Source organism: Tachypleus tridentatus, chromosome 12 (assembly GCF_004210375.1).
Source record: "Tachypleus tridentatus isolate NWPU-2018 chromosome 12, ASM421037v1, whole genome shotgun sequence".
Lineage (NCBI taxonomy): Eukaryota > Metazoa > Arthropoda > Merostomata > Xiphosura > Limulidae > Tachypleus > Tachypleus tridentatus.
The window spans coordinates 94,030,797-94,098,539 of NC_134836.1; the positions used below are offsets into that span (position 1 = coordinate 94,030,797).

The 67,743-nt window shown below is 33.8% G+C and overlaps 1 protein-coding gene across 1 annotated transcript; it reads left to right on the plus strand.

Annotated features, from left to right (window-relative positions):
- Window positions 1–22,637: 22,637 nt before the first annotated feature.
- Window positions 22,638–60,706, plus strand: LOC143234031 (uncharacterized). Its single transcript, XM_076471044.1, has 8 exons — window positions 22,638–23,179; window positions 23,370–23,594; window positions 23,999–24,159; window positions 25,298–25,517; window positions 43,077–43,130; window positions 43,874–44,001; window positions 51,041–51,111; window positions 58,897–60,706. The coding sequence occupies exons 1-8, from the start codon at window positions 23,110–23,112 to the stop codon at window positions 59,042–59,044; spliced, it is 1,077 nt and encodes a 358-aa protein (XP_076327159.1). The 5' UTR covers window positions 22,638–23,109; the 3' UTR covers window positions 59,045–60,706.
- The last annotated feature ends 7,037 nt before the right edge of the window (window positions 60,707–67,743 follow it).

The following is a 67,743-nucleotide window of genomic DNA, read 5'->3' on the forward strand; positions in this document are numbered from 1 at the left end:
GAGAAAGTTACATGAGTTACTCAAAGCTGTGTTCATCAGGTTATTTCAATAACGGAATCACTTAAGTCTAAAGATTAATACGAGAGTCACAAGGTTGTTCGTGTGACAGAACTACTACTTAAAGTTTATAGAAGAGGAATGTTTATGTTAAAAATCAGCTAGCAGACACACAGAACACTGAGCTTTCCGAAAGAAAGCAAACATGTTAGTGAAAATAGTTATCTATTGATTCTTGAAGACAAATTTAATATTGCTACATTCTTTATTAATCTGTTTACATTTTAACTATTAGAGTAATTTTTCCTGTACAAAATTACCTTTCCAAAATATACTCGTCTGGGACATCCTATTGACCTTATCTCCAGACATCCAGATTTCTATAATTAGATATACGGCCAATCAATATACTTTTCCTTTTAAAAAATCCCCCGCTGGAACAATTGTTAGTCTTCGGCTTTATAACGTTAAAATCAGGGGTTCGATTCCCCTCGGTGGACACAGCATACAGCCAAATATGGTTTCGCTATAATAAAACACATACACACACATACCTTTCTAAAAAAATTATATATACTTATTATTAGTGAATAACATTTCCTGTGAGATTTTGAGATTTTTGCATAACATTATCACAAGGGACTCGTAGTTAAAATGACATAATAGAGAGGCTTTGAAAACAGCAAAAAGTACAAAACGTAAGAAATGACAGGAAATATAAGATTGAAAGTGAAATGGCAGGGGACATAAATACAGTAGATTCTCTAATTAGAATTGTTTCTAAATTTGTATTACTTATAAATTAATAAGAAATGAAGTGAGAACGTTATGGATATTAATAAAGAAACGTAAAAATTGGTAGAAAATATTGTTATTCACAATCTGTTTTCTCAAAAAACAAATTAGGTATGACTTCTATAATCTTTGTTGGCCAACGTGGAATACAGTAATTTATTATAGTTTAAAGAAGAAATATTGGAAAAAATATTGTTTTGTGGCTCCGCATAGCTAGTTGGTTAGGGCACTGGACTCGCAATCTAAGGATCGTGGGTTCGAATCCCCGTCATACCAAACATGCTCGTCCTTTCAGTCGTAGGGACGTTATAATGTGAAGGTCAATCTCACTATTTTTTGCTAAAATAATAGCCCAAGAGTTGGCGGTAGGTGGTGATGACTAGCTGCCTTTCTTCCAGTCTTACACTAGTAAATTAGGGACGGCTAGCGCCGATAGTGTAGATGTGCGCGAAATTAAAAACAATCAAGGTTAACTCGTACATTAGGCTAAACTAAAAGCTCTGTTTTTTTTCTATAATATACAGCGGTAAGTCTTTGGATTTACACCCCTAAAATCATAGGTTCGATTCCCCTCGGTGAACTTAGCAGATAGCCTGATGTGGTTTTGCTGTATGAAAACAGACACACATATACATTTGTCTATAATTAACTTCGTCGGTTGAGTGAGAATATGAAGCAAATTAAAGTTCATTATTCATTTTACCCGGTTGTTTTGTGAACTCCTTTTATTTTTTGGTTTTTATTGAAACATGTCTTAAGATACGTATAACACAAAATATCTTGATATCCTTAACATACTTGAAAGTTGTGTACATCTATATAAATTATTATTTTTATTACAGTATTAAACTCATAGTATTATTAATTCTTTACCATATTAAAATAGCAAAAGATGTAGAATTATTGCATACCTTAGAATTTAGAAACTTGTTTATGTATGTATACATATATACAGTTGACGTATATATGAATTAACTACAAGTTGCACGTCTTGAGTTACATAAGGTAACGGCTCATATATACATATATATGAATGCATTGTGTTATTATTAGGGCAAAAACAATATTAATCGACAGTTATCTCAAATAAATCCAAAGGATGACTGAGAATATTTCATTTTTTGTTTATTTCTATTTTTCTTTGTGCCTTTATTAAATAACCTAATCTATTATTCTACAACTAGTTGGGCCCGGCATGGCCAAGCGTGTTAAGGCGTGCGACTCGTAATCTGAGGGTGGCGGGTTCGCATCCCGGTCGCGCCAAACATGCGCGCCCTTTCAGCAGTGGGAGCGTTATAATGCGACGGTCAATCACACTATTCGTTGGTAAAAGAGTAGCCCAAGAGTTGGCGGTGGGTGGTGATGACTAGCTGCCTTCCCTCTAGTCTTACACTGCTACATTAGGGACGGCTAGCACAGATAGCCCTCGAATAACTTTGTGCAAAATTCCAAAACAAACTACAACTAGTTAAGTTAAACCTATATTTTTTAGCCATAGTTTCGTAAAAGCTTCACTTGAGTTAAACAGAAAACTATCAATTATCTGAAGAAACATAATTAAAAATACAACAGTTTATTCTAAAATGAAAACCATATTTGCTTTTAACAGTTTAAATAAGTACGTTTCATAGTATTTAGATTATCCTTCCAAAACGAATTATTGATTTTGACTTTCTGTTTATTCAGGAAGTGATATTGACAAGCTGCCTTTCTCCGGTCCATCACTTCGAGTAATTTTGTTTAAAATTCAACAACAACAAAACACTTTACAAAAATTGTTTTATAGACTACAAGTTTGAAAGCTAGAACTATACTGAGTCTCAATTTACCTGTTGCTCAATCAGATAATTCAAAGTTTTGCTTTGTGCTTAACTTTAAACAAAAAAAATTAAAAATGAATATTTGAAAATAACTTGTTCGTGCTTTCTAATCTCATATTTTTAATTTTCCCAACAAATTTATTAAAGGAGTTCTTCACAAATCAAAAATGTTATTTTTTCAGATTTGTTGTTGTTTCCTTCCTGCAAAGCCACACAATAGGCTCTTTCCAGTCTGTTCATGCCAAGGAACAGAATCTCAGATTTTTACTTTTGTTAGTCGATAAACATACTGCTGACCGGTAGGCGTGAATTATTTCTATATATAAAGCACGAAACTTTATGTATCTGTCTGTTCCATTACTTATTTAACTACTCCTAACTCGTTTGGCCAATCTCGACCAAACTTTCAAGGATGATGGTTTGAAACAAGAGATATGTCAATAACGTTTTGAAAATTTAATGTATTTGACATAAGGTAATGTTGACTACACTCATAGGTTTACATAATAATAATAATAAATCTGTGTGTCTGTCTGTTTATCTTTCATCTTGTGTGTCTCAGAGAGTGTTCTGGTATTCTCTATGGAGGATAGGAGTGAAAAAATGGCATCTTATTGAAATAATAATACATAAATTCAGTTAAAGTAAATTCCACAAGAGCCACTATAACACTAACACGATGAGCCATTTCTTGAGTTATACCCACTTCTTACTCCAGCCTGTGACTTTACGACTTATTCCCATAGCACAGTTCATCTGCCAATAACCGTCACTTAATTAATAACGTGAAATATATAGAAGGACATTAAGAGTTTGGTGTTAAAAGCGCATAACAGAAAACATCTCTACCACCATTATTTGTGCTGTTACCTCTTCATACAAAGCCACCCTGACCATCGCACAATGTATATCCTGTGTGTACTTAATGCATGTTGAGGTACTCATCCCTTGTCCAGCTCTCTAGTAAATTAATTAAAATAAACTTTTTATAATTTAACTACCTTTATTTCTCTGGTATTCATGTTTCTTGTTGTTTTCTTCAAGTATTATTTATTTTAAGCTGCTTTTGTTGTAAAGATACATTCTTTCAATTTTAAATAATCCACCACTTGGTGTTTTTAATTAGAAAATCTAGATTTCCCATAAGAGGAAGCCCGGCATGGCCAGGTGGTTAAAGCGCTCGACTTGTTATCTGAGTTTCGCGGATTTGAATCCTCGTCACACCAAACATGCTCGCCCTTACAGCCGTGAGGGCTTTATAATGTGACGGTCAATCTTACTTTTCGTTGATAAAAGAGTAGCCCAAGAGTTGGCGGTGGGTGTTAATGATGCGCTGTCATCCCTCTAGTTCCACATTGCTAAATTAGGGACGGCTAGCCCTAATAGCTCTCGTGCAGCTTTATGTGAAATTCCAAACAAACAGAACCAAGATTCAACCACTCAGTCTGAAAAACTCTCTATTTGTAAGTTTCATATAGAAGACAAAACAAACTTATATGTATATATAAGTTTTTCATATATATATTTATATATATGTGAATATTTTTAGTTTGCAATGCTATGATAACACTAACTGACGTGTGGATACGATCATAACGTCTTAGGATTATAAGTTGTTATGTTTTTTTTTTTAGTAAGTACTTCCCTCGCCCTTTGATACTTAAATACACTGCTGGTCAAAATCTTAAGGTCAATGAACATAAAGAAAAAATATGCATTTTGCGTTGTTAAACTCAACTATTTATTTTAGTTTCGAAAGATGAAAATGAGAGAGAAAAGAGAAACAAAATGTTTTTAGCATTTAATAGGGAAAATGTGAGCACCATGAAATTAGCCTAAATACTAGCTGGTCAAAAGTTTAAGATCATACGAAAAAGAAATCCTAAACATGGTAGGAAATGCCCAACAAAAGGTCTCAGTAGTGAGTTGCACGATCGTCATCTCGAATAACTTCAAACATTCGCTTTGGCATGGTCGATATAAGCGTTTGCAGAAGGCTGGCTGGAATGTTATTCCAAGTGGTGAAGATGGCTTCACCAAGATAATGTACTGTTTGGAATTGACGTCCATTTCTATAGACTTCCCTTGCGATCCAGTCTCAAACATTTTCGACAGTGTTCAGTTCGGTCGAACACCCTGGATGGTCCAAAAGAATCACGTTATTTGCCATGAAGAAATCCTTTGTCCTGCGGGCATTGTGGATTGCAGCGTTGTCCTGCTGAAAGATCCAATATCATTTCTACACAAGCGAGGGCCCTCAATCAGTAAGGATGTTCTTTCCAGCATGCCAATGTAGCCAACTGCTGTTTGACACCCCTGTATAACGTGAAGCTCCATTGTTCCATGGAAGGAAAAAGCACTCCAGATCATGATGGAACCTCCTCCACTGTGCTGTGTAGCAAATGTCTCTGGTGAAATAACCTTATCATATTCGAAGTCATCGGGACCATCCAGGTTAATTTTTTCTCATCAGAGGACAAAACCTTCTTCCACGTTTCTACGTTCCATGTTTAGTGCTTTTCAGCAAAGTTAAACCTAGCTGTTTCGTGGTGTGGAAGGAGGCGTGGCCTTTGAAGACGTTTACGGTTTTAAAGCCTTTCTCTCGTAGATGCCATCTTATTGTTCTTAAGCTGCATTCTGCGTCCGTAAGGGCCTTAATCTGGTTCGACGATCGGCTGGTGCCTTGCCGGACAACACGTCGAATCCTCCTACTCAACGCCGGCGAAATTTTCTTGGGCCGACCACTTGAAATTCTCGTTCCGTATCCCTCAGGGTCTTTTAAGAAATTTGTAACAGCAGTTGTACTACGCCCAATCTCACCAGCAATGGCACGTTGAGATAAACCATGCTTTTGCAGCTCGACAATTCTTCCACGTTCAAACTCTGTCAACTTTTTAGCCTTTGCTATGTTTTTGCCCAATGTAACACAGGAGCTGTCACTGGGAGATGTTGACAACGCTAATGCTTGAACACAAATGACTAAATTTCGTTACATGTTTACCGATTAACGCTTCGTTTCAGTATGGTCTTAAACTTTTGACCAGCTAGTATTTAGGCTAATTTCATAGTGTTCACATTTTCCCCATTAAATGCTAAAAAAGTTTTTTATTTTTATTTTACCTTTTCTTATTTTCATCTTTCGAAGCTTTACTCAAATAAGTGGTTGAGTCTGACAACGCAAAATGCAATTTTTTCTTTATGTTTACTGACCTTAAGATTTTAGCCAGTAGTGTATATGTTTGTGTGCAGGGTAGAGTTCGCCGGTGGGACAGCTGTACGACTACTGATTTACAGTCCTAAAATGAGGGATTCTATTTCTCTGGGTGTATTTATTGGGTGGCCCAATGTGGATTTTTGTCCCTAGTAAAAAGCACATAAATGCATGAAATCAGAAATTTTGGATAATCAGTTTTTTTTCTTACGTACCAAGCTTTCCTAATCTTCATTGTTTGTTTAATCATTATCTTTTACACTTGTGTTGTTGAGAATTCTTCATTTGTTCACTGTAGCTTGTCACTGTTAATGTTCGTTCTTGTACAACTAAACCATCTATCTTCCCATGAATTAAAAAACTTGCTGAAGTCACCTGAGGTGAGAGGGTACGCGTGACCCTTTTTTTCATATCAAAAACTTGTTTAATAAGCATATGCTTGTTTCCAGATGAACAACACTGATACTTAAGAGTCCATGGTACCTGCTTAGCTTGTTTTGGAAAAGAAGATGAGTTATATGTAAAGAACAGACTGGGTAAGACCACAAGACGAATGACGCTGTCAGTACAGAGGTGACAAACAGAATAACAAGTTATTCAATGATATAGACCTCAGACTAGGTAGCTGTCTTTACAATCTTTACCACAAAAAGTTCACTGCCTTGCTTATGAACACAGTTTTTATGGATTGTATGTAGTCAGGTTAATAACATTCTTGCTAATTTATAAAAGAATGCTTTAGGGTTTAAAAGTACTTTAAATTTTGGGTGAAATATTGAAATTGGCAGTGAAATTTTTTTGGCTTATCTCAGTGAATCATGGGAGTTTTATGTGCGTTGACACAGAACTAAATGAAACTTCATTTTGTTACTTAAAACAGTGTTAATTAAAACGACATGCACGTTTGTCTGTATTTAAATAATAGTCCTCCTGTGGAATTACAGCAAGTCTACCAACTTGCCACTCAAAAATCTGCGATTCGATTCCCCGCGGTGAACACAGCGGACAGCCCAGTATCGCTTTGCTCTGAAACAAACAAACCAATTTATAGAATAATTTTACAATTTTTTTTATTTTTAATGTTTAAAATAGCGATATTAATAAACCACATAAGTTGGATTTATATTAATCTATATTTATACTAACAATTTTAATCACGAGATTTGAGTATTAAGAATAGTGGAAAGCTACAACCATCTCATCTACCTGTGTTTTTACGAGAAATAAATAAGTATTAATATTTCACGATGTGTGCTTATGAATGAATTTATTTCGATGCTAATAGGATCAAACAAAGTAGGTTGAGTCTGGTTGTGAGCCCGGCATGGCCAAGCGTGTTAAGGCGTTCGACTCGTAATCCGAGGGTCGCGAGTTCGAATCCCGGTCGCACCAAATATTCTCGCTCTTTCAGCCGGGGGAGGGCGTTATAAAGTTACGATCAATCGTACTTTCGTTGGTAAAAAAGTAGCTCAAGAGTTGGCGGTGGGTGGTGATGACTAGCTGCCTTCCCTCTAGTCTTACACTGCTAAATTAGGGACGGCTAGCGCAGATAGCCCTCGAGTCGCTTTGCGCGAAATTAAAAAAAACAAAAAAAAGACTCTGGTTGTCGTTATCTGTATGACGGGGCCTTCTATCCTTATTTATTTGTGGTATGAGTGAGGGTAGCTTATTAGGGTCCGAAACTCCAACCAGGTATGACGAGGGTCTAGTAGTAGGTTTGAAGGGTCGCTGAACTCGCATCTGATATCGAATTTTGTGTTCTTGTCCTCCTCAAGAGCTCAGGAATTTGAGATGCTTAGTCAGTAAACCACTGCCACTCGAGTAAACCACTCGAGCTCGCGAGATCAAACTTGGCATAAGCGCTTGGGTATTCTAAAGACTTTTGGTGGGAGTACGGACCCTTACCTTGGGGTAGCTAAATAAGCAAATGGGGAAAATGGAGGAGCTTGACGGGTACTTTGGAACCTTTGTGGATCATGAGGTGACCTTTGAACCGCATAGGGGAACGTGGGAATTTTTTGTTAGTAAATAAAAATGAAGAGAAGAAGACAGTAAAAATGAGGTGAACTTGTTTGTGTATTCAATACATTGTTTCTTACGCCACGCTTAGAAACCAGAGTAATGAGGTTTTATGCTTTTAAGATATAGATCAGACTGTCATTAAAAGAGGATTCATTAACTACTTCAGTTATAATTAGCGCTAATTAAAGAAAATATAGGGTAATAACTAGTCATGACCTTGTGTCGATTTAACCATTCTTCCATTTATTGTTTACGTAACATTATTATATCAATAAGATTTATCGTTAAACAGAGCGCAGTGGCAGGAATTAGTAACAATACCAGACTGGTGGTGTTAAAAAGATTAAATTAACTCTTTCAGGACCGCGTGTACGTAAATGTAAAATATTACATTATATAAACAATAAAAACTCCTAAAACAACATTTCGTTACGAATTTATTAAACGTAAGGATGGTAGCTGTAAATGTACTGCCACGTGGCATCATTTTGATAGAAATAATTACATAATCACTGAATTAATGACATAATTTAATTACTTTTTTTTAAATTACAAAATGAAATTTAATCTTATTTTATTGCTATTTATTGTGGACATGTGACTATAATTGCTATGAAAACAACCCTTCTAACGGATGATTTGGTTTACCGCCATGCAATTAACACGAGATTTAGTTATCCCGAGTGACATTAAACATGTTTTTTCTTATGGGATAGTTTATTTGTTTTTGAATTTCGCGCAAAGCTACACAAGGGCTATCTGCGCTAGCTGTCTCTAATTTAGCAGTGAAAGACTAAAGGGAAGATAGCTAGTCATCATCACCCACCTTCAACTCTTGGGCTACTCTTTTACCAACGAATAGTGGGATTCACCGAAACATTATAAGGCTCCCACGACTGAAAGGGCGAGCATGTTTAGTGTGACGAGCATTCGAACCCGCAACCCCCACATTGCGAGTGGAATGCCTTATCCACTTGGCCATGTTAGGTCTAGTATGTGGCGGATGATATTTTACTTGATTAATCAACTTTGGTTATGGAGAACTGAAACGTCTGAGATCAACATGCTAGCCTTTTCAGCTGTTAGGACATTATAATGTGAGAGTAAATCCCATTATTCTTTGGTAAAAGAGTAGTTCAAGAGTTGGCGGTGGGTGGTGATTACTGGTTGCCTTCTCACTAATCTTACACTACTAAATTAGGGAGGACTGGTGCAGATAGCTCTCGTGTAGCTTTGCTCGAAATTCAAAACAAACCAAACAAACTATACAGGTGAGGATACAGAGCAGAAATAAAACTGAAATTGTTACCTATACAGAACAAACAAATATCAAATACGCAAAAGATTTGGTGTTTGTCATGTATAGGTAACGATTCCAGTTTTATTTCTGCTCTATATCCTCGCCTGTATCGGTTCCTATACAGGAAGAACAAACGCCAAATACACAAAGGAAGAGCAATTAATACAGCAGTGAAAATATTAATATTACAATATTTAAAGATTCAAAAATTAAAAGCATGACGAATATTGTGTATAATAACGTCCGAATTCAAACTTTACGATGTCATGTTTATACAGTATCTGTACACACAATAAAACAACTAAAAACACTTGAAACAGTTGAAGATAGCTAATAGCTGTATATAATATTCTTCTCAGCGGAAGGATTGTCAACAGTGGTAATAAATCATAGATATGTGTGGGGGTTGATAGTGTGCCTTGTGTATTACAGGGGCCATCACCATTTTCTTACTATTTTAAAATTTTTTTGGTGCTTAAAATACAATGTTTACATCGTGTTTTTTTTGTTCACAGTTCTGGAACTTAGACTTTGTTTATAGAGTAAATTGTACTTTTTAATTTATTTTTTATTGCGATCTATTAATATACCAATACCATTAGCTTTTCCAGAGTGGTACAGCGCTATGTATACGGACTTATACTACTAGAAACCGGGTTTCGGTACCCATGGTGGGCAAAGCACAGATATACTGTTCTCGGAAATTACTGTTATAAAACATCAGACACCATATCCAATACCGGAATATTAATAAATAACAAATTAATTATCAACCAGACCAAGGAAGGATATTTCAAAGACCACCCAGTGTTTCAGAGTTATAAATCAGAAGAAAAACCTTGGAATAAATCACGTGATCAAAATGAAGCAAGAAACAAGCTTTATCTTGCACGTCATTACAGGTTAAAGTATTTGAAAATTCATTTGTGTACTGAGTGGATGGGTTTTGCAACATACAATTTTACTGAATGTAAAAAAAAAAAAATCTGCACTTGATACAATCGCAAACACTTTTAGCAATTCTTTGTTTATGAGAGTAATACATCAATGATGCTTTGTTTATGTTAAAACATTTTTTTTTCGGTCAACTCTTGTTTTTCGCAAAGTGACAATTGGTGTTGTATGATAAAACAAAAACTATTAGTGAGATATAGTGAAGAAACGTGGCTTTATTATTCAGGACACATTACATATTTGAGGATTTATTATTAAACAGTTAGAAACAAAAGATGGTTCTCTGGAAGTTTCGAACCTGGAAGTTCTATCGTTTCAGTTACTTATTACATGTCCTTTCAACCGTGGGGGCATTATAATGTGACTGTCAATCCCACTATTTGTTGGTAAAAGAGCAGCCCAAGAGTTGGCGGTGGGTGGTGATGACTAGCTTTCTTCTTTCCAGTCTTATACTGCCAAATCAGGGACGGCTAGCTCAGACAGTCCTTGTATAGCTAGCTATACGTGAAATTTAAAAAAAACAACAACAAGCAAATCCTTATTACGTATGTGACGTCTTTACAGAATTTTACATGTGAAAGATTTTTTTTATGGAAGCTATTTCCCATGGCTATTCAAACTATGTGTATTTTTTATTACCATGTCATTATAACTGGTATCTTCAAAAACAGGCTATTTCCATTTCCAAGATCCGACAACTGTAAAATGTATTTTCCCGTCTTGTCAGCCTTGCTTTCAGATTGTCACTTTTTTCGTCTAAGGCTCTGAACCACCTGGTTCTCGTACGGACTTCGTCGTATTACGTAAAAATAATTTGATATTTTTGTAGAATCACATGGGAATACTGTTAAATAAACTAAAGTTGTTTAATCTATACTAATCAACAAAAAACAACAACACGAAATGCCGAAGATGTTAAGGTGTAATTAAATGAATACGATTAACGATTCTTTTTGTGAAACTTTTATCTCGTTTCTACTACTTACATTAAAAAATATGCGTGTTTTATAATGCGATTTTGCGTCACACTTTATAAATTTTACGTTTTAAAGGCAAACACTTACACGAAATTGGCCTCACCAGATAAAATCTCTATCTCGTAACACGTGTCTGTGTGTTTTTATAGCAAAGGCATATTGAGCTATCTGCTACGTCCCTGAGTTAAGCATTCTAAATCGGTACACTTATCACTGTCACAGCGGTGGACACCTCGTGACGAGAATTGTTTGTTTGCTTTTTGAATTTTGCGCAAAGCTACTCTAGGGCTATCTGCGCTAGCCGTCCCTAATTTAGCAGTGTAAGACTAGAGGGAAGGCTGCTTGCTGTCACCACCTACCGCCAACTCTTGGTCTACTCTTTTACCAACGAATGGTGGGATTGACCCTCACATTATAACGCCCCCACGACTGAAAGGGCGAGCATGTTTGGTGCAACGGGGATGCGAACCCGCGACCCTCAAATTACGAGTCGCACGCCTTAACCCACCCGGCCATGCCGGGCCTTCATGATGAAGAATAAAGGCTTATAACTCTAACAACTGATAGGTGCATGTTTTATATCTTTCACTAAATAGGTGCACATGATCTTGTACAATAGTTTCCAGGCGTTCTCTTTTTCGTGTGAATGTGGTATTAATTTATCTGCAGAAGCAAGCTTCATGGAAATGAATAATGTAATTAATGATATAAGAACGAAAGTAAGAAAACGCTTAAAAATATGTGATATTCAAAATTAGTTAAAATTTTACATCGATTTGAAATTATAATTAATTGATTACTAACTCTCCGTGAATCAAATTTGGAAGCGTGTAATACTAAAGAATTACAAAACATAAATCGTAATTCCCTGGCGGACAAAAGTAAAGATATTTATTACTACTGATTCAACATCAGTAAACTGTCAAATTCAATGAATAGGAAAACAAACTTTATTCTAGAGTAGAGATATGAACAAATGTGTCTGGAATACCCCAGCTGTTGTATTTTAACACTTAGTCGATGCCAACTTAGTTCTTTTACTTTGATTTATTAGTATCTTGAATCTAATTTTTCTGAAATGAAACAGCATGTCAACAGATCACACTATAATGGAACTCTTGCTTATATGATATTGGTAAAACTTTTTTATTACGCAATGTGCAATCCCCAACTTCCAGAAATATTTATCCTGTATGCATGTAAATTTGCAATAGATGTTACGATTTTCCCGTTTCGCCTCCGTTTCTCGTCACAAAGAAATTTATTTATCTCCATTCTCAGGGTGTGGATATGGTGTCATGAATACATCACATGCAGATCTAATGCAATGGCACCGTCTGTATAAATATAATAGCAGTGTCTGTTATATGTCCATGTAAATAATTTGCAGGGTGAGCATGAAACTTTACCAAAACTGGTATGGAGGTTCATTAAGTCTATGGGGAAATACATACACATTTTCCATTTTGGATTTTGCAGTTTTTATGAGTATTTTTGCTGGGTTTTGTAACCACTACTTTGCCCCTGTTGATGGATCTTCAAATTTGGTATGGTTTGTTGGGTCCATGAGGAGATACATGCCAATTTTCTCTTTTAAATTTTGTGTTTTGCTGTTTTTATGAGCAGTTTGATCTTCTTTTTTTTATAAATAATATACAAAGAAAACAACTTTTCATGTCTTTTTTTAATCATGAATGTACATAACTTCCATCCAGAGAACGAATACTCCAGCTAGCAAAATTAATTTGTTCAGGACACACTTAATGATTTAAATATTATTTACTCAGTTAAAATTCGCTGTTTATTATAGAATCTTGTTAATTTCAAGAACCACAATCTTCAAATACACGATTCTTTGTTGCCCACAAAGCCGTTTTGACATAATATTTCTAATTCACTGAACGATCGTAGGAATTAAGTATAAAACTCAGATTTGTAACACGAGTCATCAAACTATTACTTCTCTATGTTCGATTGAAAATTGTAATAATTGAGCAAAAAGTGATATTCACTGGATGTTTTATTATCAATTAATCTTCTTTAACAATAACCCAAATAAGATAGAATTATATGTTTGTTCTGCACCCCAGTAGCACAGTATATCTGCGGGACTGACATCACTAAAAATCGGGTTTCGATACACGAGATGGGCAAAGCACAAAAAAAAGCCAAACAAACAAACAAAAATATCCGTTCTTAGGCTGTGTATTGTATATTCATATGACATTCGCTTACCTTTATGTGATAGAAATATTTTAAAATGTTTAAAAACACGACTTTATTCTGTATTGCTTGTTGATCAGAAAATTGTTTAAAATAGTTTTAGGTTATTCTGTAAAATATCGTATTTATGTTGATCAGAGCACAAAGCTGATATACAGTTACTAACTGTATAAAACATAAAAGTAAATGGTTCTTCATACCATCCGTTATTCAAGAAATTTAAGACGTAAAGCAATATACAACTCAAAACGCCATACAAAAAAGCTAAACTATTCCTAACTAAAGTAAAAAAAGGGTTGGTTTTAAGGATTATTTTTGCTTCCCTAATTATGTTTTTTGAACTGATAACGTAATAATTGAAAGTAGCGAAACCTTTGTAACTATCATTTCTTAACATATATATCAGTAAGGGCTTTTTTGTTTGTCCGAAAAGTGACACAATTGTTGTTGTTCTGTTAAGCACAAATTTTCACACTGGGCTATCTATGCTCTAGAACCACGGGTATCGAAAATATGCAGTTTACCACTGAGCCACAGTGTAGCAAACATCGAGTTTGTTCGTTCGTTCGTTCGTTTTCTACTATGACGCAAGAAATCAATGTACAACTTCAGCTATATAAAGGAACGAAGTGGCTTAAAACTTCTTGTAGAGACAAATGTAAATTCACGAATACAATGTCATTGATACGATGCAGTATAACAAACTTTTCAGCAGGTAAAGACTATCATAGGTTTATCATACAGTATTCCCGATAAGCAGATATTTCTTAGTACTACCACAGTTCCGGTATACGTAAACTATAACATATTTTTCATATGAAAGTAACAGTTAGCCTGGATGTCGTATATAAATTGGACCAAAAACTATATGGGAGGGTATTAGTAGGTGATACTGCTCCATTTATCCTTAAATATCTCTTTCAGTAAAAATAACAGTAACAACTCTATGTGGTTAGCTGGGAGCATAGATGTCACTTACTTTATTATAATCTTTATGAAAAGCCCACGTGCAAAGATACTTAATAATTGAGTTCCAGGGCTCCTAACAACAGTCTAACAAGAGTGTACTCACCGCTAATCTGACAATTTCGCTCAAAGCCAGGGAAAGCAGGTAGTGACTAGCATCCTCCATTGACTCTCTGACTACTTCTGTCTGACAGAATAGTGAATTTTAACCATCACTCTTACACTCCTCAACTGTAGATTGCGTTTTGAAAACAAGGGACCATGAATAATAAACTGGTAGATTTGCAGTACGCGCACGTTAACCAATAGGATGTCTGTATCGATTTCACTAAATAGAGTGATGTTCAGTCTGTGACAAGGAACCATTTTGAACATCTCTATTTGACTGTTTTTGTTTCCATAGTAATACATTCATTACGTTTTTTACGATTATGTGTTATTATTATTTAAATGTGTTATAAAAAGAACTCAAGAACGCGTAAATAAACAGACTTATTTCTAATCTCCAATAAAACTTTCATCACGCCCTCTGCAGTGAAATAATAGAACTATTGGGATTCGTTACAGCTTGTTAGGATCATAAAACTATCCACAATATATATATGTGTATATTGGCCAAAATTTACTTCCTGAAGTTCAAAACTATATATGGTATCAAAAACATGGCGAAATCATTCAAAACGTCAAAAACATTTTAAAAGACTTTAGGATTTCCTCTCAGAATAATCATTTATTATGTGAAACATCTTTATTTTATATAAATGTAAGCAATAATAAGTTAACAAAATGTGCTTTGCTAAACGTATAACTCGTTTGCATTTAACTGGGACGTTTACAGAAGAGTTTGTTTGTTTGTTTTTTAATTTCGCGTAACGCTACACGAGAACGTTCTGCGCTAGCCATCCATAACACTGGTTTACAAAGAAATTGAGGCAAGCACAAAATTAATTGTTTTAACCTAATTTGGGGGTGCTGAATTCAGATTTGAAATCCGTTTTTACTCATCACCTCTAGTTGTTTAGATATGCATACTGTACATTTTGTACACATACTGTACATAAAGGCGTATATGCATTCAGGGTTAATTTCTAATATTGTGTGACTTTGTCTTCTTTTTCAGTTATTATGCAATAAATGTAAGTGATAGCATTACATTATATATATATATAGCTATATATCAAGACGGATTTTGGCAGTTAAGCGTAGCCAACACGTCTCAATCAACAGCCAGTAGTGCACTGGCAGTCAGCGCAGGAGGTTGGTGTCCCTCGACAATTGTGTTACACAATCTTTTGGGTATATATTTGTATTACAATTTCCAACGACGCACATAATTATTATTGCCTTACATATGATTTAATTTTACTTTGTTTTTTTCAGATTCTTCAATGGCTTCTAGCTCGTCAAAACACCGAGGATGCCTCAACAAGGCCAATTCTTTCTGCTACGTGTGTGGGGACTTCACGACAGTTGCACAGCGTCGAACCATCACTTCCCTCCTCAGAACTGTCTACTTTCATTATTTTGACTGTAAAATTGGTGATCAGGACAAATCTTGGGCTCCACACATCTGTTGTAAACCCTGCTACAATGGACTAACTGCTTGGTTTAATGGCAAGAAAGCGGCTTTCAACTTTGCAGTCCCGATGGTTTGGAGAGAGCCACGAAGCCATGCAGATGATTGTTATTTTTGTCTAACAAATATAACTGGTTTCAATGCATCTTCTAGAAAAAAGATCAAATATCCCAACCTTTCATCTGCTATGAGACCCGTTCCCCATTCAGATGATCTTCCTGTCCCAACACCTCCAGTAAATAATGATCTTCTTTCCTCATCAGATGAAGAAATGCCTCCAAGGGAAGATTCTGCCAAGTCAATCTCTTCCGAAGATATTGACTCTTCTTATTCAGGAACAAGTGGCAACGAGCCACACTGGATCACGCAAGAAGACCTGAATGACCTTGCTCGTGATTTGTATCTGTCAAAACAGCAGTCAGAGCTCTTGGCTTCTCGGCTTAAACAGTGGAACCTAGTCCAGGAAGATGTAAGGATCACCAGTTTCAGGAATCGGAACAAAGACCTTGCTTCATTTTTTCGACATGGAAAACAAGTTGTGCTACTGCACAAATGTACCTGGCTTGTTCACTTTCCTTGGTTTGCCACATAATCCTTCAGACTGGCGTCTTTTCATAGACTCTTCCAAGCGAAGTCTCAAGGCTGTGCTTCTGCACAACGGGAATAAATATCCCAGCATTCCCACTGCACACTCTGTCCATCTAAAGGAGTCCTATGACAATATGGAGCTTCTTTTAGAAGCTGTTAAGTACAACCAGTACCAGTGGAGTCTGTGTGGGGACCTCAAGGTCATTGGTCTTCTTATGGGTATGCAAGCGGGCTTCACAAAGTACTGTTGTTTTCTCTGTCTCTGAGATAGTCGAGCTGTATCCCAGCATTACAAGCAGAAAGACTGGGGGTCTAGAAGCACTTTCGTTCCTGGCAAACACAGCGTCAAGGAGAATCCTCTGGTTGACATGAAGAAGGTGCTTCTTCCTCCTCTTCACATCAAGCTTGGTTTGATGAAGAATTTCGTGAAGGCCATGGACAAAAATGGTGCTGCCTTCCAACACTTGTCTACTGTGTTCCCAGGTCTCAGTGCTGCTAAGCTCAAAGAGGGCATCTTTGTCGGATCTCAAATCCGAGAAGTGCTGAAGGATACTGATTTTGAGGAGCTTCTTACCTTAAAGGAACTGAGAGCATGGGAAGCATTTAAGTCAGTCTGTAGTGGCTTCCTTGGTAACACACGCGTACCAAATTACCAAGCCTGTATTGAGAAGTTGCTAAAGACTTATGAGGATATGGGATGCCGAATGTCACTCAAAATTCATTTTCTCCATTCCCACCTCAACTTCTTCCCTCCAAACCTTGGAGCAGTGAGTGATGAGCACGGAGAAAGATTCCACCAAGACATTACGAAGATGGAGAGCAACTACCAAGGCAAGTGGAACCCCAGCATGATGGGAGACTTCTGCTGGATGCTCTTGCGTGACATCCCGGAGGCAAAATACACCAGATCATCTAAGAAAACACACTTCTAACTGTCTGCGGTACTATGAATTGTGTACATTGTGTCATCCAAGTATATTTATTCCGTCAATGTTCTTTATCTATCCTGTTTTATCTGTAATAAGCTGCTGCAACTGTTGAAATAAGCACGTATATACTCTGTATATACTAAAATGAGACTATTTAAAAGCCAGAAAACTAGAGGTGATAGAGCAAAACTGTTTATAAATTTGAATTCAGCACACCCAAATTAGTAAAAAAACACCTATTCACATTCTTGCCTCAGACAAAAAATATTTTTTTGTAAACCAGTGTAATTTAGCAGTAAAAGACTAGAGGGAAGGCAGTTAATAATCACCATCCACCGCCAACGCTTGGACTGCTCTTTTACCAACAAATAGTGGGATTGACCGTCACATTATAACACCCTTACGGCTGAAAGGGCGAGCATATTTGGCTGCGAGGGTTCGAATCCTGACCCTCGGATTACGAGTGAAGTTCTCTAACCACCTGGCCATGGAGGGTCATGTTTGAAATATAATAATAAGTAAGACACTTAAAGCTGATACATTTTTGAAGAAAAGTTCAAGTTATGATGAACAATGTACATCATCAACCAATGGCTCATAAGATAACGACGTCCCATGACTTAAAATTGGCTACACCGGTATAGATAACGAATATTTTGTTTGTTTTTATTGAATTTCTCGCAACCCTACAAGAGGGCTGTTTGCGCTAGCTGCCCCTAATTTAAGCAGTATAAGACTAAAGGGAAGGCAGCTAGTCACTACCACCAAACGCCAACTCTAGAGCTACTTTTTTTACCAACGAGATTCAAATTCTCGACTCTCAGATTAGAAGTCGAGCACCTTAACCACCAGACCATGAACAACATTGGAGAAAAGAAATGATGTAGTGATACTCAACATAGTTTTGAAGATATTTTATACTTCAAAATGTAAAACCAGAGACTATTTTTTTATTTATGTTTAAAATAATATTTGTTGTAACGTAAAGTAATGACTTTTTTCTGTAAGATACATATGTCATACGTACATCCTTAGTTGTAAAAATATTTTGTTTTGTTTAGCTAGAAATTTTTATGGCCTGTTTTCGTCCTGATTCGGTAGATGTAGGTTTTAACTCCAAATCAAGGCCTTCCTCAACCTCTGGGAGATTGCAGCATAGAGGACAATCCAAGACAGGAACTATCATTGACAAGTTTCATTTCTACTGTTTCAACGCTGTTTAGAATGGAATGAAACGAGGATTTCATATTCACAACCCCTTCTGTTCCAAACGAATGCTATTACATTTCTTTTGCTGATACGTAGAACAGCAGACTATGTCATAGTGACCCGGTTTGTTCTATTATTTGTTTGTAAAGTCCCCTAACGGTGAGCCAGTTACATGAATTAAGAAATTTACATTTAGGACACGCTTACAGGTAAATTAAGAAACACGTTTCAAAATATGTGCACCATTTATAAACTTAAAAAACAACAACATTATTTTATACTACCGAGTTTACGGTAAGCTCTAGAGGGATGTTCGAATAATTTTCTTTCAGCCTTAAAAACACTGAATGAAACCCAGAGATAAATAAAACATTTAAAATTAATTGAACAGGATATATGTGCACATTCAACTTTGTAGAAAAAGTCTGAACTTTGCTGATAAAAGACGCTTCTATAAAATAAACTTAAACTGTTTTAAGACGTAAAATTTCTTCTTGCGTGTTAAATGAATAGGTTTTATTAATTTTTATAGGCTATTAGCACTCTTATTTCCGTGTAGTTTTATGTATCATTAGGTGGGCCCGGCATGGCTAGGTGGTTAAGGCACTCGAGTCGTAATCAGAGGGTTGCTTGGTCGAATCTCCGTCACACCAAACATACTTGCCTTTTCAGCCGTGGGGGCGTTATGATGTGACGGTCAATCTCACTATTTGTTGGTAAAAGAGTAGCCCAAGAGTTGACGGTGGGTGGTGATGACTAGCTGCCTTCCCTCTAGTCTTACACTGCTAAATTAGGAACGGCTAGCGCAGATAGCCATTGAGCAGCTTTTCGCAAAATTAAAAAAAATATATATTTGTTGTTTGAGTCGTACGTTTTTGCCATTATTATTTTGGTATTTGAAACTCTTTTCTGGTAAACACTTCTGTAATGGTTCAATTAAATGTTCAGATAAATTAAGAAGATCATGTATTAGGACACCATTCTCTAATCTACACTTATTTGATTCTTAAAACTACAATTTGGTAAGGGATCTTCTCAGGAGTTGTAAGTCCGCAGGCATACTGCTGTGACACCGCGGGTCTAACAGGACTTAACTTGTGGTCTCTAAATCGAGCCTGTTGTTCTTATAAAATCCAATCAATTTGAAATATATGTCTTCAAATTAAATTTAACATCTCCATTGTTTTGTACTTGCATATCAAAAAAGAGTTTCTTTTTTATCTTTTTCACCGTGAAATACTAATTAACCATTTTATTGTATATTCTTATACAAATAATTCTTGGTATACATGTAAAGCTCTCAGTAACTGGGGTTATCGAACATCTAATATTTTTATACGGAATCTAACTTGACTCCACTATCTTTTCCTGTTATGAAATACTTGTGTGAAGTTGAGCAAGACATTTATATGCAACGCAGTCCAAGCCTGAGACAAGTGGAATAAATAACACAGTGTTTTGTAAAATCAGTCTTAAGTAACCCTTGATGTTATTTGTGTTCAGTTGATACTTTCCCTGATATTTTAATACTTTACTTCTAGGAGACCATTCCAAAATAGTTGTTTAATATCTACATTTTCATTAGGTAGTGTCGAAGCCAAAAAAAAAAAAGATCTCGTACGAATTTCTTTAACTGATACCCAGTATTACAGAAGCATTGTATTTTACTTTTAACTCGTAACATAAAATTTATACAAACCACACAAAGGTAAAAGGGAGATGATATGCATATTATAATAATTGTACATGTTTGTTTTTCATGGTTATTGCCATGGTCCTTAATTACAATGCTCTTTCAGGGTTTTTTTTTTGTATCTTTTAAATGTTGGAAGAAATATACTAAAATGATTCATGTTTTACCTCCTACTACTGTTTCCTTAAGTGTTCGTAAATATTTTTAACTATATTACTACTTTGTATCATTCATCTGTTGGAATAAATATTTCAGAAACCTTTGGTTGCCAATCTCTTAAATGTATTTAAGTTCTTTCTTCATTTGTTTTAAATGTATCTGTGAGAAAAGTGAAATGCTTTCTGGTATCTACAAAACCAGAATTTTTGTTAATGTGTGTGTTTTGGCTCAGAGTCCATTTATAAACATCGATAAGCAGTTGCGACTTAGTATGTAGATTTAGTTCAAACATCATCTGGCGTACTAAATGCATACCAAACAAATAAAAAAATTATAAATGCATAAACGCGAGCCTTAATTTTGACTTACGATTCATGGGCTGGAAAACCCTGGTGCAAAGAGTGTGGATAACTCTATAAAAATGATAAGATTTATTATGTAATATCGATAAACTAATATATTTATTCAGTTTGTTTTGTCATCACGTAATTTTTCGCTATGGCATAGCGTAACAAAATGAATAACCACAAATATTTTTAGAACATTTACCTAACTTATATATATATATGCCTTCCTTAGCCATCATTACTGTTCTGCGGTTCAATATTGGGTACGCATCTCAACTTAAAAGTGTGATCGAATGTGATGAAATTATAATTAATAGAATAAATTACTCTGATGGTAAAATAATGATAGATTGTTCACAGTATTTCACCATAATAAATATAAAACTGTGAAATACTGTCCGAATGTGCACCTTCTTTAATTTATTTTGTATGTGAATACTTTCGATTTTCGTTTCGCTGCTTCGGAAAGAATTATTAACCCTTGTGTTATAATTTTCATTTGATATGGACTTTCATGCGCAATCTCTCTTGAAGAGGAAAACCCTGGAAAAATGAAAATGTATAAAAAAACTTAGTCTTTGCATATTTATTCTACAGACATAAAAGACAGACAAAACTAATTACCAGTAACCGAAATCATTCTTTGATACCTCACAACAAGAAGAATTTATGGCTCATTGGCGTTGTTATATTTAAATTCATACTTTGTTACTTGATTTGTGACTTCTGATGGAAATATAATCAATTTTTAAATATTGTTAGAACTGTGAGAACGCTCTATCTCAAGAGTGTGAAACATATGACAAAAATGAACGTTTGTTTCGTTCGTTAATATCCTTTTATATATTTATATTATACTGGTTTTAGTAAAAAAAGGCAACAAATTCTTATACCTGTTTGAATCAGTTCCTAAATAACAAAATTATATTTCACTGTCAATCTGTGAATTATATTTTGACGTGTAGCTATGTATATGCCTGCTCTTGATATATGTGTATATATATATATATGAATAAATATATTTAGAATAAGTACAATGCAATTTTAATAAGATTTGTAGCAAATAGGCTTGGTATATTTTTAACAATATGTTAACTAGTATTTTGTGTCTGTTTCGTGAAACTAACCAAATATGCAAATGTTTTTTATAAATATAATTAGTTTTTGTTTTATAAAGCAGTTTTACACCTGTTGAAATTATTCTTAATCTATCGAGCATAAACTAAAACATTTTTTAAGTTCATGTTCTTTGTATTTGACGAAATTGAAGTTGTAAACACAATACTTTCATTATTAAATATATTTCCCGATGATAAATGGTCGATTAGTGCAACAAGTTTAATAGAACACTTCAGTGAGTATTTCTAAACAAATATTTTTTGTTATTTTCCATGATAAAGGTTAATAAGTTAAGCCTTTTTATCTTTTATTTTTCAGAAGATAAAAGTTCGTTATAACGTTGAAATTTTCCAGGCCCTTTCCAGAAAACTGCCGACCTAACAGCAGTTTCTCACAATTTAAAAGTGAAATATATCAGTTGATTCATCTTTTCGACACCGTGAAGTGTGGAATTTGGGATGTTAAAAAACACCTTGCTCTTCTCATAGCTGGTAATGTAGATAAGGTTACGTTGATGGTATCCAGATTAACAAGTGTGGTGGGCAGCTGTGGAACCTGATGTAAGACTAACACCTGTAAAACTGGATCGTCAAAGAGCAAGGACTTTCACAGATAATTTGTCAACATTATCATGGCCATAAATTGAGATTGGCCTGAAGCTTATCTCACTATATATATATATATATATCAGACTCAGTCACCAAATTCTCAAGTTGGAGTCCGACACACATGCAGAATTCCACGTGACAGGGTTTCCCCTTGGTTAATAGGTTGCCGGAACCAGAAGATTTCCTACGTTCGTGGTAACCCTAATATAAATGCTACAACGGTTGCAACGACTTTGAGTTGTCTGCTAAGCGCAACCATTTACCTTCCTGTGGAGAGATCGAGCTGACAGGGTAATTGCTGTTCTTCCGTAATTAAATCGATATCTTTGGTCGGCCCCGCCCCTCTTGAAGACGGCGGCTCTGGCCTTAATCTTTTACATGTTAATTTCTACACGTGCACGTTGTTAGCATACAAGTGAAGCAGAGGCCACCAGAGCCTGTCGCCCCGGGTTAGCCAGGGATGATTATGAGATCCTGAGCAACTTCTCTCGAGCGGTTTGGATATCACCCTCGCTACCAATCGCCAGAGATTCCATTGCTTCAGGGATTCTTATATTAGTAGTATCCTGTGGAGAATCGTCACTTGATCATCCGTCTCATTCTCAGTACCATCAAGATGATGGAGACCTACCAGTCAAGAGTTGTGGCTGTTTGTTACTTTGGCTGTCTCATTACCGTTTTGGACAGTAAGTTGTAGTCTGTTTTTCTTCTTTGTTAATTATTTTTCCACCACTTATCGGACACAACAAGTCAGGCAGCCTTCGAAGCTGTGATTGATAATCTAGTGTTCTTCTTATCTCACAGGTTGGGTATGATGAATTAACACCAGGGGTTGGCATGTTGTATAACCAAGTTTTTCCTGTTTAATCTGAACAGGTGTCGCTCTGGAAGTCCACAAGAATATCCTGGAACCCAATCAAATGCCGATCCAACCTCACAAGACGTCCCTTCTTCTTCTCTCCAAGGCTCTCAATGCAAAGATTAAGAAAGGAGATGACGCAGCGGATATATTTGACCAGGGGTCGTCTCGTATTTCCCATATTAATGAGAATCTCCTTCAGTGCTGTAATAAAGGAAAACATATAATTCCGATAGGACTTGGTGCGTACCACTTCCTTTCTTCCTTTATGTCCAGTGAATCAGATAATCTGTTTAACATTTTTAGTACAAACTATAAACTTAAATGTTTTATTTTTTCTTGAGGAACACGTGGAGACGTTTACCGAGCGAGTCGTTTCGTTTTTATTTTTCGTGTACGTTATTATACGTTTTATATCTGTTCAAATAAATATAATTTAGCGATTGTTTTTCATAAGTCAAGAATCATAGAGATTATTCTATTAAGTATTTCTTGTTTTTTCTTGGCAATATTTTCTGGCAAAGAGCTAACTTTGTATCTGTACGATATGTGTATTATATAGATGTATGTGTAAGTACACGTATTACGTAGAAATTTCTTCGACAAAAAATTTGATAAGAAAAACTATAGCATTCTTCTTTCACAGACATCACTGGAAATCAAAAATATGTTGATATCGGACGATGCCGTCGAAACTGCAGACATAAATTTCATCATCTTCGCCATCACTACTTACGACACAACAGACACACAACACACAAAACATCTACAACTGTGGACTGTGCTATTTCAGAAAAAATGTCTCAGGTAGGTAGAAGCTGCTTCTAAACGAAACATCGATGAAATAAAAGGGTTAACTTTTGTGTATTGTGAACGTTTTCTTAACTATTTGTTCAAATCTTATGGGTGACGATTCTCTTTATGTGAACTTATATTCCACTCAGTGATCACGAGAGCTATTATAATTCATGTATCGTACTTAACGATCAACTATTAAAAAAGAAAAAACTGAGCAAACTAGTTTAATTTTTATATGTTCAAACTCGTATTAGATCATACGTCGCAATCTAAACAATCAGTTATACAAAGAGATCGCATGTTTTTTTTTTCTTACATTGACGGTCGTTTGTGGAATAATACAAACAACTTTTCCAAAAGTTTATATATTTGAATGTTGAATCTTTTTGTAGCTGAAAGCACATGTGATAAATCTATAGAGGTAATTTTTGTCATTTACAGACAACACTGTCAACAAAGTGAGTTGTATAGCATTAATCGCCTTAGTAACATGAAACAATGTCAGAACAAGGTTCTAATCAAATCGGAGATCAAAGTTAAGATTCTCAGTTTATCGTGAATCGTAACCAACTATCTGGTTTGACTATTTTAATATTAGACAACTTCCTCTTATAGTTACATTATAATTCGTGCTTTTCCTTACAGTTAATTTTTTGGTTTGGATTTCGCGCAAAGCTACACAAGTGCTATCTGCGCTATTCGTCCCTAATTTAGTAGTGTAAGACTAGAGGGAAGACAGCTAGTCATCATCACTCACCGCCAACTGTTGGACTACTTTTTTACCAACGAATAGTGGGATTAAATGTCACATTATAACGACCTCACGGCTGAAATTGCAAGCATATTATTGTGCGACGGGGATTCGAACCCACAACCCTCATATTACGAGTCGAGTGCCATAACCACCTGGTCATACAGGGCCCCCTTACAGTTAAATACAATAGAAATAGTGTAAGAGTTATTAAATTAAAGTATTTTAATTGTAAGAGTATTAAAATAATATTTCTTTTAGAAAGTCTTTACATTATATTTTAAAATATAGACATTAAAATTAAAATGAGCTTTAAAAGATTTTTTAACGTCACTATTTAAAACAAAACAACTCACTGTTGAAATTATAATTGTTTATTTGCTCCGACGATCGCAGAAGAACTGCTCCTTTACCGATTTGTGTGAACCACTATCCAGGATAAGAGAAATCCACCATCTGCTAACGGGTCCACGAGAAGTGGAAGTGGTGGAGAAGTGTAGCTGTAGTTCAAATCCTTCAAGTTGTCAACGTACTTCCAGCAAAATGATTTTATTTAAAGACACGCCTTTCGAAACAGCAGTCGATGTAGGATCTTGCTTGGGGCATTGTAACGAGGGTGAGTTTTATTCATTATATTCATTTGTTTACTTGCACAAAGCTACACAGTTGGCTATCTGTGGTGTGCCCATCGAGAGTAACGAAACCCAGTACTCAGAGTTATAAGCGCTTAGACTGTTTGTTGTGGAATCCTAAATTTAATACACGTGGTTTTCATGCATGACTTTGGAGACTTGTGGAATTTTTATTTCTCTACAATGAGGAAAATCAACAATAATTTTCATTTTGAATTTGTTGTAAGTCTCGAAGTCCAAGTAATTTAGAAGTTATGTAAGTAGACTAATTTTATCATGAAACACGTGACCTGATGTTTCGAGGAGACCGTAAATTAATCTTAATGGTCGTTTTTGAAAGCAAAAAAACTAATTCACGTTCATGGCACAAGATGCTACAAAAGCGCATCCTATGTAGCCAAAGTAAAAGTAAAAATTAATTTTTTCTTAGTTCGAGGCCTATATCTAAAGTATTTTACTTCTATATTTATCGAACCAGTCAAGTCAGCTATCCTCATGCTATGATTTATCATACCAGTCATAGTTTCAGTGTTACACTTATAGTCACAATTATTTTATTTCTAATCATTAGTGAGACGGTTAATGCCAAACATAATTAAACTAAGAAACTATAAAACGTTTTTGATACTACTGATAGAATTTTTTACTTTGTATATATATGTGTGTGTGTATTTATGTGTTATGACTTATCTTCAAGTTATTTTTATCAACAGCGATTCCTTACTTGAAATGTAGATGGGTGTATTTTTATATCCTAAATAACAATATGATACGATATAATCATTTGATTGGGAAATATTTAGCATGAAACGAAAATAATTCCAAATTTAAGTTATGAAAGTTGCTTATAAAACTCAAAATTAAAAATGATTATTTGAGAGAGAATGATTTACAAGTAATACCTCTTTTTCATTAGAAGAATATTCTATTAGACGAACTATTTAACTGATTTAACAAAGCTTTAAGTCAAATGACATTTAACCTGATTAAGTAAATGTTTGTATTCGTATTTATGACATACTTTGATTGAAATCAGGTTTCTAAAATTTTGTCAAATATCAGTGTTTTCTGGTCTTATTTCTTGCATTAACGTTTTCGGAATAGGCTTGAGAACGATAATGGACTGCAACTGGTGGTTTAAAGAAAAGGAGGTAACGTTTCGGTTTTTATACCGATACCTTTCCTTTCAACCATCAGTTGCAGTCCGTTATCGTTCTCAAGCCTATTTTTGCTACTCCATCTTCAGTCACGTATTTAATTATTATATTTCTTAGTTAAACCTTTTCTTTCTTCAAAAGTTACATTTCTTTAAAGGCTAATCGGTGTTTTATTAAAGCAAAATATTAAACCATTACATGTTTTAGAACGATAAGTTTTAAGTTAACATCAATGAACGATAATGTGAGACGAAAATCACTCCAAATTTAACTTATGAAAGTTGCTCATAAAACTGAAAGATAAAAATGGTTATTTGAGAGAAAATGATTTACAAGTAATACCCCTTTTTAATTAGAAAAAAAATATTATATTATACGAACTGTTTGATTGACATCAAACACTTCAAGTTAAAACGTCCTCTTTGGCTCAACAGTAAACTTGGGGGCGAAAAACATTAAAATTGCTAAAATTAAAGTGAATCCCAAAACGTACAGTAGTTGATTCACACACTCACACTCAAAGTGTGTGGTGTGTATGAAGATGAAGGCTGTTTACGAACGCCTGTACTATAATTGGATGATGTTCTAGTAGTTGAACATCATACATTGATTGGTTTGATAATTTGGAATTAAGCACAAAGCTACACAATGGGATATCTGTGTTCTGCTCACCACGGGTATTGAAACCCAGTTTCTAGAGATGTGTGTCAGCAGACATACCGCTGTGCCATTGAGTGCATAATACATTGTAAGTCGATTTATTAAATACAAAATAATAAACTTTCAGATGTATGTTTACAATACTCAGAAAAGGTTGGTAAAGACAGCTAATACCTTTGCCGTAATTCTTGAAGGATTTTATCAGAAGTATGTTTTGAAAGGACTAACTCCATTGTATCATTAACGATATGCGTATCGTATCTTACGCTTTGCACACTAGGAGAGACTATGCTTTATTTTAAATAAGTCTACGACTTTTCTGCGAGCAACACTCTCAATCCAGGTGTTAGCTTATCGGAAAGTATTGTCAAAGCCGCAGGCCAGTCGAAGAGAACTTGCTAATAGTTTTCTCGATGAAACGACACTAGCATGTTGGATTTTTTTTTTTTTTTGGGGTGTGCTCGCTTAGTTTGTTTTAATGATTGAAATACTTAACATTCTGCTTCAATAGAATGCCTTTTTGATAATGTTTCACACCCAAGTGCATAATGATTACTAGCACGTGTGTGACCAGTGTTATCTCTGTTGCGAGACACTCCAGAAGTAGGTGATTTCAAACACGTGCAGATTGTGGTTTTTTTTTTGTTTTTTTTTAGAAATGGAACAATTTAAACAGTCGAGTTGTTAAGTTGCAGGAACTCTCTTCTTGCATGTTTGTAGTTTGTAATAGAAAAGTGATGTAAGTTCGTGATAGAAGTAACTAATATATGATGGTTGATGGCAACCATAAACTGAAAAATTCATTGACCAATATTTACTCAGTAACGAATTCGTTATGCTTAATAACACTCAAATGATAAATATAATAACGTAGTAAATCAATAAAAAATATCAGTTTTTATGTTTTGCGTAAATACAGCATAAATTATCATAATACTTGTCTAGTTCTCTGTGTTTGTTTTTGTTGTAAGTAGCTATGATATTTATCAATATTAAATCATGCTAAAAGGTATGCTTTTTCCTGTACATTTATTTTCTGTTCGTAGTTAATCACAAAATTACACAAAACGTTAGCAGTGCTCTGCCTACCACGGGTATCGAAACTCGATTTCTAGCGTTGTAAGTCCGAAAACATACCGTCATGCCATTTGGGGGGGGATTATTTATTATGATAAAAGACACAAAAAAAACATTGATCTATAAATATATAGAAATCCAGTTTTGTTTTAAGATTATTAAGCTCATAACATTAACGATGGAAATTTTTCTATAAATATTTTTTAATTGTGTAAAAATGATTTCTATAAGTTTTGCATACGTTTTTTCCTATAAAATGTTTATATGAAAAAAAAAGACTCGTGTTTCGATAAGTGACCCCGGTGGTTTAGCAATAATACTTTGTGCTTATTACGCTAAAAATGGGGTTTCGATACCCGTTGTAGGCACAGTACAAATTGTTTATGCAGCTTTGTACTGAACAATAAAGAAACAAATCTCATCTATTTTCTAATCACTAAGTAAGCTAATAAAGTAACATAAAAGTTTCCTATCGCTCGACTTGGGATAGTGAGAGCATGGCACAACCTTGTAATGTTCTTTGGTTAAAGGCCAGGCAAGGCCAGGTGGTTAAGACGTTTGACTCGTAATCTGAAGGTCGCGGGTTCGAATCCCCGTCGCACAAAACATGTTTACCCTTCCAGCCGGGGGGGGGGGCGTTACAATGTGACAATCTTTTTCGTTGGAAAAAGAGTAACCCAAGAATTGGCGGTGGATGGTGAAGACTCGCTGCCTTCCCTCTAGCCTTACACTGCTAAATTAGGGAGAGCTAGCGCAGATAGCCCTTGAGTACTCAGCTTTGGCCGAAATTAAAAGAAAACAAACAGTATTTGGTTAACTTATTACCTGCTTACTAAAAATTCTTTTTACTTTCTTGTTGGATTTTAAAAGATTGAAAACTGCATTTAGATGTTTATGATAATAATTATTTTGCAAAATAATATTTCGTATTGCATAAAAGATGTAGAGCATGGAAAATCACCCTTTATTGTCTCCACATTTTCCTAAAGGGAATGTCATATTTCCTCTGTTGAAAGGTGAAAAAAAAGTTAATTTTTATCGTATCATGACCTGTAAGTTCAAATCATCCCCTCTTCCAAGTGTTGCAGTGGTAAGTCTGCGGACTTATAACTGTAGAAATTGAGCTTCGTTACCTAAGGTGGGAATAGCACAGATAGTCCATTGTGTAACTTTGTGTTTAACTACAAAAACAAACAAATCTTAATGTTTTAACATTGAATACATTTATTACTAAAGCACAGCTGAAACGCCAAGTAAGAGCTGTTGAAACATTTTCGAAAGACAAAGAGAAACATTTCGTTTTTCGGGAAATTTCTTATCTAACGAAACCTAACTAACTCGCGATATTTTGTCATAATTTTTTATTGTTGTTTCAAAGAGACCCCTCCCACTGACTCAGCGGTAAGACTGAAGGTTAATAGCGCTAATACCCTGGTTTTGATACACCTCTTAGGATAGCACAGATAGCCCATTGTGTAACTTTATATGTAACTAAGATGGACTGCAATGTTATCAACCAAAGAAAGAAGTCTTTAAAATGATATTAGCTGAAGTGCTTACGACGTGTTTAAACTAAACATTAACATTTCTGATTTTTTGGTCCTCAAAATAATATTTTGAAATTGAAGTTCATAGTAAAATTTATTGCATTTAGTTTTCTTTTTTTGAAATATGTACTGAATTAATTATTTTTATTAATTAGTGATTAATATTTAGATGGTCAAACTCTGAACAGCTTTATTAACTTTTGAGGTACAGTGATATGATTATCTAATTTTTACAACATCTACAAGAGTTGACTACATTCTTATAAAATTATTTTAGAACCACACCACGTCGTTTCAGTTCCTCACGTCACATATTTTCATGCTTTGTTTAACGAACGTGCATCTTCACAATAGCCCTGCAGTGTATCTTCTGTTGTGAAAAGCTCTGTCGTAAGAATTTCATGCCAAAAGCACACCTCTTTTATCTTCATGCTTTACATAAGTCATCTACTGTACAAAGGTGACAGTTTTCCAGCATCCTTTTTAAGCACTTCGCCTGGAAACCTGATCAATATGTTTTTTGGAGCATGAACACGTTTCATCCTTCGGCTACTTGAGGAAAACCACGGTTTAACTAATATATCGTGGAAGCAACGTGTATACACGTGATAACTATCACTTTTCTAGACGGAGACCATTCTTGATTACGTTGTGTACTGTTGCCACTAAACTTTACCTGTTACAAGACACCAAATTTTAGGCATTAAGGCTGGGGTACGACCTGTCATTTTATGGATGGTCCTTGTACCTAAAGCTGATCCGTATCCCTATGTTTTCCAATGCTATTAAATACAAATCATGTATCCATCTTAGAAATTCTAATTCCCTAATATGAACATATCTTTAAGATATGAGTGCATCAATAGTTTGTTTTTGAAAAACGCTGTTATATTCCCTTCCCAAATGCGATTTATTTTTAGTGTCATTACATTACCTTCGATAACGTCAAACATTGTTAAAATGCAGTTTGTCCCCGACGTTATATCATATATCATTTGATCATATATCGTGACCAGCTGGTGTGAACATTCAACATCGCTTGATATTACATATACAACCATGTACTTATATTATATACAACTATGCACTTTCTTCAAAAACACTGTTTTGAGAGATAACCAAAGTAAAGAGTAAAGATGAAGGAGGGCGTTATTTACATGTAAATTTAAAATTAAATTATTTGACAACGATCAACATTAGTTTCTTAATCGCAGCTAGAAGAACAGTATTACAATGAAAATAAAATATTTACGCTGTAGCATACTGGGACACTAAACTGCATATCATCCCGTGGCGTTGGAAAGATACACAAACTTGGTGCCAAGCTAACTGCTGACAAAAACAACCTGTTTCTTATTCAATACATATTTTGCACAGCGACTAGATATGTCGGGTAGGCGTTGATCTTTCAACAAGATAGAAATATAATATTCATGGCATGAATGCACAAAGTCCTAGTATGTTATTAAGTTTGTGCGGGGTTATGGATATAAAATTGAAACCAAGGAATTGTGTGGAGTAATATAACATATTTGGAACACTGTCTTAAGTTAATGGATTTGTACAACTTATCCGTACTTTATTTTACTTTTGACACTGGAGTTAAAGACTGATTTTCATAATAGTACATGTTTGACCTTTTCAGTCACGGATTTCATCTAAACATGATTTATTATCAATCGCATCAGTGACTCTGCCATTTCTCTTACAGTATGAGCATTTTATTTTTAAACAGACTTTCGCACAACAGTCACTTGAAGTAAATTATTCTGATTAGGAACCAAAAAAGGATTATTTAAAGTTAATGATGAGACTACGTTCTTTTGCTTCTAAACTTTTCTGAGTTTGGTTCATTTGATCAACAAACTCTTTTCGTATTACGTCCTCCTGGTCACACCTGTAATGAATTACCTTGTTGCTGAACTTATGTGTTTGTAAATAACGTGTACTTTTTAAAATAATATTTTGTAGTTATCAATGGCATGTTATGTGGTGCATAAACGAAAGTATCTGTTTGATAATTACCACAAACGTTTGATGATCCATATGTTTAAGTGAAAAGGAAAAGCAAGATGTTGAAACAATGATGCTTTTCCTTTTCATTTTCGCTGTCACACCAAACGTGCTCGCCCTTTCAGCCGTGGTAGCGTTATAATGTGCGATCAATCTCACTTTTCGTTGGGGAAAGAGTAGTCCAAGTGTCGACGGGTGTGTGGTGGTGACTAACTGCCTTCCCTCTAGCCTTACACTACTAAATTATGGACGGCTAGTGCAGATAGCCCTCGTGTAGCTTTGCGTGAAATTAAAAATAAACCAAATCAAACCTTTTCACTTAAACATATGGATCATAACACATTTATGCAATGATTAAACAAATCCTTATTTTGTCATATGAAAATAGCTATAATTTTAGAGCTCAGGCAAAAACCAATGGATAATTGTTGTCTAATGATTTTGAAATATATTGGTCGGTAAAGATTGGTTGCACAATCCTTGAAATAATGCATCAAGTTCTTATGCACTAAGATTAGAATAACTCGTTTGACTTGCGGACCTCTAACATTCGAGATGTTTGTACTATTTAAAACTGCTTAATCTACTTTTATGTCACTTGACCTTGCAGATATAAGTTGTATGACCTTACGTTACATTATCAACTTTCTCAACAACTTATGCCCTTTCTTAACTTTTTAATTTTCACAGTAACTTCTGTGACACATAACATTGCACCTATGTGATAACACACACATCACCTTCACCTGTCAAGAAATTGTTTTCCTAAATTTTTCTATCTTTTACGCAATAAACCATTCTTGTGTTATGGGCTCAATCATCATGTAAGTGTCTTATTTCAGCTATTAGCAAAATATGTCTTTCATGTTTTTTTACAATGCATAATTTGCCCAGTTGAACAAAATAAATGTACGATTCCAATGACTTCCACTTGTTTAAATTTTCAGGAGAATATGTGAATATTATGTAAAACTAAACGTTCAATATATTCGTACATGATACATTCGACCACGAGTCACTATAACTTGATCAGTCCAGTTAGAATGCATCATATGGGTTCTTCTTTCAATAAATATCACCCTGTTTGCATAAACTGCTTAGACATTGTGTTGTTTTAGGTTTCCTAGTATCTGTTCTTTCCTATTTATTAAAAATAAAAATTCCTTTTCTCAATTGAAATAACGTTTACCGATTACCAGTTAGTCGTTCACCTTTGTACTTTGGCCTACAAGATGGCGGACAGTAATTGCGATAAAGCGCATATTTAAATCAGTGAAAGGTTTTAGTGATTGTGACAGAAACGGATATACGGAATTCCCCCAGAAACAAAATTTCTCATTGACTCACCACAACTGTTCAAATTAACATAACACGAAAACAAAAAGCCCTTATTTGTCTTGATTACGTATTTGTTTCTTACTCTGACACGACAACTAATTTGCAACATGGCCCGGCATGGCCAGACGGATTAAGGCGTTCGACTTGTAATCTGAGGGTCGCGGATTCGAATCCAGGTCGCACCAAACATGCTCGGCCTTTCAGCCGTGGGGGCGTTATAATGTGAGGTCAATCCCACTACTCTTGGTAAAAGAGTAGCCCAAGAGTTGGCGGTGGGTGATGATGACTAGTTGCCTTCCCTCTAGTGTTACACTGCTAAATTGGGAACGGCTAGCGCAGATAGCCCTCGAGTACTTTGCGCGAAATTCAAAATAAACCAAACCAATAAGTAGAAATCTTTATCATAGAAAATTATACATATAGTTTTTTTTTGAAATTGAATTATTATGTTTCGCAGCTAAGAGTATCGAAATGCTCATTTTTTTCTAAAATGTCTAATCAGCTAGAAGCATAGTTGAATACATAATTATTATGTTATCTAGAGTGTTATTAAGTATCTGTACTTAGTTATTTCGAATAAACTTATTATTTAGACTAATCGAAATATAACCAGAAGTCGTTTGAATTTTAAATTATCAAACCAAGGACAAAGATAAATTTCGAGGCATTTTTATAACAGGAGATATGTTTAACGTCGGAATGAACAAGTTCATCGGAACTTCATTTCGAACTGATTAAACATTTATTGTATTTCTGTTGTACTTTTCGAAAATATTAAGCTCAACCAAACGAAACAATCAACAAACTTTTATTACGTTATTGTCAACATCTCTGGTGCAACAATATATTATATTGTATATATGAGTCATTATTCGATCTTTAATTTCTGATTTCCTTTGTTGCTTAAAATTAAACACAAAAATCTCTGAAACTTCTTTTTTATATATTTATATTGAAAATAGATTGATTTTTTAATTTCGCGCAAAGCTACACGAGGGTTATCTGCACCAGTTGTCCCTAATTTAGCAGTTTGAGACTAGAGGGAAGGCAGCTAGTCATTACCACCCACCGCCTACTCTTGGGTTACTCTTTTGCCATAGAATAGTAGGATTGACAGTTACTATATAACGCCCCCACGGCTGAAAGGGCGAGCATGTTTGATGTGACGGGGTTATGAACCCTCAAGTCGAGTGCCTTAACCACCCAGCCATGCCGGGCCTTGAAAACAGAAGTTTAAAAATTTGGATATGAGCCACCATATATTAATAATTGTATAGACTTATTTCAATTGACAAGGCAGTTTGAAATAGAGATATTAAAAAGATTGTTCATTTTGAAGGATTTTGCTTGGTATATAAAATCACATCTGGTTGTGTTTGACTTACCGACTCTTTTTATTTCACCAAAGATCAACAAAATAAAAAACAACTAAACAACTAAAAAATGTATCTCAGAACGGCTGGTATGGGTATTCTAAGATACAATTTCCGTGTGAGTTGTTAATTTAATGTTGAGATATGTAGGACATACTCCGTGCTTTGATTACTATAATAGTGACGTCAAATCTCACTATTCATTTGGACTTCTCTTTTTCAGTTCGAAACTAGAGTTACCTATGAGTAGATAGTTTGTATGAATCGTTTAAAACAATTTGAAAGGCGTTTCTCTCTCACATTTGGTTGTTAAGTTAGGGCTTTTTTTAAAAACTATGTATGATGATATATGTAATAGCCAATCTACAATCAGCGCCACTCCAGAGGCATAATGGTATGTCTGCAAACTTAAAACGCTATAAACTGGGTTTTGAAACCCAATGCGGGCAGATCACAGATAGTTTGATGTGCAGCTTTGTATTTAACTTCAAAGGAAATCAAAAAAAAATTTTTTTAATGTTGTGTCACCTTTTAATGAATCTCTTCATTTATTGCTTGTTGTAGTCTTAATATGGATATTTATTGATGAATAAAATACAAAGTATGGATGATTATTTGCTGCTAATTATATGATATTTCTAATAAAAAGTGGTCTTGATGTAATTAATAATTAGTGTTTGCGTTTCTACTGATTAGAAAGTTTGAACCTTTATGTTTTAGTTTCATATACTGTAATTACGAACAAATGTTCTACATATTACATTATGTAACACAATTTTTTCCTGGATAGAATGTGTTATTTCTTAATTGCTTTTGTTATAAAAGTATAGAAAATGTCCATTCTTCCCTTCAAACTTTGCTTTTGCGATTTGAATAATGAAAATTAGAAATTAACCTATCTCTGTGTAAAAACGGGCAAATTTTCACATTTTCATTTACATAAGGTCTGAATGAAAAACAAATAAGTCAAGATTTACATGTATTTATATTAAAGTTGTACAAAAATAAACAAAAATTTTTATAAATGAGTAGTTTTTCCAGATTTGCGACTGTAATGTAAATCACTTTCATGTATCAGCCCCCAAATATTGTCTCCCAACACGTTTTTGTTATACGCTCTTTAATAGCGGCGTTCAAAGTCTAGTATATCTTGGTGGAAGTGTTTGCCTCGCTCCTCTGATTATTCTCCCATGTTCTCCTTGAACTTATCAAGATGAACGTTAAGGATATGGGATTTCAGGGACATCTTGCCACCCACTTTGCCGTAGTTCTTCACCAGGCCTTGTGATTGTCCATAAATCCTCGAACCACTGCGACAAAGCTGCCCCAAGCGTTTTTTTTCTTCCTACTGAGTTTCTCAGGGAATTCTGTGCACTCCAGGATATTCTTTATTTGCGATCCAACGAAGATACTTGCTTTAACCTGTGCCTCAGACAGCTTAGGGAAGAAGTCTTGAAGGTACTTAAAGGATGTATATTCCTTATCAAGAGCTGTGAAAAGTTGTTTCATAAGACCTAATTTTATGTGCAATGGTGGGAACAATACCTTCTGGAGGTCTACTAGTGACTCACACTTGACATTGTGCCTCCCCACTGAGAACTCGGTCCGTTGTGGCCAGTGCTTCCTGTTGTAGTGCGCTGCGGTGTCTCTGCTGTCCCAAAGGCAAAGATAACAAGGAAACTTGGTAAAGCCTCCTTGGAGACCCATCAGGAATGCCACCATTTTGAAGTATCCGATAACCTCCCAGCCATACTCATCATGCTTCAAAGCTTCTAGCAAGGTCTTGTCGCTGTTGTGTTTCTCTTTGAGGTGCACCGAATGAACCAAAGGAAGAGACGGATACTTATTCCCGTTATGGAGCAGCACAGCTTTGAGGCTTCTGGATGAGCTATCAGTGAAGAGGCGCCACTCGTTCGGGTTACAAGCAATTCCAATTGCCTCGCATAGACTGGATACATTGTGGCAGAAGCAGAGCCCGTCTTGACGAGTGAAGAAGCTTGAAAAATGTCGGTGATGCTTCCTCTGACTTGCAACTTGCACACTTTCATATAACAAATCCCACTCTTTGAGCTTAGATGTCAAATGTTCGGCAGAGGAGAAAATTCTCTATCAGCTATTTAGCACTGAATCTACCTGAAATTTCCTAAAAAATGGGTAAGTTTGAAAATTTCATTACCCAGATCACAAAAGCAACTTTGAAGAGAAAAACAGGTATTTTCCATTTCCTTTAGGCATAAGCAATTGGGAAATAACATTTCTGTCCAGGAACAAGAAAAAGTAAAAGTTTTGTTACATAGTGTTATCTTTCAATATAAGCTTGTCATTATCATATCTTTAGTGAGAGTCTCTTTGTTGCTTAAAGGATAATTTTATATTGTATAAAAGATATTTGTGTAATGATGGCCTCAACTTATTTACCTTTTCTTGTTATAGAATCTATTTTCTCTCCATAAATCGAGCTGAAATTTTCAGCATGTTTTAAACCATAAAAATGGATAAAAAATCAAATATAATTTAACACTCTATGTACTGCCCACAAAGAGTGAAAAATATGGTCTACATATTCACGGCGTAGGAGATTGTAACCATTAAAACAATCGGACTTTCTGGCATCGTTTGAATACACACTGTAGCAAAATAGCTTAAAGAGCCAAAATTCATATTTTTTATAGAAATTACATCCGAATACAATGCTAAAAACAAATATATCTTATGTTATATGCACGGTTTTGTAACAAGTTGGGAAAATGCCTACTTTTCCTGTACATTTTGTACGTCTCAGATGTACCAAAAGACATTTATTTTGTCCAAGAAAAATTTATTTGGAAATTGTTGTAAAACCACCAAAATTGGCAGCATCGCCTTTAGACGTTTGTAGCTGGGGCAATCTTTCGTGTGCCCATCAATAATAAAGAGAGAGTCAACGATGAATAATATGCAACGTTTCTTAAAGTATCACTAAATTTGATTGGCGATTCAGTTATAACATATAGAAGCATCAATACCAATGAGAAAAAAGGTGTTTCAATATTGTCGAGTACTGGATTTACCGCTTTACGATATACGGATGTGGGAGTGGCTTCACTTGGAAGATATTTCATGAATGCACTCGAGTTAGTTTTGCCTTAATGCAAGTTGTACCAAACAACACAAGAAAACACAATACAGATGTAATAAACTGACCAGCAAGAAGCCCTATTTTAATTCTTCTACAATGTTTCTTGGATGTACATAGGGAATGTATTTATGTTCACAATTTCGCCACTCGACGACAAGAAGTTTGGCTTTGCATCCACTGAGGCATATAATAATAATAATATTCATAACACCATCAACTGACTAATCGCATATATATATTCTGTATATGCAGATGTTTTAATACCAGCTGAGAACCATACTAGTTGCTGAGTTTAAAACAGTCATTTAATCAAATCTAGCACTGAACATTTTAAAAATGACGGTAATGGTTCCCTGTTTTGTAATTGGCGAATGATAAAAAACAGTACTTCTAAAAATATGTTCTGATTCCAATTTCGTTGTTAAGCCAGTTTAAAACTAGTTTAACTAAGAAATCTTGCTACTTTAACTTTTTTCGTTGTTTTGCAAGAGTTAGTTTTCTGTAGATTCAGTTTAGTCCCTGAATTCTAAATAGAGTTGCATTAGACATACTGTTCTGTCTTCTTAATCAGTTCATGAAGAAAAATCTCTGCAGCAGTTTTCATACAATTTTTCCAAAACCCGCCTTATGGTGAAAGATACCGAACAAACAAAACCAATTGAGTAGTTTTTCTTTATTATGTTTACCAATTATACCAATATAAAATAACAAACTTACGTTCTTACAATGATGTAAACAGTGGTAAGCAAATTGAAAAAATTGCGTCAATCATTTTTGGAATAATATAGAAAGTGTGTATAATAATACGTCCTAGTAATACGTTTTCAATTATAAACTAAATGACACGTGGATCACTGGAAATTCCAATTGTTCATTTTCGTTTCGGGGAAATTATAAAAAATATTCGTGTTTATTTGCGGATTTTCTTCAAAATATGATATTTTAAATCAATTAAACTATAGTGCGTAGTATTTTACTAGAATAATTCAAAAGTCTGTATGTAATGTTGTGGCTTAATATGCTTATGCTTGAGATAATTTTTCGAGAGTAGAAAATGCAGTTTACACTCTACAACTTGTGAAAGTGATGTTACCAATATCCGGTGAACACATTCATAATTAACTACGAATTTTCAGCTTTTGAATTTTTTTTGTGGGGATGTTTTTATTATTTGTTACCGTTCACTGCTGTTTTTACTTCAAAATGTAGAAGTAAAATTCATTACGGCAAAAATGTTATTGAGCCTCATTTTACGGCTCAGTGGTATGTCTGCGGACTTATAACCCTAAAAACCGGATTTCAATACCTGTGATGGGCAGAGCACATTGTGTAACTTTGTGCTTAGTTCAAAAACAACAACAACAACATCCATTTAACGTACGAGGACGACGATGTTTCGGCACCCGTATCAATAGTCCGATCTCACAAAAATTCATAATCTGAATGGGTGTTTTAATTCATATATTTTCCTATGCAACTGTATAATTAGTTGTTCTATTCTCCAATTGCTTGAGGTATGTTATTGTTGAACTGATGTATCATGGAAGAAGCTTGTATGTACGTGACTTACGTTGAATTTTCAGAAGGTCATTTTTTATTATGTTACATAGTGTTGCATGAGGTACGTGGATAACTTTTCTTAATAATGTTTATGTTTGTGGATCCTCACTTGATATCAAAATTTGTACTTTGCTAACCACGGTTAGGTATGACTTGTTGCAAGTCTCTTTCTGGATAGTCCTTATTTCCGATTTGATCCATAATCTTTGTTGACGAGAAACCCACTTGAAGTAAAAATGTATCTCAGAACGGCTGGTATGGGTATTAACACTTTTATTGATGAGGAAAGAACAACCTGAAAATGACCTAGGAAGGTCAAAGTGTTGTTCTCTCCTTATCAATAAAAGTGTTAATACCCATACCAGCCGTTCTGAGATACATGATCCGTATTCCTTTTCCAACGCCAATGAGTACAAGTGCTATTCTCTTATTGTAACTTCTATATCCTCAATCTGAACGCATATATGATCTGAGTGTTTGAATATTTTACGTCGAAAAGCATTCTTACACACCCTTCCCAGAAGGTATCTGGTATTGTTCTATTTCCAACGAATACAAATAATGCCAAAATGTTGTTCCAGTATATTCCTTTCCATCGTGACTTTATTTTGGTTACAGCTGACACGTGACTTACTGGCCTGCAGATTTAAAATCGTTTTAATATAACGTGTGTGTGTGTTTTCTTATAGTATAGCAACATTGGGATATCTGCTGAGTCTACCGAGGGAAATCGAACCCCTGATTTTGGGGTTGTAAATATTTAGATTTACCGCTGTACCAGCGGAGGACCTAATACAACGCCCTCAAACCTTTGTATTTCATTTTCACTGATTAAAACCGCACGATTAGACTTTTGTATTACAGTAGAATGTGCAGTAGGATTTTTGGATTATTTAACATTTTTTTATAAAATATATTTTATCTAAAGCTAAACAAATGTCATAATTTCAGCGTAAATAACTCATATGTTAAACCATCGTATTTAATATATATTATTAACTTACTTTCAGAATTTTATTTTGGTGTTTTCTTTCATAAAAAATTCGTCCCTCCTTCAATGGTACAGTCATATAATTCACTGAACATTAAAAATAAATATTATGTTTATATACATGCTAAACGTTTATTATTACTTTTCATCAGAGAATAAATTGAAAAGAGAATCTGTGACGTACAGGCCTAAATAACATTGGTTACTATACGTTGAATTGAAACGGACTAAAACCCTATAGGTATTATATACACTTTACCACTATAAGAGACCTAGTGGTATTTATTTGGTTTGCTATCCGAAACTGTGCTGATAAGCCTCGATTTAGCAAAACTGCAGTCTACATTATTTGGCTAACATAGATGAAATTGAAAAAAAATCGTTAACACATATGTACACAATCATTAAACAGTTGGTCCGTGTATATAATATCAAATAATTTATTCGATAAAATCTCATAACGTTATTCACATATCTAAATTAATTTAGGTTAATATACAGTGAAGTAAAACGGACTCAAAACCTCTCGAGATGTAGTTATTTCACTGTATGAGTAGAGAGCTATTTATCTCTAAGTTGCAATACAAAATAAAAAAAACTGCTATAATTTTTCATTTTAGTCATTATACAAGTGAAATTTAAGATATGAATTTTACGCTTGCGCGAAAAAAGATTTCGAAAAGACATTTCTGTGATATAACTGAAAAATATTAAACAAAAAAACCTTGTAAACAGCAATTTTCCAGTTAAGAAACTAGTGTTGAAATTAAAGAATCCTTTATTGTTAGCTATATTAGAACAATTAACAATGTAAAAATGTAAGTATTAGCTCCTATATCGTTATGTATTATGTCTATCGGTCCCGGCATGGCCAGGTGGTTAAGGGACTCGACTCGTCATCTGAAGGTCGCAGGTTCGAATCCCCGTCACACCAAACATATTCGCCCTTTTAGATGTAGGGGCGTTATAATGTAACAGTCAATCCCACTATTCGTTGATAAAAAAGTAGCCCAAGAGTTGGCGGTGGGTGGTGATGACTAGCTACTTTCCCTCTAGTCTTACACTGCTAAATTAGGGAAGGTTATCGTAGATAGCCCTCGAGTGGTCTTGCGCGAAATTAAAAAAAACAAAACCTTATCTCTCTTTATGGTTTACAAGATTTAGGATTTCTCAGATATGGCTTACAACTAAACCTCAACAGATTAACATTGAAAAATGAGTCAATGAATTCTTCCTCAAATGGTTTACACGTTGTGCATCTCTTTCTTTTCTATATTGTATTCTAGTTAGCTTTCTTAAAACACGTCATCATACAATCTGAGCATTGGGACAATCATTGGACGAAATAAATGAATCTTATAAAAGAAAAACGAACAAATACTAAATCTTGGTTTTCTCTATGTGACATTCTAGATTGTAATATCACTTTCTGATTCGCATAAATAGTAGGTTTTTATATATCTTGAAAACAAAGATCAACAACGTCCACCAGAGTTTACCTGCCGTATACTGAGGTAATAAAGGACACAACAAAGACCTTCTGATTATATATTTAGACCTGCAACCTGGGACAATTTTGTATATATATTTTACTATACTATATATACTAATGTGTAGAAACGCAAGTCTAGGAGAAATACTCATGTAATATAGAAAAAAACACACATTATTTCATAAAGTTTTCTAAAATACATTAAACTAGGCATCGCTAAACATACGTTGTATTTTTGAGCAGTTTTTCATATCTAATTCAATTTTTTTACCGTAACCTAAATAGCTGTTGATCTTCGGTCTTACCCAGTTTTTAAAGTATATGAGAAATAAACTTCAACATTGTTCATGTGCAACTTTAGGTGAAGCTTAAAGCTATAAAGTCTTTATTTTTGTGTTTTGTTTGTAGTGCAGTCACCCTAAGGGCAAGGGGTACATAGGACTGACTGCTTTAATATTTAAGATGTTGCTGCAGGTAAACAAGTAGAGAAATGATAAAATAAGACCACTGACACTGATCTTATCTCAGGTTTATTACTTCAGACCACATGAAACACCAACTTAACTGAGTAAAGTATCCCGCAGGGTGGCGCTGCTGGAACTTCTTGGCGTGGTTATTTCGTTTCCGGCTTTCACATCTGATGAACTAGTAAGGATATCTAGTAGTAATAATCTCAACCCCAGGTATTTCGATGAACAAGTCTTCACGTGTATTGGGTGAAGGAGCGTCACAGCTGCAGAATATTATCTGTCTACTTCAGCGAAAGAATCAATTTGTCTTGTCCCCACGTGTCTGCATTAATTACATAAAAGACTAGTATTTTGACTTTCTGTTCTCGTCACTACAAGTATCTGAGGGCCTTGCACCCTTTGACACGACTAGAAGTTCATAGGTCGTACGGAATGTCTTACCATATCGACCTGAGTTAGGCCTAAAGGGTGGGAATAAAATTAAAACAAATGACCATTGAACTTTGGTTAGAAAGCAAATGTAACTCAAAACCAGAAAATAACTAACAGAAAACATATTTTATACACAATTATTTTTAATGTTTAGAGCATTTATATGACAAAATCTGTTTTCAATACATCAACTTATTAATGTAACTTAAGAGGATTGATTTGCCACCTAGGAATTAGAGCTAATAATTTATTATTTTCTAAATAACTTATTTTGCTTTAAATCATACAGAAATAAAGTTCCTGTTAATCTTCCAGGAAACAGCTGTGTTCCTCTACGAAATAGAACAGTTAGCGTTGACGGCCCGAATGGTGAGTACAGCCATTCAAAGTTTGGAATTGTGTTCACTTTATAAATATTTCACTTTCTCACATACAGAAAGATCTTGGAGTCGAAATGAAAGATAATCTTATAAAACCACGCTAGTAATTTTTGAGCGTTAAACGTGCAATAACAAAATGTGTTATTGTCAGTTGGGAATCAGACATGAATTGGAACTAAAATTGTATGTGTAATGAAAATATGAGATTTACCATTGTATATCTCAAGCAAGCTCATGAATAATTTGAAATATAGTTATTCAAATTTTATCTAACATTTTATATCTTTTATAAAAATAATAATTTTGTAGTTGAAAAGCAATTCGAGATTTATTATCTTATTTCAATTATTATTATTTAGTTAAAATATATTTATTTAGAAAGAAACAGAAATAAACCGAAAGTTATACGTTTACTAGAAAATATTTCTCCAAACAACACATTTCGTATTATTATTATTATAACCTTATATTTGGTTAGCAACAGAAACAATTTTAAGCATTAAAAACAATTGTTTTTTCTGTCTTAAAATTTCAGGTATGATCATTTAAAAATATATATATGTTTTCGGTATCAATTTCAATTTTTTTTTCTAGTTTTCTATTGTTTCAAACAAGTGAGATTTTGAGAGACCAAATTACTATGAAAATTCTTTCATTACTAAAGGTTATAACCTTTATACATCCATTTTCAATTATATTAAATATCATCTTTATATTCTGCTTCTACAATAGGAGCCACATGTGTTCAAGTGATCGAAGAGTGTCAATGCACGCAACCTTGTTACAGAATGGAGTTTATGGAGATTTATTACGAGCAAATATGGAATGATACAATAAATGCTACAACGGAAGATGTCAAGGTAAGTTATGACATAACCATCATTGCTCCATTAGAACAAATTACTGCTTTTCATTTTCAACAAATATTAGTTATTCTGCTAGCCACATTATAGCTTTAGGTCAATTAATTTTTCAAAATTCATTTGAAGCTAAAAACTAGTTTTTGTGTGTTCCGTCAGTAAAATATATTCTATTATTTCTATAATGTTACTTTCATTATAAATTTTCGATTGAAATGGTTAATGTATATGCATCATTTTTTCAATAATTTTTTTTTGCGCTTACACTTTATTAAATGGATTTAGCATTAACTTAAATATTCTAAAATCTTCGAACCTCGTGGCGTATTATTAGGTTTTTGGCCGAAAGTCTCATTAACAGCACTGTACCCAACTGATGAAACAATGCATTATAATTATTATAAGTAAGAACGTAAAAAGAGTATAATTATGTAAATCATTATCAGGTTTATTGCTATTTTTGCTCTGTTTAGAAGTTAATAATAAATTACTTGTGTATTTACTAATTTTAAAATAATAGACGAAGAAAGGTCTGACATTTTAAAGGAAAGAAACTAAACAACATTTGCAAGTTTTGTATATAGTTTCTTTTCGTTACAGAAACTCATGTACACATAATTTAATTTTCTTGAATTAGAAAATTTCCACTTAGCAACTGAAATTAAGATGCTTCCATTAGAATGTGACACTTTTCAAAACAAGCACTAATTTATAAGTTCCTAAGCTACAATTACAATCTCAGTGGGGCCCGGCATGCCCAGGTGGGCTAAAGCATGCGACTCATAGACTGAGGGTCGCGGGTTCGCATCCCCGTCGCATCAAACATGCTCGCTTTTTCAGCTGTGGGGTCATTATAATATCACGATCAATCCCACTATTCGTTGGTAAAAGAGCGTCCCAAGAGTTGGCGGTGGATGGTGATGACTAGTTGCCTTCCCTCTAGTCTTACACTGAAAATTAGAAAGGGCCAGTGCAGATAGCTCTCGAGTAGCTTTGCGCTAAATTACAGTGATTTAAACAAACAAAACGACAATGAACCACTCCATACAATTCATATCATAGCAAACTCTACCCCTATCATATTTTCAGACTTTTAATAACTTATTTTTTGTAGTAGATAAACAATTGTATACATGATTTAACCTTCAAATTATTTTAATATAATATTTCTTTTCTCTCACTGCCCCTCCCAAGAGTCCCAGTTATAAAAAGCAAGCAAACATATTGTATAATTTAAATTATAATTGTCAAACATCTGTACTTTCTACGGTGTCTTACAGTGTCACCCTTTCCACAATATCTCGATTAAAATCTTAAACTGAGCTGTGTTACACGGAGAGCGATCAGTCATGTTGTTAGGAGAAATTGATTGATAATATCATCCAATATGCTTTAAGATGTTAACAGAAAGATCGTGGATTAAGCAGCTGTGTCAAGCAGGTATGGTCAGATTTTTGCCTTTCAAGTGGGTAAAGTGACTAGAATTATCAAGTAGTACTTTGAGGTCTCGCCTTAATAATTTTTTGATGTTTTCTCATTCCCGGATCAACGCACTCTTCGCCGGTCTGCTTGGCCCGCCCCCTGTTGGGATGAAAACATGTTTGCTAAAGACCATCATTAAGATGGAATCACAATTTACATCTCTAGTAAATAAGATTATGGCATCTTGGAGTTTTTCTTATAAACATTTTTCACAAATGAAATATTTAAAACCTAACTTTAGAAAATGTAACTGCTAATAACGTAATATTTTGATGTCAGAGTTCAAAGATAAAGAGTTATGCTTTCTTTGTAAGAAAAATATCAAATAAAGTGGCCCTGCATGGTAAGGTGGTTAAGGCACGTGGCTTCTAATCTGATGGTCGTGGATTCGAATCCCCATCATATCCAGCATGCTTCCCCCTTCAGCCGTATGGGCGTTATAACGTTATAGTCAATCCCATTATTCATTAGTAAAAGAGTTGCCCAAGAGTTGGCGGTGGGTGGTTATAACAAGCTGCCGTCCCTCTTGTATTACACTGCTAACTTAGGGACGACTAGCGCAGATAGCCCTCGTGTAGCTTTGCGCGAAATTTTAAAAACAAATCAAATGAGGTTTCATGTCTTAACGATAAAGAGGTGATTTTTGAAATACATATTTTTCAAACTTTTGTAAGTGCTCAAATTGTTATTCTACGTTTAATGTGTTCAATGATAATTAAGATATCGATTCTTTAAAAATAATTTAGTCTATAAGAAATAAAATTAACATAATATAAAATAACACTTTTACTTAGAAATGTCTGAAATCATAACTCTTGTAATTTGTTAGAGTGAAATAATATGTAATTTATTGCAAGTTTATTTTTAGACTAAATCTTCCACTTATTAAACAGAAGATCAACTAATTACAATTTTCACTCTTATCGCGAAAAAATTTCATTTGATGGCTTCAGTTTTCAGAAATTATAATTAATATTAAAATGATTTGTGTTTATACATAGTTACATTTTAAAAGTATTATACGTAAGCCTTAATACACTGATTAGAACTAACAATTTTTTGTCAGTTTCACAATTAAAGGTAAAGTATTAGCGAATAAAATATGACAAACATTTAAATAATGTGGGATAGTATTGGTGATACTATTGATAAGGTAAAGATATTATTGTTGTTTGTTACATTTCGCGCAAAGCTATCCGAAAAATTTCAAAGACATTATTATAAAACACCCATGGTTCCGGGTTGCGAAGTGCGATTTTTATTATTATTATTATACATATACTATATATATATTGTGATAATGGGCCGCTCACCACTAAACCTCGCTCAGCTCACGAGGTAACGAATATATTTCATTCAGTTATAAACACACTGTATATGCCACTTTTTAAACAAAATTATTTTCATGATAAGATACAGCGTTTCGGATATTTAGCTCAAACGTAAAGTATTTAAGTGAGCTACCTTGAATTTCGTGATAAATTCGTATCATGGCATTGGTTTAGTGTGCATGTTCATTATGTTAAATCAAGTCAATCCAGATGAGGATATGAAACTGTCGTCGTGTGTCTATGACGTTAATGATTAAGAATGAATTTCAACAGGGATTATTACCCAATCAATTTTATTCTTGGACTGGTTCCATTTGAGTGTGGCCTGAGGTAAAACAGTGCTCATTATTTGGTAGTTTACAACCGAAGCGCTGTCAAAGTGATGACAATATTCATATTTATGGACGCCCTCCAACAACTTTTATAGCAAAGACTATTTATATTCAGTCCACAGTAGGCCGATTTGGTTTGTGGTATGTTTTGAATTTCGCGCAAAGCTACATGAGGGCTATCTGCGCTAGCCGTCCCTAATTTAGCAGTGTAAGACTAGAGGGAAGACAGCTAGTCATCACCATCCACCGACAACTCTTAGGCTACTCTTTTCCCAACGAATAGTGGGATTAACCGAAAATTATAACGCCCCCACGGCTGAAAGGGCAAGCATGTTTAGTGTGATGGAGATTTGAACCCTCGGCACTTAGATTACGAGTTGAGTGCCTTAATCACCTGGCCATGCCGAGTCTCAGAGTGGGCACGATAGAATTTTTTTTTGATATGTGGATGTTATGTATAATAATAAAAGAGTTTAGAAGTATTCTGTGGCAAAATAACGCATATAATCTGTAAATCTATAACATTTCTGAGTTCAGATATGTCTCTTTGTTTCCTACATTTTGGACTAAACCGAGAACTAATAGAATTGGAGTAATCAAATTTTAGTAAACCATAATATATCGTATTTATTTTTCTTTGTTTACCTGTTTTTAATAAGCTTTAGAAAACACAGATTTATTGAGTTTCACTTTTTGTCCTGGAAGGCTGAGAACATGCCACACTCTATGTTTCTCTGAAAACTTATCTTGCATGGCACGTTCTAAGAACACTCGGAAGTTGAAGTTGTCTTATAATAAGAGTTATGAAACATTTCATCAATACATGCTATGTTCGGTTTTACTTTAGTTATCGAAAAAATAGATATGTGTATATATATATATATATCTTTTAGAGGAAATTAATACTGATAAAGTTTGTACGTGTGTTTCCTTATAACAAAGCCACATTGGGTTATTTGCTGAGTTCACCGAGGGGAATCGAGCCCCTGATTTTAGGCTTGTAAATCTGAAGACTTACAGCTGTACCAGCGGAGGACTGATAAAGTTAAGTTCGATTCCCTTTGGTGGACACAGCAGATAGCCCGATGTGGCTTTGCTATAAGAAAACACACACACGCACTTTTTTACTTTAGAAAACAGTCACCTTCCCACAACTGTCTGCAGGCAATGAAGGGTGATACAGATGTGGGACGTTGTGAGTTTGAAAACCCACATTTCACTTTCCTCATTTTTATTTCTATATATATTACTACTCCTTTAATTTATTTCTTATGTTATACTGGCGAATGGAGGTTAAGACTGATAGACGGTGTATCCCAACTGCAATGTGGATCCTAGTTCCGCAGTTACCTCCAAAACTTAGAGTGCATTTTAAATACCACTTTATAGCTTGTGTCCTGGGATCTTTTTAATTAGTGTACTGCATTTTGTTTATTATTTTTTAATTTAGTTTTGTTTCGGTTTGTTTTTTATGTTATAAGAAACATATATATATATGTGTGTAACTTAAAATTAGGAATTTTTATACCGGTAGATATTATAAATATTTCGTTTCTTTGTTCAGTTACTATTAAACACTGTTTTCTTAAACCTCGTGGATATATATGGTGTTTAATATGGTCAGAAGTTTCTTAAACCTCGTGGATATATATGGTGTTTAATATGGTCAGAAGTTTCTTAAACCTCGTGGATATAATGGTGTTTAATATGGTCAGAAGTTTATTTGAATTGATAATGCAAATGGAAAAATCATTGATTAAAAGCAAAGAAATCTTTCAGCTATTCCCTCTGTACGATCTATGTTAGTCATTCTGTAAATAGGTTTAACATAGATTAAAACTACGTTGTAAAAAGTGTACTTTTTACCTTACTCTACATTAGAGGTGGACAGCAACAGAATCTTTAAAAATGTTTTCTACGTCGGTGTAAGTTTGGGATAAATTTACAATTATATTTTCTATGTGAGTTCTTATACAAACTTATTTCTGTCTCCTTTGCTGTTAAGTATTAATGATAATAAGTGGATTTTTGAAATTCATATCTTTCAAGCTTATTAAATGCGCCACCCACTAGTACAGCGATATGTCTCCGAATTTACAAACTATTATCAAGGGTTCGATTCCTTTCGGGGGAGTCATCAGTGAGTCCGATGTGGCTTTGCTATAAGAAACCAAACACACAATTATTAAATGCACATGTTGCTATTTAATATAATCATCTTTTAACCCATATTAGTACTTTAATATTAATGGCATAGATTTGATATAGAATATAATATCAAATAATGCTTCTAGATCACAGTGTTTACACTTTTGGTATAAGAAAATGAAATATGAAACTACAACCTACAGCGTGCACCTGATATCTGTGCAAAACAGTATAGTTCTCAGTGGACTTTTATCTGTCGAAGCAAGTTACTTCTTCTTCATTGCTGGAGTTTTAACATTGGTGATTTTGAAAATAATGTGAAAATTAAATTTAGCAAAAGCATATATGAATAAGAGACTTTCTGCTTAAGATGCTTATGACATAATTTATCTTTCGTAAAACACTGTTGTCTTAGCTGCTTAGCTTGAGAAAGATGTATTTTATAAACTAAGAAAAAAAGGACTGTTGGCTTAAGTTATTCTTAGTATCGGTAAAAACACTAGATTAATTTTATAAAATTTGTGAGAGAGAGTGATGTACAGTTTACAATTTCTTTCATTTTCCGGGAAAACTCTTTGATGACTATCTTGTCCTATCATATATGAAGGAAAAGTTGTGGGTGGGACTTATTCGTTACGGTTCTCTAAGTTAAAATCATATTTCCTTCGTCAATGTTTTTACGTCTTACATTCTGGTTTCCTCCTATTTCTATTCGTTTGAATAATCTTCAAATCGACATCCCCGTCGCGCCAAATATGCTCACCCTCCAAGTCGTGGGGGCGTTATAATGTTACGGTCAATCCCACTATTCTATATGCAAAAACGGCTCGTTTGGGTTGAGAAAATATTTTACATAGAAGAGCGAACAACATCTTCCCAGATATGGTTTACTTTGGAAATACATGTCATCGGTGAAGATTTATTCACGACGTCGCCCAAACTACAACGAAAGTAGCTTATAATGACCGCATTTTCCATTATACTTTGAACAAATTTTGTTCAAAATATCACATGCTCTCGGCTTTTATCCTAACAGTTTCATTCAATAAGTTTTTGTCAGACTAATATTTGTTCTGAGTAAAAGCTTTTAATGACAATATTATTATAGCGATCAAAGAAATCTTGTTCCTCCTCTCTGAAAACTTCATTTCAAAGATCAATTTGATTTCTACACATTTGTAGTCAGTGTAATAAAACTTCTAGGTTTAAGAAGTCGGTATAACTTCACCAGTTCTTTCAAGTACCATGGTACATCTCGTTTTAATTATTACGCTACTAAAATAATCAAAACATTAATATTCATGACATAAATTATTCATATGGTTGATTTTTAAGATAAAACATATATATTCAAGTCTCTACGTACTTTATGAATTATAAATGGATTTTTTTCTCATTACTAGTCAAATTACCTTATTCTTATTATCACTGGGTAATTAATTAACTTAACCCCTAATAATAAGTTAAATTATTAAACATGGTCTTTAAATGTATTAGACTTAGCTATGATAGGTTCCAATTATTTTTACTTGTCCTAGCATAATGTTAAGAATGGTAAACCTATGTCCTTTAGAACTAGTTAGGTTGGATCACTTCATATCTCACTAGGAGAATGAGTAATTTATTCCCACAAAGGATAATTCCTCATAGGTAAAACATTAAAACGTTTATCTGGTACTCTACCTACTTTTCCAGATTTAGTCAAATTCAGTGAAGTTATCGAAGCTATAATTTTTCTTGTTTAAGGAAATTGATGTTGGTCTCTGCGTTGGAGGATGTAGACACTTAGAGGAAGATCTATTCCACTGTGTGCTCAGGTGAGTTGTTTTGTTTTTTTAAATCAAAGCTATATAATGGGAAGCTGCACTCTGTCCTTCGCGGAGAACTGAACCATATGATTTCGAGTTTTAAGTCCATAAGCTTATCGCTAGCCTGCTGGACGATTTCGGATATTGATTGGATCTTCAACCTGAGTTCAGAAACAATGTTTACTGAATATCAGGTACTAACTTTAAAATTGAGAAGATACACATTTAAAAAGTGTAATTGTTTTCCGCTTTAAAACAAACAAGTATATTAGACATTTACTTCAAACTTGAGAAGATACACGTTTAAAAGTATAGTTGTTTTCAGCCTCAAAACAACAAGTATATTAGATATTTACTTCAAACTTAAGAAGGTACAGGTTAATTTAAAAAGTGTGATTGTTTTCAGCCTTAAAACAACATGTATATTAGCATCTTTGTTACTTATTAGCAATAACCTGTATCTTTATAAGTAGTTCTTAAATGACATTTTTAAGTTTGAAAAAAATATCATTTTATATTCATTTTGAACTAGATTACATTTACATACACATGTGAAGTGTTTGTAACAATTACAGTTTTTTCTTGAAAGCTATCATTAAACTTACTGGCTTGAAATAGCTTAAATGTTTAATATTATTATTGATATTTTGTTAATATGATTTTTTCTTCTACTAGTAGAAATAATTATTTTAACCGTTTTTTATGCCTTTCCATATCTTTTTATTCCCATATCTTCTAACAGATATTTAAATTATCAAAACATATTAATGGCGTAAAAGATCATCATTTATTTTGACTTTTTAATACAAAAGTACTTTTACCTCAGAGGCCTATAAACATTGCAACACCCAATTAATGGAAATATAACGTGTTTACTATGCAGTAAATACGATCCATTTAGAACACACCAAAAGTGCTCGTATTTGAGTTACAGGGCTGGGCTGGGTGTGACTAGTAGTAAGGGTGTCGAGTCAGGGATGGAAAAATTAGGGATTTCAGACGAGATGTTTTTTGAAGAAAATCACTTTCAGCTGTGGGCGTGTTATAAAAGTGGCATCTGAACCTATTATTTGTTTTAAAGAAATGTACAAAATCCTTATGGCGGCGGGTACTGTTGGCTTATTTCCGTCCCTCTTGCCAGTAGCGTGTTACTCAATAAAATAACCAAAGCCTTCTTTAGAGCTATTCTGCTGATTATATTTTTAGAAGGATGTGTTTGTTTGAAACAAAGCTACATTGGACTATCTACTGTGTCCACCGAAGAGACACAAACCCCGAATTTCAGTGAATAATTACAGCTGTCTCACCAGGGGGCTGCAGAGTAATCATTTAAATGTTATGCAAAGACGAGATGTTTTTAAAAAGTAAAAATTATGCTAATATGAATGGGTAGTTACTTTACCATCAGTTGAGGGGAACAAATGTGCTTCATAAAAATTAAATTTTATGCTAACATGAATTACTTTACCATCAACTAAGGGGGGGGTATGTATTTGTTTTTCTTATAGCAAAGCCACATTGGGCTATCTTTTGTGTCTACCGAGGAGAATAGAACCCTCTATTTTAATGTTGTAAATCCATAGATTTACCGCCGTTCCAGACGGGGACAGCTGAGGGGAACAAGTATGATTTATAAACATCAAAATAATGTTAACATGAATGGATAATTACTATACCAACTGATGAGGGGAACAAATGTGTTTTATAAAAGCCAAAATTATGTTAACATTTATGGATAATTATTTTGGTATCAGCTGAGGGGAACAAACGAGTTTTTGTAAGTCAAAATCATTTTAACATGAATGGGTAATTATTTTACCATCAGCTGAGGGGAACAAATGAGTTTTATAAAAGTCAAAATCATGTTAACATTAATTACTTCCTATTATTCTTGTCTATATTCAATACGATATCTTGGTTTAATGACACTTAAAACTTGTTTTAATTTATTTGGAAAGTTATAAATAAACATAGTTACCTTTATAACCAAAAAATTGCACTAACTTTAGTTTAAAAAAAAGAACTTTATAATTCAAGTAAATATTTACAATAAAATATTTCTGTCAATACGTCGTTTTTAGCAATAAAAACTGATCTTATTTTCTTATAGTTTAAGTTCATGGTTCTAAGAACGTGTCTAAGGCACTCGACTCATAATTTGAAGTTCACAGGTTCGAATCCCAGCCACACCAAATATGCTCGTCCTTTTACCCGTGAAGGCGTTATAAAATTACGATCAATCCCACTATTCGTTGGTAAAAGAATAACCCAAGAGTTGGCTGTGGTTAGTGATTACTAACTGCTTTCTGTCTAGTCTTACACAGCTAAATTAGGAACGGCTAGCGCAGATAGCCATTATATAGCTTTGCGCGAAATTTAAACCAATCTAAGAACGTATTTATCTTTTAATTTATTTTGTGTGTTGACTTTTTATTCTATCACCTATGAAACAAAGTAAACTATTAAATGGAACAATTTCACACGAGATAAAATATTAATCAAAATTAAAAAGTACTTTACACAAGATAACTAATAAAATCCGGTACTCATTTGTGTATGTTGTTCAGAAGAGTGTATAAGACAAGCTTAATAACTTGTTCAAAGTAATATAGATGTATTGACTCTGAAATTAGATAGTATTTAGGTACTGGCATTAATTAACAGGACCTAACAGTTTACTCTGTTTAAAGTTGAAGCTTTACGAGTTTTAGAACAAAAATAGCAAACTTTTTACTTGCATACCTTTTTTGTAGGTTTTCAATTGTGTTTTCGAATCCATATATCAGTTATACCGAATAATGTAAAATATGCATGAGTGAACATAAAATATACATTAATTTAACATAAGTTATTGCTACTTACTTTAACCTAAATGTAGTTTTCAAGAAAAAACATGTTTTATGTCTCGTGCAACATTGTCATTTTAACCTCAGGGGGTCTCATGCAATTATTCAGCCATTTTGCAAGCGACGTCTTACGTGTGGGCCCTGGAACATGCTTGCCTGCCAAGGTTTTCTGTAGGTCTGGATCACTCTGTTATCAATATTAATGCTCTTTTGCCATCTGGGGTGGGTGCTGTTTATACCATAGAGCTATGTAAATGAGGTTCACCTTAAGCCCTTTACATACCTTAATCTATGTCATGACTTTACCTGTTGTACCAAAACTACTGACGGCAGATTACATAGAATGTTTCAAGGTTGTGGATATTTTTGTTGCTGATTCAATCAACCTTGTGTTTTGTACTTACACGAGAGATCCAAATTAGGTGACAATATGAAACATTTGTTTACCCCGTGAGCAGTTGTTTTCCTGTATATGAATTAGCAGTTTGTGACACTTCAGTTCCCTAAATAGTCGTCCATTTGCCATAAATACAAATAATGTTACTTTCTTCAGATGTTTTATTTATCAGAATATGTGATCAGAATTTATAAAAAAAATACTTCATCAAGACTGTTCTTTGCGTATAAGTAGATGTAAAATGTTACTCCAATTTTATCTAACACAGTAAGGCATACCGAAACAAAAACACCCCATACATCACCTGAATTTGAAAAGTAGGAACATTTTATTGCACTTTTGAGATTTTTGTTCATTAAAGTCATATAGGACTTTTTAAACGGATTACAAAATTCTATTTTCTGTATTTTGTTTTCCTATTTAGTTGTTTCATGAGTAGTTTAATCTGTTTGGCACTTTTAACTGAAAAAAAAAACTAGCTTAAAAATACGTTCCGGTGGTGTAAAAAGAGTAAAGAAGTTTCGGAGTTTCACAGAAGATCTAAAATAAAAACTAATCATATTATCTAGAATTACACAATCTTATTTTCGGTAGATTCACTTAGAGAAATCTAGGTAAAAGTACAATAATAATTTCGTTTGGAAATTACATTTTGTAGTCTGGAATCACAGAATAGAAAACCTTATTCGTTTTATCTAGACATAAAACAGAGATAAATTGTACTAAGATATTAATATGTTTAAAGTATGGCCGAGCTTGACTATACAAAAACCATGTTTTCGCTCTTACGCAACGATAGAATCACTTAATAAAAGCCATTAAGAGGCTTCCAGCGCAGTTTCCTGCAACGGTACCTGCGATTGCATAACAGAAAAAAAAAGGTTTGTAAAACACTGCTATTAACACTAAATACGGCTGTGAAAATTGTGGTGTGAAATTACAAATGGATGACGATAAGAAGCAAACAGTTCTCGTCGCAGAACCATGTTAACAACTTACAAATATATCACTGCTCAAAAAATAAATTTTATTTAAATATTATTGCAGGGTATATTTAACACAAATATCAAGTTTGTAATTTAGCCATGTTTAGTGATAACTGGACGATATAATCACTAAACAATGGGAATACATTCTTGCAAATAGTGATCGACAGAGAACTTAAATGAATACCATATTTTATGTCTTGCAAGACAGGACATCGTGGAAGACGCACCTTAATTTTGGAAAGACAATTCTAAGAAAAAAGTATTTTGACTCAGCAACCAACGCCTTGATGTAGCCTTGACATTTTTTAACCTACTGAATAAATACAATAACATCATATTCTTCACAGTATATCGACAATATCAATAAAATAGAATGTTTTATACTATTGAGAATACTTGTAATTGGTAAATAATGAGATTACGATCGGTATGAGAGATCGTTTTAAGTAGTCAAAATCGAATAAAACATTTTGAGTTGTACAGTTCATAAGCGCATGAGCAAAACTGTGCCCTCTCCTTCGAAAGAGTCTAACTAGTGCTTTGAGGGCATTTGAGATTATCAAAATTGGACAGGTTTATTAGCATAAATTCATTCCTCGATAAAAACTGACTTTCGTTTCAGCTCTGATACTTTTGGTGTGCCTCAGTCTCTTCTTATCAGTTGTATTTAAATCTGTTCTATGACAATACAGAAACAAGATTAATATAAATATGATTTCAAATTTATTATTGCTTATCGAACAAGAAATTCATGAAATAAGTTTCAATGGTGTAAGTTAGAAAAAATAAATAATGAAAATAAGTGTAGTTTGGTTTGTTTGAATTTGTCTCAAACCTACACGGGGTCTATCTACGATAGACGTCCCTAATTTATCAGTGTAAGACTACAGGGAAGGCAGCTACTCATCACCACTCACCGCCAATTCTTTGGCTACTCCTTTACTAGCGAATAGTAGGATTGACCATTACATCATCACTCCCATGACTGAAAGAAGGAGCATGGTTGATGCAACGGGGATTCGAACCCACGACTGTCAGATTACAAGTCGATTGCCTTAACCACCTGGCCATGTCGGGCCAAAGTAAGTGCGTCTAACATTTAGCTTTGATTGTTTGTTTGCTATTAAGCACAAAACTACATAATCTGTTATTATCTGTTCTCTGTCCGTCGTAGGTACCAAAACTCAAATTCTAGCGTTATAAGTTCTGATACTTGCTGCTGAATCAGTTGGATCAGCGTTTAACTCAAGTGTGACATGTCAGACTTTTTACGGATTAATTGTTAAAAATACTGATGGTTTATGGGCTCATTTGTACATAATTTCTATAATTAGAACAATACATATTTAAATCTAAAATATTCTCGAATTATTACCCATTTAATAGGGTTTGTTTTCGAAATAAAACGGATAAGAAGAGGAGGAAATCCGATCAGTCTAGTTTTCAAGCGTCCAATTATTTTCTGGAACATATCAGTACGATAAGATAGAATTCATGGCTGAACTTCAGGTGTTCTTGTGGAAAGGAAAGGAATTATACGGTTTTATAGAAAATATCCAGGATTTGACGTCCAAATTTGGCTTGGCCTTTAACATTTTACAACAGTTTGCTGTGGAACAAATCTTGTTGGACACAGGAGAAAAAATAGCCAAAACATAGCAATAAGTTTTTCTATAGTGCTATTATAAAACAAGACCCGGTATGGCCAGTTGGTAAAGGTACTCGACTCGTTTTCCGAGGGTCGCGGGTTTGAATTCCCGTCGCACCAACCATGCTCCTTCTTTCAGTCGTGGGAGCGTTATAACGTGATGATCAATCTCACTATTCATTAGTAATAGAGTAACCCAAGAGTTAGCGGTGAGTGGTGATGACAAGCCGCCTTCCCTTTAGTCTTACACTGCTAAATTAGGGAACCGCTAGCGCAGATTGGCTTCGCGTAACTTTGCGCGAAATTTAAACCAACCAAACAAACTTCTACAAAACGTACGAAGATAGGGCATTCATGAAACATTTATATCTGCGAAATTCATAAAACAAACAAACAATACAACGATTGACGTTATGCCACTAACTCCAACAATATTTTTCTCCAGACAGTAGTTTAAGAAATTTTTCACTTTAAACAAGACTATCAAAGTTTGTCCAACCTGACCGTATGATGTAACAACATTTGTGATAGAACTAAGTCTTTCTTTTTCTTCGCGAGCACTAAAAATGTAACTAAAAATGTTTAATTTCAGTGTGTACATTTCAATAGTTTTAAAGCAGTCTCAAATGAACGTCACGGGCCATTCTCTTTTTATTTTTTAGAAGAGGGAAAGTAAAACATTAAATGTTACTTTTTACTAATAAAAAATTATTGTAATCAAGCTAAATTTAAAATATCAATTGAACCTAATTACATGGATAGTTTTTAATTGTCAATTTATTGTTAAATTGGAACTTTAGAAATGTAGACGCTTTCAAAATTAGTTTTGAATATCTTTTGCGGTATTCTCTTTAAAAATAACTGCTAAAATAACCTCATTTAAGTAAATTATATTAAATGTTGGCTTGTTAGTTATTAACTACGAAACTACGTAGTAGGCTATCAGTGCTCTGCTACCTGTGGGCATTGAAACCTGATTTGTAGCATTATAAACTCGCAGTTCTTCCTTTGAACCACAGATGGACAAATAAGTATTACTTGAGGTTCATCAATGCGATATGTTAGATGTTTCATTTCACCAATTTGTTTAGCAGTAGTTGAATTCGTTAGTAATTTTATATTTCCATTTCGCTTTTACCACTGAATAATGAATTTTAAAATTATTTTTTCTAGTCAAAAATGCAAAATGTTGAGTGTCGCGTCTCATTTAGAAACTGTTTTTAATACCGAATTTTTTGCACCAATTTTATGTGGTATTCATCATATACTCGAAGAAGCATTACCAATTTTATCGTCTAGTTGCTCTTGTAAACTTTAGCACATAAATAGTTGACATTGACGACGAACATTTTACGTGTGTATACCAAAATGATATTTCTGTACCAGTTTCTGCGGTTCAACTATTTGCTCTTTCTCTAGTTTATAATCTACCTACACAAACTGCAGTCCAGGACCTGGCATAACCAGGTAGTTAGGGCACTCGACTTGCATTCTGAGGGTCACTGGTTCTTATTTCCATCACAGCACACATGTTCGCTCTTTCAGCCGTGGGGTCGTTATAAAGTGACAGTCAGTTCCACTTTTCGTTGGTAAAAGAGTAGTTTAAGAGTTGGCAGTTGGTGTTAATGACTAACTGCTTTCTCTCTAGTCTCACACTACTTAATTAGGGACGGCTAGCGCTGTCATCTCTCGTGTAGCTTTGCGAGACAGAAAAGTGTTAGCATAAACTAAAAAAAAAATTAAACTGTCACATTCTGAAACATTAATGTAAAAAAAAAAATCATCTTTAGAAATTAAGACTTGTGTTGCTAACTTTGCTTTCTTTATCTATAAGCAATGGTGCCCAAGTTATCTTGGTAAAGAGATGGTCAGTGTGTGTAACTGACGTGAACAATATTGTATTTTTCCCATTAGGGATGAAAAGAACCCTGATAAGTGTCTCATGTCCCTTCGAAAAGAAAAACTACTCTGCAAACCTGTTCGATTCAACAGTCACGTCTTTACAACACGGAATGGTGCAGCGAAATCAGTGCTTTCCATAGAAGACTGTGCCTGTCAGTGAAATAGGGGAATCTCCTGAATGTTATGAAAGAGAGCGTCTTGTGATCGGTAAACACTTATGTGAGTAACAGCTGAATTGATGCTAGAAGGCGTCGATTATTTTTGAACCAATCGTAATGTAATAGCTTGCTTTCTGACGAGATATTGTCCTTAGATATCTGATGCGGGTTTGTTTGTTTATTATTAAGGCATAAATAAACGCTTTCTTATGTAACAGTATACCTTTAAACAATTATGAGACTTGGAGTAATATGCGTGTTTTCTGTCTTTTACTTTGCGAGAATTTCACAAAATTCAAAGAATTTTTACGTTAGTTTGCAAAAGTAAAAGAAAAATTCGATACGAAGAAGGAATGATGAATTTTTATACATATGGTTTCGTTAGCTTTTCTTCTTTCTGTCAAAAATCTAAAACAGTATTTAAAAGCTTATGAGTAATTATGTGTATCTTAAAATATAACAAATTATTTTTCCTTACTTGTACAACATTTATTTTTACGATAATATCATACGATCAACTACTCTAGGCTGTTATTGCACCTTATTTTAACTTTTCCAGGTTTATTTTTCAACATTTTATTTCACTCTAAATGTTGTTGCAAATTTTGTTTATTTGTAAGTTGTTGCGTACACGTAAACATTTTTAGGTTCGAATTACTCCATATGTTGATTTCCTCTGTAATTCTTTACATAACGCAGTGTTAAAATCTGTACATATTAATTCTATTTTATTTCTCTAAAGACGTGATTTGAAAATCGTTTATTTCACGAGGATGTTTCTTTTATTTCTGGATATAAAACTTTTTACCACCATATAATATTAACATAAATTTACAATAAATAATATTTTGAAATATTAGATTTTGTGAAAGAAATCCTCATACATTCTTGATGAATAGTTGAATATTAAAGTTACATTCTAAGAACGTCTTCTGGATAAGAAGGAAAAGTTTATCGCAATTCTAGCTAGCAAAATTCGACATTTCTAGAATGTTTAATATAATAATTGTCGCGTCAGAAGTTCTAATTCAAAGATTATATTCGCCTGATATAAAAGCACGATATTAAAATAATAATAGTTTATTGTTTAGTAATGATTAATAATCCAAACAAATCTGTGTAAATATACGTTCTCACTTAAGGTTACTGCTACAGTAAAAGTTATTTGAAACTCTGAGTTGTAAAATTCATACATTTTATACTATTATCAAACTAAGGGTCATTTATTGATAGAAGTATTGTGAAATAATATAAAAAACGTTTGAAGTAATTCAGTTTTAGACGGAAGTGTTGAAATTTATTGTAACTCTTTCCTATTTGATGCAACATAGCCCTAAAAAAAGTTTGATGTTTTAGACGGAAGTGTCGAAATTTATTGTAACTCTTTCCTATTTGATGCAACATAGCCCTAAAAAAAAGTTTGATGTTTTAGACAGAAGTGTTGAAATTTATTGTAACTCTTTTCTATTTGATGCAACATAGCCCTAAAAAAAAGTTTGATGTTTTAGACAGAAGTGTTGAAATTTATTGTAACTCTTTCCTATTTGATGCAACGTAGCCCTAAAAAAGTTGATGTTCATGCAGAGGGTTGCCTTACTAAGCACGTTATTTTTTACAGCTGTAATGTTATCTATAAAAGTTAATAAACTTTTAATTGTTGTTTACATCTTCATTATTTAGTGTTCATTTTTATCAATAAAACACACGCACACACAAAAGCTATAATGTTTAAATATGGAATTACTACTAAAACGACTGACCCAAGTAAAGCATCCCTAGTCAGCTTGAGAAGTGAAACCTTTCCTAGCATAAGAACAACTGAATAAATCACCAACAGAAATCAATATAAATACACTAAGAACTCTCTATCTGGATATCTTATTGTTTCGTATATTCTTCATACTTGAGATCTATAAATATGTTTTATAACTCAAAGAGTTAATGACTTACACTGATTGCCATTCTTGTATAAACCTTGTAAATTAATTTCATGTATAAACATAATTTTAACTGTTAAAACAGCTACATATTCTAAAATATATTAGTTACCGTTGTTTATGATCTATTATTTACTTATAATATATATATATATATTATACATTATTAAAAGCGTTGAAGCTGTAAGCAGTGTGATTGCAAATAACTAATGAACTGAAGAACGTTCCGCCACTTTCTACTATGTAACGTCACAAGGTTTCACTTTGTTTTTGGTTTATGGTTATTTTACTGTGTAAAGTAACTTTGTGTACTTTTACTTAATATTTTCGTAACAGTAAACATTACAAATATTAATTGGGAAAGTAAACATTGTCCCATTTGTGGTTATTAAAAGATCTTTCACAAAGATTTTATTTTGGGTCCATATTCAAACAAGTATAATGTACATTGTTTATAAGGAAATGATAAACATTTAGAAGTACAGTTACTGACCGTTGATCGATGAAAATCGTTTGTTGCTTTAGTTACAAAACTTTAAACACTTAACGAAAAATTTTCATATCAACAATATGATATTTGATTATCATATCTTTTAGTCCGTAGTATAGAAGAACCTTGTTCTGGGTTAAGGCGTTCGACTCGTAATAGATCCCGTTCCATCAGACATGCTCGCCCTTTTTTGCTTTATAACGTGACGATCAATCCCACTATTCAATGAATTGGTGGTGGGTGGTAATGACTACCTGCCTTTCCTCTAGTCTTACACTGCTAAATTAGGGACGGCTAACGTAGATAGCCCTCATGTATCTTTGCACGAAATTCAAAACAAGCCAAACCACACTTTGTCTCATAACTTATTAGTACTTAACTAAAAACGTAATTACTGAAATTCCACATATCCATCCATATGTGTGTGTGTGATTAGTGATTATAAGTGTAATCCAAAAGTCCAGTTTGTCTCCACAAAATTACTTTCCAGAACTAGAGTCATAGCATATCGATTCTTGTGTTTACTGGATAACATACCAATATGATTTGGAAAATGTTTCGAAATTTTTCTTCTTTTTCAGATTCGTTAAAATTAATCCTAACTTACTTCTGGAAAGTCACATCACAATGACGAAACTGAACAATTATTTGTCATCTGCAGTATAAGAGATGTAATTTTAAAAGACAAACAAACATGTTTATTTACAAGATTATGAGGCCTACGTTTATTCCTAGTCATCGTTCTACATATTTTTGAATTTCACTTCAGCGACTGACCGTATCCAATCAAATGGTAATAATAAATGGTTTTAAGATTAGTAAGAGAAAATGAAGATTTTTTTTACATTTTTACATTTTACTAAAAGCCTTTACTGTTGAAAGATCTAAGTAGTTTACTTAAATGTAATTTACTATTATTTCATGTTTTTAACGAAATATTTTATCCAGTAATTTACATGATGAAACTGGAAGAAATACATCATTGTGTTTATTTTATATTTGCTCTACTTTCTACAATGTTGCCAAAATTTAATGTCTGAACATTGTTTATGAATGTTTTTTTAAGGGGATAAACATTTAGGGGGTATTTTTATATGTGTACTGGACAGCGTAGAACAATAACTTTATTCACTCATCTCAGCCTACATTTGTACCTAATGATTCAGAGCATGTAGGTGGTATTATATAATAGCTATCCCCTGGATAGCAGTCGGTTAGCATCATCACCAGTGTATGCTCAGAGAAGCTAACTTTACAGGGAGTTTCTCTGTATGAACTAACTTGATTAAAATGCCAAAACATTTACAGCTTAAAACAATAAAATAGTTTAATATATATGCCCAATTGAAACTCAGTTATTTAAATCTGAAATAATTTAAAATGTATTTTTTTCTGTTTCAAGTCATAGGGTTAAAGTCATAAAAAATACTTAATTTCGAGTCAACAAGGTATAGTAAAGAATAAAGTTTTGAGCAAACTCTTTGTAGTTATATTACCGAAAGTCCATTTCAATTTTCATATTAGTTGGAATATTATTATTTTTTTTAGTTTCAGGCATCGTTCTAGAAAAGTATATTCAAGGAATCCAACTTCCTGTCGAAATTAGAGTGTTTCATAAATCATTAAAATTCTCATAATGTGGAAGGAGTAAGAGAATTACTAGATTCATAGAACAATAATAATTATCACTGACATTATAATAGTTTTATTTCGTATTCCTGGTCGCTGTAAAATGTTTTATGATTAGGTTCGGAAAAAAATTATTTCTTGTACTCTGCTGTAATTATTGTTGTTTTAAATTGATATGAAAATTAATAAAATTCTACAATTTCTTTCAATGTTTTCAACTGACTTGAAGCTATGACCCACCTATAGGATTTATTCCGTTACATTTCACCTCACGTTTCTAAAAGTCCCTGTATGGGACAGTGGTAAGTTTACAGACTTACAACGCTGTAGTCGAGGGTTTTGTTAGACGTGGTGGACATAGCAGATAGCCCAATGTGGCTTTGCTTAAAAAACAAACAAACGTCTCTGAAATATTCAAACGCTTTTGTTTTGTTTTTAATTTCGTACAAAGCTACTCGAGGGCTATCTGTACTAGCCGTCCGTAAGTTAGAAGTGTAAGACTAGCGGAGAGCAGCTAATCATCACCACCCACCGCCAACTCTTGGGCTACTCTTTTACCAACGAATAGTTGGATTGACCGTCACATTATAACGCCCCCTCGGCTGAAAGGGCGAGCATGTTTGATGCGACCTGGATTCAAACCCGCGACCCTCAGATTACGAGTCGAACGCCTTAACCCACCTGGCCATGCCGGGCCATATATTCAAACGCATGCTGTGTTTGTCTGAAATACTGCATAATTTCCTCATAAATACGATTATACGTGGTTGTTGAAAAGTAATCTATCTGCGCCGTGACTGATTAATTTCCCTAATACTACATGTTTTAAGAAGAAATTTAAATATATCTTAAGCAACACTGAAACTCTCGCGCTATAATATTTGAATATCGAGAAAATATTACATAAAAATTAACTATATAAAAAATTCCTCAAGAAATAAGGGTAAAAGGTCCAAGGAAATAAAACGTAGTGGTCTGTTGTATAAAACTATCTTATAATGTAGTTACCATTTTGTATCCGTAAAAATTCAAACATCCATGTAAAAACAAAAAACGATAAAAACTAATCAGTTTCTTCCATTTTATATTTTTTTCTTTTCATTGGTTTCTATACAATAATTCTATACACTAAAAGTGGCGAATAAGAAATATGTTAGTTTGCAGTTAAACACAAAAGTGCATAATGTACTATCTTTGGTCTGCCCACCACAGTTATCGAAATCCGGTTATTAGTTTTGTAAGTCCACAAATATACTGATGTACTGCAGGTGGGCAAATATTAACTCCTATTTGGCAAAGCTACCTAGTACATATGTATATGTACATATATTAGTTTGTTAAGTTGTTATTAAGCAAGCCGAAACAATAATAAATTAAACAGAAAACACTGCACTAATTGAAAAGATCCCAGGGTACAAGCTATAATGTGGGATTATAACATGTACCCTAGGCTTGGAGGTTACTGAGAAAGTAGGACACACATTGCACTGGGGATACACCGTCTATCAGTCTTAACCTCCATTTACCAATCTCACATAAGAAATAAAAGAGTAGCAATAGATATAGAAATAGAAATTAGGAGAGCGAGATGTGGGTGTTCAAGCCCATAACGTTCCACATCTGTATCATCCTTCACTGTCTGCAGACAGTTGTAGGAAGATGACTGTTCTCCCAAGTAAAGAAGAAAAGAAATTAATTGAAACAAGAATAAGAAAACGAAAATAAGAAAATAAGTTACTACCATTTGGGGTAAGTAAGTTTAAAACTGACCTCTTGAAGCCAGCATTCCAGCCCCCAATATGGTAGAAAAGCAGTAGTAGAGAGCACAGCAAACAAATTATACCAGCATGAAGTGTCCCATTCAGCTATCCAAACAAACTACTATAGCTCCCAACCACCACCCATATATATATACGTAACAGGTTTTCATAAGCTGGTTTATTTGTTTATTGTTAAGCACATAGTCACATAATGAGTTGTTAGTGTCAAAACCTGATGTTTAGTGTTGTAAACCTTCATACTTATAGCTGTGCCACCGTTTAGAAGAGGATTTCAAACAATAAAGCAATCATATGCTTTCAATACCTCACTGAAACTGTCCTGCATTATACTTATAATGAGAATATGTATTCATAAAGTATGATACTTCTATTACTGAACATAACTGATATCACTATAAATGATATCTAAGATTACATTTTCTTTCTGTGAATTTACAGCTTAGTCAATGTTAAATATTAAAATAACAATACATTTGTTCATTCATTTTTGTCACTAAATCTTTCGTGTCAGTTTAAAAATGTATCTAAACAACGTGTCATTCACGTACCTATTTTGTGCGTTTTCATTAAACATTACTTTTAACTTTACATATATATGTACATAAGATCACCCACGTAATTGCTATAAAAGAAATTAATCGCACACGAGGCTTTAACTATTTATTACGTTACTTTATTATTGGCTGTACAGTATTTTAGATAATTTGTATTACTATTCGTTATAAAATATTTTATAGGAATATGTTTATTCATATAACAATGCCCCTTCCTTGTGGTACAGCAGTTTGTCTGCGGATTTATTCTGTTAGAAATCGGCTTTCTATACCCTTGGTGAGCAGAGCCCATTGTGTAGCTTTGTGCTTACTTACAAAGAAACAGTCAATTAATATAATTAACTCTAATTATATAATAATGTTTTACTAAATAACTGCATGTGAATATCGCTAAGGATGACGCATATGGTGAATATTTACGTCTACTGCATTTGCACAAACATACGCCTTTTGATGAAATGTCACAAAATAACAGTAATACAGCTTCAAGCTGTGTTTATAAAATAAATTAATATTAAACCTATTATACAAAACTGAAGGAGTAAAACCTAATTATTCTACAAATAATAAAGAGAATTGTAGTCCTTTCTGTTTGGCTTCAAATTGCTAAACCCCCCTAAAATCCCCCCTCTTTTTTACTTTGTATGATGATGAATCAAGGTTTCACAAACATTATCCACTTGTGGTTAACAGACAAGTAAAGTACTATTAATACAGTAACGTATTCTACAGAACCATAATACACAAAAATACTTAAGTTCTGATTGTTCTAACTTTCACTTGCCTGACATAAATACACACGAAAGTGGGTCGTGGGTTGACCCTCGGGAATAACGACCAAATTTTAAAGGCTGCCTACGTTCAGTGACTCTGCAACCCAAGCTAGGCTGAAAAGGGAACACTTTGGAATAGGTCACAGAATAAATCACTCTCCACTTCCTAACATGTACAAGTAAGCCTGAACTAGAACACTACTGAAATTTCCTTGATATCAATGATTGGTTGAAAATAATCCTTCGTGCTTCCATACATGCCAAATACATCTTTACTGAACGCAAGTGTATTTCTTTTCTTCCATTTAAACTTCTTATTGTAAAGTTAATATTACACGATATAATAATAGAACGAATAAATATTATAGAATTGCCATTTCAGTTACTTGCCATAAAATTCAAATAAACAACTATTAAAAATGCTTTAAAAATCTTCCTTCTATTCAAAATACGGCTGTTGTGGTTTTTAAAACTTTAATTAAAATAAGGTACAGAACAACGTTTCGACCTTCTTAGGTCATGTTCAGTTTAACAAAGCTGGACAGTTATTCCTTGTCATACCTACTTTAAAGTTTATACGATATTTTGGACATTTGAATTACAAAAGAATGAATTGCTTACAATTTTATAAAATCATTACCCTTCTTAATAAAGGCATTTGTAAAAATAGTCATTTCCATATAACAACATTTCAAAACAAACCGTATTTTTCTTAAATTTAAAACATTTGTTTATGAGTTTGTTCTTTTTTGTATTAATAATTCCTGAACAAGAGATACTATGATACCAAAACTTTAGTAGCATATTCAGTTTATACTAAATTCAACAAGTCCAGACGAGATAATATATTTAATTCTGCTAATACTTATTAATATAAGTTTTAAATCTAAGTTGTCTTATATTGAGTCAGTTTTAAAGTTATACTATTATTTTAACATTTATCGTCTATTAATTTTATCGTCACATCAATAGAACGTATACTCAAAGTATATTAGCCAGATATTGAGTCTTAATGTATCTCACATAACCAACTGAGACTTTAAATCTTTAGCTTGCCCATATTTCCATCTCTTTCAGCCTTTCCTAATAACAAATCTGTAATAATAAACAATAATTATAGTTATGTTACAATAACTTTTTATAACTATTGATTGAAAATGTATTTAAAAGCATCTATAAACGTGGTTCGTTTAAATTAATATTTTCCCCTCGGTGGACTCAGCAGATAGCCAGATGTGGCTTTGCTGTAAGAAAACAAACACATACACATAAATTAATATCAACTTGTAAATAAAGCAACCTATCTATATAGATAAATACTAAAATATACGTGTACAAACGTTTCTGGAAGAATTTGAATTTTTACGTGTCTTTTTTTACAATCATTACCAACACACCTTTATCACACGCTTCCTTTTGATACAACAAATAATCTTAGAAATTAAAATAAACCATCTTAAAATATCTTTATTGTGAGAGCTTAGGATTACGACATTCATTTTAAGTGTACAATGCTGTAAAATTGTTATATAGAAAA

Bases quoted from the DNA above. Each gene is read 5' to 3' on its own strand.
- LOC143234031 (XM_076471044.1), top strand. From the start codon at position 23,110: ATGATGGAGACCTACCAGTCAAGAGTTGTGGCTGTTTGTTACTTTGGC. The intron at 23,180-23,369 runs GTAAGTTGTAGT...TAATCTGAACAG, and splicing joins TCTCATTACCGTTTTGGACA to GTGTCGCTCTGGAAGTCCAC. The intron at 24,160-25,297 runs GTAGGTAGAAGC...CGACGATCGCAG, and splicing joins TTTCAGAAAAAATGTCTCAG to AAGAACTGCTCCTTTACCGA.